Source organism: Rhinoderma darwinii, chromosome 11, assembly GCF_050947455.1.
Source record: "Rhinoderma darwinii isolate aRhiDar2 chromosome 11, aRhiDar2.hap1, whole genome shotgun sequence".
NCBI lineage: Eukaryota > Metazoa > Chordata > Amphibia > Anura > Rhinodermatidae > Rhinoderma > Rhinoderma darwinii.
Window position 1 is genome coordinate 86,864,752 of NC_134697.1, and position 71,943 is coordinate 86,936,694.

Below are 71,943 nucleotides of genomic sequence, written 5' to 3' on the forward strand. Positions count from 1 at the left end.
ATGAAGGAACAGGGACATAATGCCTGTAATATAAAGGAACAGGGACATAATGCCTGTAATATGAAGGAACAGGGACATAATGCCTCGAAGATGAGGGAACAGGGACATAATGGCTGTAATATGAAGGAACAGGGACATAATGCCTGTAATATGATGGAACAAGGACATAAAGCCGGTAATATGAAGGAACAGGGACATAATGCCTGTAATATGAAGGAACAGAGACATAATGCCTGTAATATGAAGGTAAAGGGGCGTAATGCCGGTAATATGAAGGAAGAGGCACATGATGCTGGTAAGATGAGGGAACAGGGACATAATGCATGTAATATGAAGGAACAGGAACATAATGCCTGTAATATGAAGGAACAGGGACATAATGCCGGTAATATGAAGGAACAAGGAAATAATGCCTATAATATGAAGGAACAGGAACATAATGTCTGTAATATAAAGGAACAGGGACATAATGCCGGTAATATGATGGAACAGGGACATAATGCCTATAATATGAAGGAACAGGAACATAATGCCTGTAATATGAAGGAACAGGGACATAATGCCGGTAATATGATGGAACAGGGACATAATGCCTATAATATGAAGGAACAGGGACATAATGCCTGTAATATGTAGGAACAGGGACATAATGCCTGTAATATGAAGGAACAGGGACGTAATGCCTGTTATATGAAGGAACAGGGAAGTAATGCCGATAATATGAAGGAACAGGGACATCATGCCGGTAAGTTAAGGGAACAGGGACATAATGCCGGTAATATGAAAGTATAAGGAGATAATGTCGGTAATACGAAGGAACAGGGACATAATGCCAGTAAGATGAGGGAACAGGGACATATTGCCGGTAAGATGTGGGAACAGGGACAAAATGCCGGTAAGATGAGGGAACAGGGACAAATTGCCGGTAAGATGAGGGAACAGGGACGTAATGCCGGCAATATGAAGGAACAGGGACATAATGCCGGTAAGATGAAGGGACAAGCACATAATGCCGGTTCAGATGAAGGAACAGGGACATAATGCCTGGTAGATGAGGGAACAGGGACATAAAGCATGTAATATGAAGGAACAGGGACATAAAGCCTGTAATATGAAGGAACAGGGACATAATGCTTGTAATATGAGGGAACAAGGACATAAAGCCGGTAATATGAAGGAACAGGGACATAATGCCTCGAAGATGAGGGAACAGGGGCATAATGCCTGTAATATGAAGGAACAGGGACATGAGGCCTGTAATATGAAGGATCAGGGACATAATGCTTGTAATATGAGGGAACAGGCGAATATGCCGGTAATATGAAGGAACAGGGACATAATGCCTGTAATAGGAAGTAACAGGGACATAATGCCGGTTCAGATGAAGGAACAGGGACATAATGCCTGGTAGATGAGGGAACAGGGACATAAAGCCTGTAATATGAAGGAACAGGGACATAAAGCCTGTAATATCAAGGAACAGGGACATAATGCCTGTAATATGACGGAACAAGGACATAAAGCCGGTAATATGAAGGAACAGGGACATAATGCCTCGAAGATGAGGGAACAGGGGCATAATGCCTGTAATATGAAGGAACAGGGACATGAAGCCTGTAATATGAAGGATCAGGGACATAATGCCTGTAATATGAGGGAACAGGCGCATTATGCCGGTAATATGAAGGAACAGGGACATAATGCCTGTAATAGAAAGGAACAGGGACATAATGCCGGTAATATGAGGGAACAGGGACATAAAGCCGGTAATATGAAGGAACAGGGACATGTCCCTGTTTCCTCATCTTATAGGCATTATATCCCTGTTCCTTCATATTACCGGCTTTATGTCCCTGTTCCCTCATATTACAGACATTATATTACCGGCATTATGTCCCAGTACCCTACTAGAGGGGACATAATGCCAGTAATATGAGGGAACAGGGATATTATGCCGGTAATATGAGGGAAGAGGGACATAGTGCCGGTAATAAGAAGGAACAGGCACATAATGCTGGTAAGATGAGGGAACAGGGACATAGTGTCGGTAATATGAAGGAACAGGCACATAATGCCGGTAATATGAAGGAACAAGGACATAAAGCCTGTAATATGAAGGAACAGGGACATAATGCCTTTAAAATGAGGGAACAAGGACATAAAGACCGTAATATGAAGGAACAGGAACATAATGCCTGTAATATGAAGGAACAGGGACATAATGCCGGTAATATGATGGAACAGGGACATAATGCCTATAATATGAAGGAACAGGAACATAATGCCTGTAATATGAAGGAACAGGGACATAATGCCGGTCATATGATGGAACAGGGACATAATGCCTGTAATATGAAGGAACAGGGACATAATGCCTGTAATATGAAGGAACAGGGACATAATGCCTGTAATATGAAGGAACAGGGACATAATGCCTGTAATATGAAGGAACAGGGACATAATGCCTGTAATACGAAGGAACAGGGACATAATGCCGGTAATATGAAGAAAGAGGCACATAATGCTGGTAAGATGAGGGAACAGGGACATAATGCATGTAATATGAAGGAACAGGGACATAATGCCGGCAATATGAAGGAACAGGGACATAATGATGGTAATATAAAGGCACAGGGACTTAATGCCGGTAATATGAGAGGACATGGACATAATGCCGGTAATATGAAGGAACAAGGAAATAATGCCTATAATAATGAAGGAACAGGAACATAATGCCTGTAATATGAAGGAACAGGGACATAATGCCGGTAATATGATGGAACAGGGACATAATGCCTATAATATGAAGGAACAGGAACATAATGCCTGTAATATGAAGGAACAGGGACATAATGCCGGTAATATGATGGAACAGGGACATAATGCCTGTAATATGAAGGAACAGGGACATAATGCCTGTAATATGAAGGAACAGGGACATAATGCCTGTAATATGAAGGAACAGGGACATAAAGCCTCGAAGATGAGGGAACAGGGACATAATGCCTGTAATATGAAGGAACAGGGACATAATGCCTGTAACATGATGGAACAAGGACATAAAGCCGGTAATATGAAGGATCAGGGACATAATGCCTGTAATATGAAGGAACAGGGACATAATGCCTGTAATATGAAGGAACAGGGACATAATGCCTGTAATACGAAGGAACAGGGATATAATGCCGGTAATATGAAGGAAGAGGCACATAATGCTGGTAAGATGAGGGAACAGGGACATAATGCATGTAATATGAAGGAACAGGGACATAATGCCGGCAATATGAAGGAACAGGGACATAATGATGGTAATATAAAGGCGCAGGGACGTAATGCCGGTAATATGAGAGGACATGGACATAATGCCGGTAATATGAAGGAACAAGGAAATAATGCCTATAATAATGAAGGAACAGGAACAGAATGCCTGTAATATGAAGGAACAGGGACATAATGCCGGTAATATGATGGATCAGGGACATAATGCCTATAATATGAAGGAACAGGAACATAATGCCTGTAATATGAAGGAACAGGGACATAATGCCGGTAATATGATGGAACAGGGACATAATGCCTGTAATATGAAGGAACAGGGACATAATGCCTGTAATATAAAGGAACAGGGACATAATGCCTGTAATATGAAGGAACAGGGACATAATGCCTCGAAGATGAGGGAACAGGGACATAATGGCTGTAATATGAAGGAACAGGGACATAATGCCTGTAATATGATGGAACAAGGACATAAAGCCGGTAATATGAAGGAACAGGGACATAATGCCTGTAATATGAAGGAACAGAGACATAATGCCTGTAATATGAAGGTAAAGGGGCGTAATGCCGGTAATATGAAGGAAGAGGCACATGATGCTGGTAAGATGAGGGAACAGGGACATAATGCATGTAATATGAAGGAACAGGAACATAATGCCTGTAATATGAAGGAACAGGGACATAATGCCGGTAATATGAAGGAACAAGGAAATAATGCCTATAATATGAAGGAACAGGAACATAATGTCTGTAATATAAAGGAACAGGGACATAATGCCGGTAATATGATGGAACAGGGACATAATGCCTATAATATGAAGGAACAGGAACATAATGCCTGTAATATGAAGGAACAGGGACATAATGCCGGTAATATGATGGAACAGGGACATAATGCCTATAATATGAAGGAACAGGGACATAATGCCTGTAATATGTAGGAACAGGGACATAATGCCTGTAATATGAAGGAACAGGGACGTAATGCCTGTTATATGAAGGAACAGGGAAGTAATGCCGATAATATGAAGGAACAGGGACATCATGCCGGTAAGTTAAGGGAACAGGGACATAATGCCGGTAATATGAAAGTATAAGGAGATAATGTCGGTAATACGAAGGAACAGGGACATAATGCCAGTAAGATGAGGGAACAGGGACATATTGCCGGTAAGATGTGGGAACAGGGACAAAATGCCGGTAAGATGAGGGAACAGGGACAAATTGCCGGTAAGATGAGGGAACAGGGACGTAATGCCGGCAATATGAAGGAACAGGGACATAATGCCGGTAAGATGAAGGGACAAGCACATAATGCCGGTTCAGATGAAGGAACAGGGACATAATGCCTGGTAGATGAGGGAACAGGGACATAAAGCATGTAATATGAAGGAACAGGGACATAAAGCCTGTAATATGAAGGAACAGGGACATAATGCTTGTAATATGAGGGAACAAGGACATAAAGCCGGTAATATGAAGGAACAGGGACATAATGCCTCGAAGATGAGGGAACAGGGGCATAATGCCTGTAATATGAAGGAACAGGGACATGAGGCCTGTAATATGAAGGATCAGGGACATAATGCTTGTAATATGAGGGAACAGGCGAATATGCCGGTAATATGAAGGAACAGGGACATAATGCCTGTAATAGGAAGTAACAGGGACATAATGCCGGTTCAGATGAAGGAACAGGGACATAATGCCTGGTAGATGAGGGAACAGGGACATAAAGCCTGTAATATGAAGGAACAGGGACATAAAGCCTGTAATATCAAGGAACAGGGACATAATGCCTGTAATATGACGGAACAAGGACATAAAGCCGGTAATATGAAGGAACAGGGACATAATGCCTCGAAGATGAGGGAACAGGGGCATAATGCCTGTAATATGAAGGAACAGGGACATGAAGCCTGTAATATGAAGGATCAGGGACATAATGCCTGTAATATGAGGGAACAGGCGCATTATGCCGGTAATATGAAGGAACAGGGACATAATGCCTGTAATAGAAAGGAACAGGGACATAATGCCGGTAATATGAGGGAACAGGGACATAAAGCCGGTAATATGAAGGAACAGGGACATGTCCCTGTTTCCTCATCTTATAGGCATTATATCCCTGTTCCTTCATATTACCGGCTTTATGTCCCTGTTCCCTCATATTACAGACATTATATTACCGGCATTATGTCCCAGTACCCTACTAGAGGGGACATAATGCCAGTAATATGAGGGAACAGGGATATTATGCCGGTAATAAGAAGGAACAGGCACATAATGCTGGTAAGATGAGGGAACAGGGACATAGTGTCGGTAATATGAAGGAACGGACATAATGTCGGTAATATGAAGGAACAGGCACATAATGCCGGTAATATGAAGGAACAAGGACATAAAGCCTGTAATATGAAGGAACAGGGACATAATGCCTGTAATATGAAGGAACAGGGACATAATGCCGGCAATATGAAGGAACAGGGACATAATGCCGGTAAGATGAAGGGACAAGCACATAATGCCGGTTCAGATGAAGGAACAGGGACATAATGCCTGGTAGATGAGGGAACAGGGACATAAAGCATGTAATATGAAGGAACAGGGACATAAAGCCTGTAATATGAAGGAACAGGGACATAATGCTTGTAATATGAGGGAACAAGGACATAAAGCCGGTAATATGAAGGAACAGGGACATAATGCCTCGAAGATGAGGGAACAGGGGCATAATGCCTGTAATATGAAGGAACAGGGACATGAGGCCTGTAATATGAAGGATCAGGGACATAATGCTTGTAATATGAGGGAACAGGCGAATATGCCGGTAATATGAAGGAACAGGGACATAATGCCTGTAATAGGAAGTAACAGGGACATAATGCCGGTTCAGATGAAGGAACAGGGACATAATGCCTGGTAGATGAGGGAACAGGGACATAAAGCCTGTAATATGAAGGAACAGGGACATAAAGCCTGTAATATCAAGGAACAGGGACATAATGCCTGTAATATGACGGAACAAGGACATAAAGCCGGTAATATGAAGGAACAGGGACATAATGCCTCGAAGATGAGGGAACAGGGGCATAATGCCTGTAATATGAAGGAACAGGGACATGAAGCCTGTAATATGAAGGATCAGGGACATAATGCCTGTAATATGAGGGAACAGGCGCATTATGCCGGTAATATGAAGGAACAGGGACATAATGCCTGTAATAGAAAGGAACAGGGACATAATGCCGGTAATATGAGGGAACAGGGACATAAAGCCGGTAATATGAAGGAACAGGGACATGTCCCTGTTTCCTCATCTTATAGGCATTATATCCCTGTTCCTTCATATTACCGGCTTTATGTCCCTGTTCCCTCATATTACAGACATTATATTACCGGCATTATGTCCCAGTACCCTACTAGAGGGGACATAATGCCAGTAATATGAGGGAACAGGGATATTATGCCGGTAATATGAGGGAACAGGGACATAGTGCCGGTAATAAGAAGGAACAGGCACATAATGCTGGTAAGATGAGGGAACAGGGACATAGTGTCGGTAATATGAAGGAACAGGCACATAATGCCGGTAATATGAAGGAACAAGGACATAAAGCCTGTAATATGAAGGAACAGGGACATAATGCCTTTAAAATGAGGGAACAAGGACATAAAGACCGTAATATGAAGGAACAGGAACATAATGCCTGTAATATGAAGGAACAGGGACATAATGCCGGTAATATGATGGAACAGGGACATAATGCCTATAATATGAAGGAACAGGAACATAATGCCTGTAATATGAAGGAACAGGGACATAATGCCGGTCATATGATGGAACAGGGACATAATGCCTGTAATATGAAGGAACAGGGACATAATGCCTGTAATATGAAGGAACAGGGACATAATGCCTGTAATATGAAGGAACAGGGACATAATGCCTGTAATATGAAGGAACAGGGACATAATGCCTGTAATACGAAGGAACAGGGACATAATGCCGGTAATATGAAGAAAGAGGCACATAATGCTGGTAAGATGAGGGAACAGGGACATAATGCATGTAATATGAAGGAACAGGGACATAATGCCGGCAATATGAAGGAACAGGGACATAATGATGGTAATATAAAGGCACAGGGACTTAATGCCGGTAATATGAGAGGACATGGACATAATGCCGGTAATATGAAGGAACAAGGAAATAATGCCTATAATAATGAAGGAACAGGAACATAATGCCTGTAATATGAAGGAACAGGGACATAATGCCGGTAATATGATGGAACAGGGACATAATGCCTATAATATGAAGGAACAGGAACATAATGCCTGTAATATGAAGGAACAGGGACATAATGCCGGTAATATGATGGAACAGGGACATAATGCCTGTAATATGAAGGAACAGGGACATAATGCCTGTAATATGAAGGAACAGGGACATAATGCCTGTAATATGAAGGAACAGGGACATAAAGCCTCGAAGATGAGGGAACAGGGACATAATGCCTGTAATATGAAGGAACAGGGACATAATGCCTGTAACATGATGGAACAAGGACATAAAGCCGGTAATATGAAGGATCAGGGACATAATGCCTGTAATATGAAGGAACAGGGACATAATGCCTGTAATATGAAGGAACAGGGACATAATGCCTGTAATACGAAGGAACAGGGATATAATGCCGGTAATATGAAGGAAGAGGCACATAATGCTGGTAAGATGAGGGAACAGGGACATAATGCATGTAATATGAAGGAACAGGGACATAATGCCGGCAATATGAAGGAACAGGGACATAATGATGGTAATATAAAGGCGCAGGGACGTAATGCCGGTGATATGAGAGGACATGGACATAATGCCGGTAATATGAAGGAACAAGGAAATAATGCCTATAATAATGAAGGAACAGGAACAGAATGCCTGTAATATGAAGGAACAGGGACATAATGCCGGTAATATGATGGATCAGGGACATAATGCCTATAATATGAAGGAACAGGAACATAATGCCTGTAATATGAAGGAACAGGGACATAATGCCGGTAATATGATGGAACAGGGACATAATGCCTGTAATATGAAGGAACAGGGACATAATGCCTGTAATATAAAGGAACAGGGACATAATGCCTGTAATATGAAGGAACAGGGACATAATGCCTCGAAGATGAGGGAACAGGGACATAATGGCTGTAATATGAAGGAACAGGGACATAATGCCTGTAATATGATGGAACAAGGACATAAAGCCGGTAATATGAAGGAACAGGGACATAATGCCTGTAATATGAAGGAACAGAGACATAATGCCTGTAATATGAAGGTAAAGGGGCGTAATGCCGGTAATATGAAGGAAGAGGCACATGATGCTGGTAAGATGAGGGAACAGGGACATAATGCATGTAATATGAAGGAACAGGAACATAATGCCTGTAATATGAAGGAACAGGGACATAATGCCGGTAATATGAAGGAACAAGGAAATAATGCCTATAATATGAAGGAACAGGAACATAATGTCTGTAATATAAAGGAACAGGGACATAATGCCGGTAATATGATGGAACAGGGACATAATGCCTATAATATGAAGGAACAGGAACATAATGCCTGTAATATGAAGGAACAGGGACATAATGCCGGTAATATGATGGAACAGGGACATAATGCCTATAATATGAAGGAACAGGGACATAATGCCTGTAATATGTAGGAACAGGGACATAATGCCTGTAATATGAAGGAACAGGGACGTAATGCCTGTTATATGAAGGAACAGGGAAGTAATGCCGATAATATGAAGGAACAGGGACATCATGCCGGTAAGTTAAGGGAACAGGGACATAATGCCGGTAATATGAAAGTATAAGGAGATAATGTCGGTAATACGAAGGAACAGGGACATAATGCCAGTAAGATGAGGGAACAGGGACATATTGCCGGTAAGATGTGGGAACAGGGACAAAATGCCGGTAAGATGAGGGAACAGGGACAAATTGCCGGTAAGATGAGGGAACAGGGACGTAATGCCGGCAATATGAAGGAACAGGGACATAATGCCGGTAAGATGAAGGGACAAGCACATAATGCCGGTTCAGATGAAGGAACAGGGACATAATGCCTGGTAGATGAGGGAACAGGGACATAAAGCATGTAATATGAAGGAACAGGGACATAAAGCCTGTAATATGAAGGAACAGGGACATAATGCTTGTAATATGAGGGAACAAGGACATAAAGCCGGTAATATGAAGGAACAGGGACATAATGCCTCGAAGATGAGGGAACAGGGGCATAATGCCTGTAATATGAAGGAACAGGGACATGAGGCCTGTAATATGAAGGATCAGGGACATAATGCTTGTAATATGAGGGAACAGGCGAATATGCCGGTAATATGAAGGAACAGGGACATAATGCCTGTAATAGGAAGTAACAGGGACATAATGCCGGTTCAGATGAAGGAACAGGGACATAATGCCTGGTAGATGAGGGAACAGGGACATAAAGCCTGTAATATGAAGGAACAGGGACATAAAGCCTGTAATATCAAGGAACAGGGACATAATGCCTGTAATATGACGGAACAAGGACATAAAGCCGGTAATATGAAGGAACAGGGACATAATGCCTCGAAGATGAGGGAACAGGGGCATAATGCCTGTAATATGAAGGAACAGGGACATGAAGCCTGTAATATGAAGGATCAGGGACATAATGCCTGTAATATGAGGGAACAGGCGCATTATGCCGGTAATATGAAGGAACAGGGACATAATGCCTGTAATAGAAAGGAACAGGGACATAATGCCGGTAATATGAGGGAACAGGGACATAAAGCCGGTAATATGAAGGAACAGGGACATGTCCCTGTTTCCTCATCTTATAGGCATTATATCCCTGTTCCTTCATATTACCGGCTTTATGTCCCTGTTCCCTCATATTACAGACATTATATTACCGGCATTATGTCCCAGTACCCTACTAGAGGGGACATAATGCCAGTAATATGAGGGAACAGGGATATTATGCCGGTAATAAGAAGGAACAGGCACATAATGCTGGTAAGATGAGGGAACAGGGACATAGTGTCGGTAATATGAAGGAACGGACATAATGTCGGTAATATGAAGGAACAGGCACATAATGCCGGTAATATGAAGGAACAAGGACATAAAGCCTGTAATATGAAGGAACAGGGACATAATGCCTGTAATATGAAGGAACAGGGACATAATGCCTGTAATATGAAGGAACAGGGACATAATGCCGGTAATATGAAGGAACAGGGACATAATGCCGGTAATATGAAGGAAGAGGCACATAATGCTGGTAAGATGAGGGAACAGGGACATAATGCATGTAATATGAAGGAACAGGCACATAATGCCGGTAATATGAAGGAACAGGGACATAATGATGGTAATATAAAGGCACAGGGACGTAATGCCGGTAATATGAGAGGACATGGACATAATGCCTGTAATATGAAGGAACAGGGACATAATGCCGGTAATATGAAGGAACAGGGACATAATGCCGGTAATATGAAGGAACAGGGACATAATGCCGGTAATATGATGGAACAGGGACATAATGCCTATAAAATGAAGGAACAGGAACATAATGCCTGTAATATGAAGGAACAGGGACATAATGCCGGTAATATGATGGAACAGGGACGTAATGCCTGTAATATGAAGGAACAGGGACGTAATGCCGGTAATATGAAGGAACAAGGAAATAATGCCTATAATATGAAGGAACAGGAACATAATGCCTGTAATAGGAAGTAACAGGGACATAATGCCGGTTCAGATGAAGGAACAGGGACATAATGCCTGGTAGATGAGGGAACAGGGACATAAAGCCTGTAATATGAAGGAACAGGGACATAAAGCCTGTAATATGAAGGAACAGGGACATAATGCCTGTAATATGACGGAACAAGGACATAAAGCCGGTAATATGAAGAAACAGGGAAATAATGCCTCGAAGATGAGGGATCAGGGACATAATACCTGTAATATGAGGGAACAGGTACATAAAGCCGGTAATATGAAGGAACAGGGACATGTCCCTGTTTCCTCATCTTACAGGCATTATATCCCTGTTCCTTCATATTACCGGCATTATGTCCCAGTACCCTCCTAGAGGGGACATAATGCCAGTAATATGAGGGAACAGGGACATTATGCCGGTAATATGAGGGAACAGGGACATAGTGCCGGTAATAAGAAGGAACAGGCACATAATGCTGGTAAGATGAGGGAACAGGGACATAGTGCCGGTAATTTGAAGGAACGGACATAATGCCTGTAATATGAAGGAACAGGGACATAATGCCTGTAATATGAAGGAACAGGGACATAAAGCCTGTAATTTGAAAAAACAGGGACATAATGCCTGTAATATGAGGGAACAAGGACATAAAGACGGTAATATGAAGGAACAGGGACATAATGCCTCGAAGATGACGGAACAGGGACATAATGCCTGTAATATGAAGGATCAGGGAGATATTGCCTGTAATATGAAGGAACAGGGAAATAATGCCGGTAATATGAAGGAACAGGGAAATAATGCCTGTAATATGTAGGAACAGGGACATAATGCCGGTAATATGATTGAACAGGGACATAATGCCTATAATATGAAGGAACAGGAACATAATGCCTGTAATATGAAGGAACAGGGACATAATGCCGGTAATATGATGGAACAGGGACATAATGCCTGTAATATGAAGGAACAGGGACATAATGTCTGTAATATGAAGGAACAGGGACATAATGCCTGTAATATGAAGGAACAGGGAAGTAATGCCGATAATATGAAGGAACAGGGACATAATGCCGGTAAGTTAAGGGAACAGGGACATAATGCCGGTAATATGAAAGTACAAGGAGATAATGTCGGTAAGATGAAGGAACAGGGACATAATGCCGGTAAGGTGAGGGAACAGGGACAAAATGCCGGTAAGATGAGGGAACAGGGACGTAATGCCGATAATATGAAGGAGCCGGGACCTAATGCCGGTAATATGAAGAAACAGGGACGTAATGCCGATAATATGAAGGAACAGGGACGTAATGCCGATAATATGAAGGAGCCGGGACGTAATGCCGGTAATATGAAGAAACAGGGACGTAATGCCGATAATATGAAGGAACAGGGACGTAATGCCGATAATATGAAGGAACAGGGACATAATGCCTGTAATATGAAGGATCAGGGAAATAATAACGGTAATACGAAGGAACAGGGACATAATGCCAGTAAGATGAGGAAACAGGGACATATTGCCGGTAAGATGTGGGAACAGGGACATAATGCCTGCAATAGGAAGTAACAGGGACATAATGCCGGTAATATGAAGGAACAGGGACATAATGCCTGTAATATGAAGGAACAGGGGCATAATGCCGGTAATATGAAGGAAGAGGCACATAATGCTGGTAAGATGAGGGAACAGGGACATAATGCATGTAATATGAAGGAACAGGAACATAATGCCTGTAATATGAAGGAACAGGGACATAATGCCGGTAATATGATGGAACAGGGACATAATGCCTATAATATGAAGGAACAGGAACATAATGCCTGTAATATGAAGGAATAGGGACATAATGCCGGTAATATGATGGAACAGGGACATAATGCCTGTAATATGAAGGAACAGGGACATAATGCCTGTAATATGAAGGAACAGGGACATAATGCCTGTAATATAAAGGAACAGGTAATGCCTGTTATATGAAGGAACAGGGAAGTAATGCCGATAATATGAAGGAACAGGGACATAATGCCGGTAAGTTAAGGGAACAGGGACATAATGCCGGTAATATGAAAGTACAAGGAGATAATGTCGGTAAGATGAAGGAACAGGGACATAATGCCGGTAAGATGAGGGAACAGGGACAAAATGCCGGTAAGATGAGGGAACAGGGACGTAATGCCGATAATATGAAGGAGCCAGGACGTAATGCCGGTAATATGAAGAAACAGGGACGTAATGCCGATAATATGAAGGAACAGGGACGTAATGCCGATAATATGAAGGAGCCGGGACGTAATGCCGGTAATATGAAGGAACAGGGAGATCATGCCTGTAATATGAAGGAACAGGGAAATAATAACGGTAATACGAAGGAACAGGGACATAATGGCAGTAAGATGAGGGAACAGGGACATATTGCCGGTAAGATGTGGGAACAGGGACAAAATGCCGGTAAGATGAGGGAACAGGGACGTAATGCCGGTAATATGAAGGAACAGGGACATAATGCCGGTAAGATGAAGGGAGAGGCACATAATGCCGGTTCAGATGAAGGAACAGGGACATAATGCCTGGTAGATGAGGGAACAGGGACATAAAGCATGTAATATGAAGGAACAGGGACATAAAGCCTGTAATATGAAGGAACAGGGACATAATGCCTGTAATATGAGGGAACAAGGACATAAAGCCGGTAATATGAAGGAACAGGGACATAATGCCTCGAAGATGAGGGAACAGGGGCATAATGCCTGTAATATGAAGGAACAGGGACATAATGCCGGTAATATGAAGGAACAGGGAGATGAAGCCGGTAATATGAAGGAACAGGGACATAATGCCTGTAATATGAGGGAACAGGCGCATTATGCTGGTAATATGAAGGAACAGGGACATAATGCCGGTAATATGATGTAACAGGGACATAATACCTGTAATATGAGGGAACTGGGACATGTCCCTGTTTCCTCATCTTACAGGCATTATATCCCTGTTCTTTCATATTACCGGCTTTATGTCCCTGTTCCCTCATATTACAGACATTATATTACCGGCATTATGTCCCAGTACCCTCCTAGAGGGGACATAATGCCAGTAATATGAGGGAACAGGGACATTATGCCGGTAATATGAGGGAACAGGGACATATTAGCGGCATTATGTCCCTGTACCCTCCTACACCAGACATAATGCCAGTAATATGAGGGGACAGTGACATTATGCCGGTAATATGAGAGGACAGGGACATAATGCGTGTAATTAGGAAACGATACGGATGTAATAAAGACGTGTTACATGTTTATACGTCACCACAAGCGATGTCAGGGATTTCCACAGAGTCCCGGAGCAGAGCGTGTACTAGCGCTCTGCTCGGGACTCCGCTCTGGGGAAGACCCTGACAACACTGTCTATATATGGACAGCGATGTCAGGGATTTCCACAGAGTCCCGGAGCAGAGCCTGTATTAGCGGCTCTGTGTCCCGCGGGCCGAGTGCTTGACACCCCTGCTCTAGTTCTAGTCTATTCCAGCTCATTGTAGTAAAAGAGCAGCATTCTGGTGTCTTGTCTGTGCTGGGTAATTTGAATACAGGTGGAGCAGACTATAGTGTCTTGTATGTGTCTGGTCATTCTATTTCTAAAGGAGCAGTCTCTGGTTTCTTTCCTGTGCTGGGTTATTGTAATACAGGTGGAGCAGATTCTAGCGTACTGCATGTGCTGGGACTTGGTTTCTTGTAATACAGGTGGAGCGTACTCTAATGTCTTGTCTGTTTCAGTACACTAGAATCTGTTCCATCTGTATTACATCAATACGTATGTGCTGGGTTTTATGAATACAGGTGAAGTAGACTCTGGTGTCTATTCTGTGCCGGGTTATTGTATTATAGGTGAAGTAGACTATAGTTGCTTGTCTTTTCCGGATTATTATAATACAGGTGGAGCAGACTATAGCTTCTTGTCTGTGCCGGGTTATTGTATTACAGGTGAAGTAGACTATAGTTGCTTGTCTGTTCCGGGTTATTGTAATACAGGTGGAGCAGACTATAGTTTATTGTCTGTGCCGGGTTATTGTACTACTGGAGAAGTAACCTCTGGTGTCCTGTCTGTGCTGGGTTATTGTAATACAGGGGGAGCACTCTGGTGTCCTGTCTGTGCCGGGTTATTGTAATACAGGAGGAGCACTCTCTGGTGTCCTGTCTGTGCTGGATTATTGTAATACAGGGGGAGCACTCTGGTGTCCTGTCTGTGCTGGGTTATTGTAATACAGGGGGAGCACTCTGGTGTCCTGTCTGTGCTGGGTTATTGTAATACAGGAGGAGCACTCTGTGGTGTCCTGTCTGTGCTGGATTATTGTAATACAGGAGGAGCACTCTGTGGTGTCCTGTCTGTGCTGGGTTATTGTAATACAGGGGGAGCACTCTGGTGTCCTGTCTGTGCTGGATTATTGTAATACAGGGGGAGCACTCTGGTGTCCTGTCTGTGCTGGGTTATTGTAATACAGGTAAATAAGACTCTGGTGTCTGGTCTGTCCTGGTTAAGCAGGTGAAGCAGGCACAGATCTTTTTTTTTTTTTTTTTCTTTGCTGGGTTACGGGATTATTGTAATTAAGATGGAGCAGACTACGGTGTCTTGTCTTTTGCCGGCTTAATGTAGCACGAGAGGAACACACAGTGTCTGTTCCCTCCTCTGTGCCAGGTTATTGTTATACAGGTGGAGAAGCCTCTAGTGTCCTGTCTGTGTCCGGGTAATGTACTGCTGGAGGAGCAGGTTCTGGGGTCTGGCCTGTGTCAGGTTATTTTAGTAAAGGAGGAGCAGACTTGTGTCTTTTTTGTGCTGGGAAGTTGTAATACAGGTGGAGCAGACGCTGGTGTCCTGCCTGTGCCGAGTTATTGTAACATAGGTACAGCAAACTCTGGTGTTTCCTCTGTGCTGGGTTATTGTAATACAGGTGGAGCAGTTTCTGGTGTCTCCTCTGTGCCAAGTTACGGAAGACACTCCGACATCTTGTCTGTGCCGGGTTACCCTTCTGGGCTCTCTGCAGCTCCAGGTCGCCCCCGCATCGGACAATCAGCTTCCCGCACGTTAGACATTGTGGTAAAGAACCCTGTGATAGTGATAAGTGCCGGAAATACAGGGAACGAGCTCCCGCAAACACATTTATCTTTTCCGATCACAGCGATGTGCAGATCGGCAGGACTATGGCAGAGATCCCGGGGCCTCCTCCCGGCTCCTTCCCAGCATCTCTGCCAGTGAAGGCTAGAAATGAGTAGGGGGAATGTCAGGGAGGGGGAAGTCACGTAGAGTGCCCGCTCGCCCGGCCGCTTCTAGTCGTTAAAGGTCTCTTATCCCGGGCAGGGAAGCACAAGGGGAGAGCGGAGCTTTACTCCTGTCAGATGAGGAAAGGGAGGACATGTGATCAGTGTCAGCCAATAGACGCTCAGGACAATCGCAGCCAATCACCGAGCAGCCGCTGTACATATAAGAGGCCCCAGCTCCGTCCTCAGTGTTTCCCTCGCAGGATTATTGCTTTAGTGTAGTCCCGTGTTATACGATGGCAGAGACCGCGCCAGCCGCCGCTGTCCCTCCCACCGAGCCTGCCGCCAAATCCAAAAAGCAGCCGAAAAAAACTGCAGCAGGGGGCGCCAAGAAAAACAAAAAACCCTCCTGTCCCAGCGTGTCCGATCTCATCGTGAAAGCCGTGTCCGCCTCCAAAGAGCGCAGTGGGGTGTCTCTGGCCGCCCTGAAGAAGGCTCTGGCTGCTGGAGGATACGATGTAGACAAGAACAGCCGCCTGAAGATGGCGCTCAAGACTCTGGTGACCAAGGAAACCCTGCTCCAGGTGAAAGGCAGCGGCGCCTCCGGCTCCTTCAAGCTGAACAAGAAGCAGCTGGAGACTAAGGACAAGGCGGTCAAGAAGAAGCCGGCGGCTGCTGGCAAATCCCCGAAGAAGACTCCGGCCAAGAGCCTGACAAAGGCCAAGAGGCCTGCCGCTGCCAAGAAGGTGGCGAAGAGCCCCAAGAAGCCAAAACCTGCCCCTAAGAAAATAACAAAGAGCCCAGCAAAGAAGGCGGCCAAGCCCAAAGCTGCCAAGAGTCCGGCTAAGAAAGCGCCCAAAGCTGCCAAGAGTCCGGCTAAGAAAGCTGCCAAGAGTTCGGCAAAGAAAGCGCCCAAAGCTGCCAAGAGTCCGGCTAGGAAAGCGTCTAAATCCAGGAAGACCGTGGCGAAGAAATAACCGAGAGCCGCCCGTTTCTTGTACCACAAAGGCTCTTTTCAGAGCCACCACCTTCTCCCCGGCAGAGCTGTATGATCACTGGCCGCTATTTCCTCCGGTGCAGACAGCAGCGCGATCCTGAGCTAAAGGAGGCGCTATCATCGCGTGTGCACGGAGGAGCTTCATGTCCCTGTTACTCTATGACAAGGGTCATTGCGCTGGACGCCATAGCTGCTGTATCCGGACCTCCACAGTGTCCGTCCCGTCACTATGGTGTAACATCCAGGCAGAGTTTATCAGGTCACAGCCCACCAGGTGTAATGTGTGAATAAGGACCGGGGCAGCAATAGACTTGTAGCTTACAGCACAGGATCCACGTGAAGGAGGACGATGGTTTACACCCTCTCCGGTGTAAATAGAGCACAATGTCCCCTGCTCCTCATTGCACGTGGTGGATGGTGACCCTTATATGCTGCCTCTGGATGCGGGGCACAGTGTCCTGTGTAAGGATGGGGTGGGGGATTGTCCCTTTGTGTGATCTATAAAACCACTGTAGCGGCGGATGATGGGGAAGTAGTCTCTTATATAACGCTGTGTACGTGATCTGCGGACATGGAAATACAGTGAGCTGTTACTGATAACTATTTCGTAGAGAGCTGGAGAAATGATCTCATTAACGCCCCCTGCTGTAAAAGCTGCGTATGGACGTCATGTAAACCGGTGTCCGCCTCTTCGGAACGGTGATTGGTCGCGAATATCACATTTACTTTGTAGGTCGCATATTTTTTTTACGAAGAAGCCAATAGAATGTAGGGGTGTGCCTTTCATGGACCAATGAGGACACGCTCAAGTGTATAAATACTCTGCTCTGTCCTCTCCTCGTATCAGTCTACGAGTGTGCACGTAGTTGTAGAGTTATGGCCAGAACAAAGCAGACTGCGCGTAAATCCACCGGCGGGAAAGCGCCCCGCAAGCAGCTGGCTACTAAAGCTGCACGGAAGAGCGCTCCCGCTACCGGCGGAGTAAAGAAGCCTCATCGTTACCGCCCGGGCACAGTCGCTCTCCGTGAAATCCGCCGCTACCAGAAGTCCACCGAGCTTCTTATCCGTAAGCTGCCCTTCCAGCGCCTGGTGCGAGAGATCGCTCAGGACTTCAAGACCGATCTGCGCTTCCAGAGCTCAGCAGTCATGGCTCTGCAGGAGGCCAGCGAGGCTTATCTGGTCGGACTGTTTGAGGATACCAACTTGTGCGCCATCCACGCCAAGAGGGTCACCATCATGCCCAAAGACATTCAACTGGCCCGCAGGATCCGTGGGGAGAGGGCTTAGGTCTGAACCCGGCACCGACTACAACACAAAGGCTCTTTTCAGAGCCACCAAATCCTCCCTCAAACGAGCTGAATCCTTTTCCTCCGTTATTCTACCGGGACGCTGGTTTCTCGGTGCTCTGCTATTATTATGTGGAGATGCTATGTTAACCCTTTCAGAGCTTAGTTAGCGCCATTTACACTCTATAACCAGTCCCCGTCTCTAGCACTCACGTTATCCGACCCTTTCATAGGTCCTGTCATGTGTTATGCCGGATGTCTGCGCTGTTTTCATCACCTCCCTCTCCGGCTGTATCGCAGTGATAACCCGCCCCACTCCAAACTGATGACGGCACATCGCTTTTCCTATAATAATCGCTGCTGCTGCTAGGAATGACGCCGTTATGATCCACCGCTGACCAGTGTATGCGGAGTACTTGTTCCCTACTCCTTGTAAAGGCAAACCAGGCGCAGCGTGTAGGTTGGGGGAGCAGGTATCCTCCGCCCGGTGTGAACACAAGCGCAGGGGAATTATACTCTTATTCTGTGAGGTCATGATCATCGGGTGTAGTCCCGGTCACCGTTGTAAATCAGAGATCTAAACCTAATCAGAGATCTAAACCTATTACCACTGCCCGAGTCCTCTCCTCCCTATTCATTCTATAAAACCGTTGTGGTGCTGGTGGCCTGAGGGGTGAACTGCGTGCACACAAATCCTGAACCTGACGGCAGAAGAAGAGCGGCCGCCATACTAATCCAAGACGTCACGCTTGTTTCCCTTAACATTACTCTTTAGATTTGGGGTTGATAGAGATTACACAGCAGTCGCGCTAGAAGCGGGAAAAGAGCGGCCGGTATTGTAAAATGAGCGTGAAATTCAAAATCTTAGTTAAGCCAATCAACGGGAGGGATTGGTAATGTGAATTTGCTGAGAGACACGCCTCCCCGGAAGTGACATGTCTTACAGTTCTCTCTCTGGTCCTCCCAGGGTCTATATAAAGACGCGCCCCGCGGTTGTCGGTACAATAGTTCTCTTTAGCTCCAGCTTACAGGATGTCTGGTCGTGGTAAAGGAGGAAAAGGACTCGGAAAGGGCGGTGCCAAGCGGCACAGGAAGGTGCTCCGTGATAACATCCAGGGCATCACCAAGCCTGCAATCCGCCGTCTAGCTCGCAGGGGAGGCGTCAAGCGTATCTCCGGTCTCATCTATGAAGAGACTCGCGGCGTCCTGAAGGTTTTCCTGGAGAACGTCATCCGTGACGCCGTCACCTACACCGAGCACGCTAAGAGGAAGACCGTCACCGCTATGGACGTGGTGTACGCGCTCAAACGCCAGGGCCGCACTCTCTACGGCTTCGGAGGTTAATTCCGCTCCTGCTCTACTCTATCTTACACAACACAAAGGCTCTTCTCAGAGCCGCCACATCCTCTATAGATCAGCTATGATGTCTGCTGGTGACCGCTCGTGTATAATCTGAGCAGCGATCTTCTACTTCTATATACACGGGGGTAGGGGCTTCCGTATCACGTCGGTCTTCCAGTGAGGTGCCGGATATGTGGACTGCAGTGTGTCCCCTAATAGCGTCCTAGAAGCAGCTGACTGAATTCCGTCTTAGACCAGGGAATGTTAGTCTGAAGGGAAAGAGTGCCTTAGTGCTATACTTGCTGCCGAGTTATCCTCCGGCAGGAAAACACATCCTCGTAGCGGCGCTGCCGGACGCCGTTTGTACCGATGTCTGCATGTACACGAGTGGCAGAAACTCGCCGCTGAATATCCGCACGAGCAGTGGATCAAACAGCTGACTTGCGGTGTTGCTTCTTCGGCGTCCAGCTTGCTGCTGGGCAACGTGCTTTCCGCAATCCTTGGAGAGAGGGCCAGTGTTTTCTTAGTTGCTGTCACTGCTACTAATGTTACGAGATTCTTACAACAAATCTGTTACTGGGACCAACTTTGACACACGTATCGGCTCGTATTGCTTCGTATCTCATTCTGCCGGACGGCTGGGATTAATAAGGCTGCTGGCAATAAATCTATTAACCTCTAGTAGTAATAATGAATCTGTCTGCTGTCCCTATATAGGACTCCCTTTATTACAGTAACGCGTGCAGTTTCTTGCAGAGCAACATTTAGTGAGACGCATTCAATGAATGAAAAAGGACAAACTGATGCAGCTGATACGGCATTTTACAAGAGCAAAACCCAATGTTGGAGGGGCCGTGTTTTCCAAGCTGCTCTCATTGCTACAAATGTTACGCGATTTTCAAAACAAACTACCAATTTGTAGCACCAAGTTCCACATAAGTATCGACTTGCATTGTCTTGTATGTCACTTTGCCAGACTGCTGGTATAATCGCGCTGCTGGCAATACAATGACAGGAAACAGAAAGCACCTATTTCTACTTCGTACTAACACTGTTCGTTGTCTATACTTAGGACTCACTTCACCACGAACGCATGAAGTTGCTGCAGAGAAACATTTAGTGAGACGCATTAAAGAATGAAAAGGACAAATTGATGCAGCTCTATTCAGGAGTAACATCTAATATCAGAGCTCCAATAGTGCGGTACTTGAGGGAGACAAACATTACAGCCCAGTTTGTCCCCTTTCTGCCCCCACTTTTGATATTTGATTTATGTACCTTTCCCTTTTATTCCCCTTCATCTACGATAAGTCACAATGCTGAATGGGCTTTGTTCATTAAATGGGGTGTTCTCTAAATAGGGACCGTTCACCCCTTCCCTGGTAGGTAGAATATACCTCTCTAACCTCGTTGTTTTAGTGATCTATAATTTTTCTTAATACAAGAGATCCTTTGATCCGTGCGCTTCTTGCCATTCTCTTCCCCTCCCTTTTTCATTTGTTGACATTTAGTTGGTGGTGTACACCAGGGCAGAATTAGAAGCTAAGAGTCCTTGAGAGGAATGGTTTGTTACCCTTATAGCGTCTCCTGTGTATATAAAGCATTGCCGCAGACCCCTCGTAGGACTTCTCCTTTGTAGTTTAGGAACTGCTCTTATCGGTACATGACGCGGGGATGGAATCTTCATCTAAACACCTGGGATGATGGTGGTTATACTCCAGGAGGACCGAATTGTGACAACGCTCTTGAGACTGGAAGATATAATTTAAGACACTATGTAGTCGGGGACGGGTTGTAGATCATGAACATGAATCACTGGAGTAGTTGTACTATTAATGTGTTCTGTACAGTATAGTTAGTGCACCAATGAGGACAGCGCCACCATCTGCACGAGGCAGTAGTGAATGTGTAGGTCATGAGTAACGCAGCAGTTCTACACCCACCCACCCTACGGCTTCCTCTTCAATGTGAAACCCCGCGGTATATGAATTCATAATGGGGGTTGTCGCCCCTTCCTGCTGGCTAGTTCTCTGTACAAGCAGAGCCACTTATCTGGCGCAGAACGTTTACATATCGGAGATCAGCGGTGAGAGCTCTGTTCTAAGGACCATGCGGGCGGCTCTTAAAAGAGCCTTTGTGGTTAAATGTGGGATAAGCGGCGCTCACTTGCTCTTGGCGCTTTTGCTGCTCTCGGTCTTCTTGGGCAGCAGAACGGCCTGGATGTTGGGCAAGACGCCTCCCTGAGCGATGGTCACACCACCCAGCAGTTTGTTGAGCTCCTCGTCATTGCGCACGGCCAGCTGCAGGTGACGGGGGATGATTCTGGTCTTCTTGTTGTCCCGGGCAGCATTTCCGGCCAGCTCCAGGATCTCAGCGGTCAGATATTCCAGCACAGCGGCCAGGTAGACCGGAGCGCCGGCGCCGACCCTCTCAGCATAGTTGCCCTTGCGGAGAAGTCTGTGCACACGACCGACAGGGAATTGAAGTCCTGCCCGGGATGAGCGGGTCTTGGCTTTAGCCCGCACTTTGCCTCCCTGTTTACCACGTCCAGACATCGCTAAGTCAGAGAAAACTCCTATCTGTATCGTAACAATCCCACTCTTTCTGCTGCCTTTTATAAGCTACTGCACCGCTCATCAGCACCTGTGATTGGATAGATTTAAAGCCACCAACAGAGAAGAGACTTGTGGGAACCACCAATTAGCTGCACTGGGAGTGGCTTATGACGATTCCATAGGTCACATTACTTGCTCTTCCAGTAGAACAGCGGTCAGGCAGCGTTGCTCATTTGCATAGCCCGTGTATAAATACAGCAGCGGTGGGATGGTAAAGCATTTCATTATCTCAGTTGTGAGAAGATCGTCGTGTGTGATCATGCCTGAGCCCGCTAAGTCTGCCCCGGCGCCCAAGAAGGGCTCTAAGAAAGCCGTGACCAAGACACAGAAGAAGGACGGCAAGAAGCGGAGAAAGAGCAGGAAGGAGAGCTACGCCATTTACGTGTACAAGGTGCTCAAGCAGGTCCACCCTGACACCGGCATCTCGTCCAAGGCTATGGGCATCATGAACTCCTTCGTCAATGACATCTTCGAGCGCATCGCAGGGGAAGCCTCCCGCCTGGCTCACTACAACAAGCGCTCCACCATCACCTCCCGGGAGATCCAGACTGCCGTGCGCCTGCTACTGCCTGGAGAGCTGGCCAAGCACGCCGTGTCCGAGGGCACCAAGGCCGTCACCAAGTACACCAGCGCCAAGTAATCTGCCCCGTCCCTGCAGTAAGAACACAAAGGCTCTTCTAAGAGCCACCCACCTTGTCTACAACAGAGCTGTGCCTGCTATTGTCTGGCCTCCCGCTAGGGAAAATGCTTGACGCCGATAGAGAACAAGCAATCACACTGCCTGTCTTACAATAACCACCCTTTATCCAGTCCTCACCAGAGCAGACTCTGGTGTCTCCTCTGTGCCGGGTATTGTAATACAGACTTTGCTGTTACAATAATCTTGCACAAAAAAAACAAAACAAAGTTTGCTCCACCCGTATTACAATACCCGATAAAGAGGAGACGCCAGAGTCTGCTCCACCTGCATTACAATAACCAGTCAACCAGAGTTTGAGGCTACAATAACCTTGCACAAAGGTGTGTTTTTCGGTGCTAGGTTAATGTAGCCGCAAACTCTAATGTGTTGACTCCTTATTGTAATACAGGAGGAACAGCCTCTATTTCTTGTCTGTGAGGGCTTATTTTAATATAGGTGGAGCAGACTCTGGTTTCTTCTACACCCTGTAATAGCAAAGGGACATAATGCGGTAATAGGAGGGAACAGGGACATAATGCGGTAATAGGAGGGAACAGGGACATAATGCGGTAATATGAAGGAACAGGGACATAATGCCTGTAATATGAAGGAACAGGGACATAGTGCCGGTAATATGAAGGAACAGGGAAATAATGCCTGTAAGACGAAGGAACAGGGACATAATGCCGGTAATATGAAGGAACAGGGACATAAGTGCGGTAATATGAAGGAACAGGGACATAATTGCGGTAATATGAAGGAACAAGGACATAATGCCGGTAATAAGAAGGAACAGGCACATAATGCTGGTAAGATGAGGGAACAGGGACATAGTGCCGGTAATAAGAAGGAACAGGCACATAATGCTGGTAAGACGAGGGAACAGGGACATAATGCCTGTAATACGAAGAAACAGGGACACAATGCCGGTAATATGATGGAACAGGGAAATAATGCCTGTAATTTGAAGGAACGGACATAATGTCGGTAATATGAAGGAACAGGGACGTAATGCCTGTAATATGAAGGAACAGGGACATAATGCCTCGAAGATGAGGGAACAGGGACATAATGGCGGTAATATGAAGGAACAGGGACATGAAGCCTGTAATATGAAGGATCAGGGACATAATGCCTGTAATATGAGGGAACAGGCGCATTATGCCGGTAATATGAAGGAACAGGGACATAATGCCGGTAATATGATCGAACAGGGACATAATGCCTGTAATATGAAGGAACAGATACATAATGCCTGTAATATGAAGGAACAGGGACGTAATGCCTGTTATATGAATGAAAAGGGAGGTAATGCCGATAATATGAAGGAACAGGGACATAATGCCTGTATTATGAAGGAACAGGGACATAATGCCGGTAAGTTGAGGGAACAGGGACGTAATGCGGATAATATGAAGGAGCCGGGACGTAATGCCGATAATATGAAGGAGCCGGGACGTAATGCCGGTAATATGAAGGAACAGGGACGTAATGCCGATAATATGACGGAATAGAGATATAATGCAGGTAAGATGAAGGAACAGGCACATAATGCCGGTTCAGATGAGGGAACAGGAACATAATGCCTGTAATACGAAGGAACAGGGACATAATGCCGGTAATATGAAGGAACAGGGAAATAATGCCTGTAATTTGAAGGAACGGACATAATGCCTGTAATATGAAGGAACAGGGACGTAATGCCGGTAATATGAGGGAACAAGGACATAAAGCCTGTAATATGTAGGAAAAGGGACATAAAACCTGTAATATGTAGGAACATGGACATAATGCCGGTAATATGAAGGAACAGGGACATAATGCCTCGAAGATGAGGGAACAGGGACATAATGCCTGTAATATGAAGGAACAGGGACATGAAGCCTGTAATATGAAGGAACAGGGACATAATGCCGGTAATATGAAGGAACAGGGAAATAATGCTTGTAATATGTAGGAACAGGGACATAATGCCGGTAATATGATGGAACAGGGACATAATGCCTGTAATATGAAGGAACAGGGACATAATGCCTGTAATATGAGGGAACAAGGACATAAAGCCGGTAATATGAAGGAACAGGGACATGATGCCTCGAAGATGAGTGAACAGGGACATAATGCCTGTAATATGAAGGAACAGGGACATAATGCCGGTAATATGAGGGAACAAGGACATAAAGCCTGTAATATGAAGGAACAGGGACATAAAGCCTGTAATATGAAGGAACAGGGACATGATGCCTCGAAGATGAGTGAACAGGGACATAATGCCTGTAATATGAAGGAACAGGGACATAATGCCGGTAATATGAGGGAACAAGGACATAAAGCCTGTAATATGAAGGAACAGGGACATAAAGCCTGTAATATGAAGGAACAGGGACATAATGCCTGTAATATGAGGGAACAAGGACATAAAGCCGGTAATATGAAGGAACAGGGACATAATGCCTCGAAGATGAGTGAACAGTGACATAATGCCTGTAATATGAAGGAACAGGAACATAATGCCTGTAATATGAGGGAACAAGGACATAAAGCCGGTAATATGAAGGAACAGGCACATAATGCCTGTAATATGAGGGAACAGGGACATAATGCCTGTAATATGAAGGAACAGGGACATAACGCCGGTAATATGATGGAACAGGGACATAATGTCTATAATATGAAGGAACAGGAACATAATGCCTGTAATATGAAGGAACAGGGACATAATGCCTGTAATATGAAGGAACAGGGACGTAATGCCAGTTATATGAAGGAACAGGGACATAATGCCGGTAAGTTGAGGGAACAGGGACATAATGCCTGTAATATGAAAGTACAAGGAGATAATGCCGGTAAGATGAGGGAACAGGGACGTAATGCCGATAATATGAAGGCACCGGGACATAATGCCGGTAATATGAAGAAACAGGGACGTAATGCCGGTAATATGAAGGAACAGGGACGTAATGCCGATAATATGAAGGAATAGAGATATAATGCCGGTAAGATGAAGGAACAGGCACATAATGCCGGTTCAGATGAGGGAACAGGGACATAATGCCTGTAAGGCCTCATTTACACGAGCGTGTGCGTTTTGCGCGCGCAAAAAACGCTGCGTTTTGCGCGCGTTTGTATGGCGTATGCACTGCGTATACGCAGCCTTGTTGCGTTTTAAACGCGCGCACGACTAGCGTTTACATCGCGCGTAAAAAACGCAGAGGGGATTAGTGGGACGCCCGCCTACAAATAGGCCAGCTGGCCCAACCCCTGCTTGCTGGTAGAAATCTGTTTGCAAGGTTATTTCCGCCTCTGCAGAAACCACAGTGTTTGTTTTTCCCTTCAAATTGGAATCGCTTTGACACCCAACTATTATGGCTTCGCCAGCACTGGCGCGTGTGCTTCTTCTCTGGATGATCTCACGTCGGTTTGGCCAGCGCCGACACATGCTGCAGCACCACACGCCTGGAAGAAGTCGCATTTGGGTTCACCCACTTGTGGCCCAACGTACAATAAAAGGGCATTTCCATACCCTGTTTGAGGACTTACGCCGGCATCCCGACAAATTTCGAGCCTTCTGCCGCATGTCTGTGGCCACATTTGACCTTCTGCTTGAGCAAACTCGCTCTGGTCTCACCTTCCAGAATACGAACATGAGACGCTGCATTTCGCCCGAGGAACGTCTGCTTGTGACCTTGAGGTATGTATGAAGCTGCTATAACTTAGTCCATGCCGCTGTCTGCTTTACCAGCCCCCCACTAACATGTGTTCTTCCTTTCTTTTTCTTTCTCTTTATTTTCTAGATTTCTGGCCACAGGCAATAGTTATCATTCGTTGCATTTTGAATTTCTTTTGGGAGTGACCACCATTTCGTTCATTGTCACATCCACCTGTGTCGTGTTGTGGCAGAGTTTAAAGAGCACGGTCATGCCTCAGCCCACGACAGAACAGTGGCTAAGTATATCAGAGGGATTTCTTAGAGCTACTGAATTTCCTAATTGCATTGGTGCCCTTGACGGCAAACACATTCGTGTGAGAAAGCCCCCACGCAGTGGCTCGCAATACTATAACTACAAGCAGTATTTTTCCATGGTATTGTTAGCCTTGGCGGACACTAATTATTGTTTCACTATTGTTGACATTGGCTCGTATGGAAGCTCGGCAGATGCCCGCATATTCCGTACATCAAGAATGGGGAAGCGACTCGTGAATAGGCGACTGGGGTTGCCGGAACCCTCCATCCTCCCAGGCTCCAGCGGGCCCCCAATCCCGTATGTAATCGTGGCAGATGAGGGGTTCGCACTCACAAGGCAAGTCATGCGTCCCTTTGCAAGAAGGGGCTTGGATGACCGTAGGCGCATGTTCAATCTCCGCCTGGGCAGAGCTCGGCGATGTGTCGAATGTGCCTTTGGCATTATGTCGAACAGGTGGCGTGTCTTTCTGTCAACAATGCAATTGTCCATGCATAATGTCACACGTGTTATCCAAGCGGGTGTAGTTCTGCATAACTTCTGCCGCATTAATGATGCAAACTTTGATGCTGACTATATCATAACACACGCAGACACCACTGACAATGTCCCGGTGATTCCTCTCGGCCGATCTGTCTCCTCCGGCCTTCGAGTTCGTGATACTTTGGCGGCATATTTTGAGTGCCCATCTGGACCAGCACCGTGGGGGCTGATGACCTGTGAAGGGGTGAATGTTCTTTTGACGCTTCACTACCGACCTGAGATGTGGGCATTTTTTGTTTTGTTTCTTTTGTGTGTTGGGGTTGGGGTAGGGACTCGCAAAACATGAGGACCCTTGACGCGGGTTGCGAGCTTATATCTCTCTGGGTTTGAGCAGGACTTTACACAGTTGCCGACTTACTTTGCCCATATATCCTGTTGTGCGGACTGCAGTTAGGGAAGTCCAATTGCAAGTGTACTTATTTTGCTTCAGGGCCCATGGCAGGACCTAAACTTTGGAATCCCTTTCAAGCCATGTCAAACCACGAGAGATTAACTAAAACCTCATATCACATGTCCATGCATTGGTCCAAAAGGCCGGAAGTGTGTGAGAGTGTAGGCTAAGGAAATGTGTGCCAAACCTTCTGTTGGGTGGTCGAAAAGAATAATAAAACGAAATCAAACCATGAACTTGTTTTTTTTTATTTAGGGATTCGGACCAATCCCAATTTTTTGGGAAAAATAAATACACACCAACATGGTGTAACGAAATCCAAACTAACAACAGGATCACACAATATACGTGGCCAGGCCTGCACCACACACAACAGTGCCGTCCAGAAATATTGGCACCAACACACTCAGAGGTGTTGGTATAGTTGGGCTGGGGAGGCATATGCCTGCATTTCAGCACCACTATGCTGGACCTGGAGCTGGGTAGGTTGTTCCTGGCCAGCATAGTGGTGCTGATGTGGTGGCTGGAATGTGGGCCCCGCGAAGTGGGGAGCCATAGGGCGCATGTATGGATGCGGACGGGCCATCTGGGGAACAGGGTGAAATTGGCCAGGCACCTGGGCCGTGGGTGGCGGCATGTAAGTATTTCGCCACTGCTCGATTGCCGTGAAACACGGATGGGGATTGTGTGGCGGTCTGCAAGCGTCGATCAATGTGACGATCGACGCCTGCAGACGGCCCATAAGGTCCATCGGCACCAGGCGTAGGAGGGGCACAATGCTGCGGCCAAAGGCATCATTGCCATCCTCCTCTGCGGCTCGCCTCAAATACTCGAGTACCCGCGTATCCACCTGGGCAGATGTGGAGGGCTGTGGGGCACGAACATGCCGACTGCGGGCTCGCACGGGCCGCTCCTGGGCTGGAGAGCCAACCGGCCGTTCGGACTGGCCTGGTGCGGGCTCCTGGGGTGTCGGCTCGGGGCTGGGTGGCAGGATATTGGGAGCAGGGGCTTCGGCCACAGACTCCCCCACGTCAGTCTCCTCTGCTGTATCCTCCAAATTGTCGGTGGTTCTACAAGGAGGCAAAAAATTATGAGTACAAAATCTAACAATGCCCACAACAACACGTTGACAGACAGGACCTGGCCAAACACACAGTACACTCATGCAACGACATAAATGCTTACGTGCGCATATCCATGATGTCCTTCAGGAACATCAGCTGTTTCGTATAAATGTAGGGCCGTTTGCGAGATGCCCCATCTCCGCTGCGTCCCTTGTCACCCATCTCTCGCCTGAATTGATCACGGCAGCTCCGCCACCGTGTCTTGATATCTTGGACTGGTGTATGTAACAAAAACAAAACACGCCATCAGAACTATCACCTCTCACTACAAAATGAAGGGCCCTGCAATGGCAATGCGGTGGGACGTGGGGAAGCACCTGCTCCACCAAAGTTTCTCGTGCTCATGTGCGCAATACACATACAGGGCCCAGGTTTTCTATAGGCATGACAGGCATTGACAGAAAATGCCAGGTACTCACCCAACCGAGTGCGGTCACGGGTTCGGCCTGTCTCCCACTCTTGCCCAAAGAGGTTTTTGACCACCAACTCCCATGCGTCCTCCTTCACCGTCCTGTTGTGATACTCCTCACATCTGTTATCCCATATCGCAGGATGCTCCTGGACAAAAAGTATGAGGCGCTCCACATCCATCCCGCGCGGCATGGCTGTAGTATGTGGCTGTGAAACACTCCAAAATCTCCCCAGACAACTCTGCTGGCACTGGCTAGTCTTGCCCCCTCGCACTTGAAAGGCAGGCACTTCCTGGTTTGGAGAAGCTTTGTGTAGCTTTATAGACTAATTAGAATGGACATAACAGCTCTTGCGTGTTTTTCGCGCATGCAACGCAGGACCGTCCGTGTGGCATGCGTTGTTTTCACGCACCCATTGAAGTCAATGGGTGCGTGTTGCGTGAAAAACGCAAGAATATAGAACATGTCGTGAGTTTTACGCAACGCACTCACGCAGCGCAAAATACACGCATTGTCTAAACAGCCCCATAGACTATTATAGGTGCGTACGACACGCGTGAAAAGCACGCGCGTCGCACGCGCGTATAATACGCTCGTGTAAACGAGGCCTAAGTTGAAGGAACAGGGACATAATGCCTGTAATATGAAGGAACAAGGACATAATTCCGGAAATATGAAAGAACAAGGACACAATGTCGTTAATATGAAGGAACAGGGACAAAATGCCTGTGATATGAAGGAACTGGGATATAATGCCGGTAATATGAAGGAACAGGGACATAATGCCTCGAAGATGAGGGAACAGGGACATATTACCGGCATTATGTCCCTGTGCCCTCCTACACGGGACATAATGCCAGTAATATGAAGGAACAGGGACATAAAAGCCTGTAATATGAAGGAACAGGAACATAATGCCTGTAATATGAAGGAACATGGACATAATGCCTGTAATATGAAGGAACAGGGACATAATGCCGGTAAGTTGAGTTAACATGGACATAATGCCGGTAATATGAAAGAACAAGGACATAATGTCGGTAAGATGAAGGAACAGGTACATAATGCCGGTAAGATGAGTTAACTGGGACATAATGCCGGTAAGATGAGGGAACAGGGACGTAATGCCGATAATATGAAGGAGCCGGGACGTAATGCCGGTAATATGAAGGAACAGGGACGTAATGCCGATAATATGAAGGAATAGAGATATAATGCCGGTAAGATGAAGGAACAGGCACATAATGCCGGTTCAGATGAAGGAACAGGCACATAATGCCGGTTCAGATGAGGGAACAGCGAAGTAATGCCTGTAAGACGAAGGAACAGGGACATAATGCCGGTAATATGAAGGAACAGGGACATAATGCCGGTAATATGAAGGAACAGGGACATAATGGTGGTAATATGAAGGAACAAGGACATAATGCCGGTAATAAGAAGGAACAGGCACATAATGCTGGTAAGATGAGGGAACAGGGACATAGTGCCGGTAAAAAGAAGGAACAGGCACATAATGCTGGTAAGATGAGGAAACAGGGACATAATGGCTGTAATACGAAGGAACAGGGACATAATGCCGGTAATATGAAGGAACAGGGAAATAATGCCTGTAATTTGAAGGAACGGACATAATGCCTGTAATATGAAGGAACAGGGACATAATGCCAGTAATATGAAGGAATAGGGACATAATGCCTGTAATATGAAGGAACAAGGACATAAAGCCTGTAATATGAAGGAACATTGTCATAATGCCTGTAATATGAAGGAACAGGGACATAATGCCTGTAATATGAAGGAACAGGGACATAATTCCTGTAATATGAAGGAACAGGGACGTAATGCCTGTTATATGAAGGAACAGGGAGGTAATGCCGGTAATATGAAAGAACAGGGAAATAATGCCGGTAATATGAGGGAACAGGGACATAATGCCGGTAATATAAGGGAACAGGGACATAATGCCGGTAATATGAAGGAACAGGGACATAATGCCGGTAATATGAGGGAACAGGGACATAATGCCGGTAATATGAGGGAACAAGGACATAATGCCGGTAATATGAGGGAACAAGGACATAATGCCGGTAATATGAAGGAACAGGGACATAATGCCGGTAATATGAGGGAACAGGGACATAATGCCGGTAATATGAAGGAACAGGAACGTAATGCAGATAATATGAAGGAGCCGGGACGTAATGCCGGTAATATGAAGAAACAGGGTCGTAATGCCGGTAAGATGAAGGAACAGGGACATATTGCCGGTAATATGAATGAACTGGGACATAATGTTGGTAAGATGAAGGAACAGGGAAATAATAACGGTAATACGAAGGAACAGGGACATAAACCAGTAAGATGAAGGAACAGGGACATATTGCCGGTTAGATGTGGGAACAGGGACGTTAGATGATGCCACACACCCCTAGATGCTGCCACGGTGCCCTCGGTAGATGCTGCCACGGTGCCCTCGGTAGATGCTGCCACGGTGCCCTCTGTAGATGCTGCCAAGGTGCCCTCTGTAGATGTTGCCACAGTGCCTTATATGGACAGTGATGTCAGGGGCTTGCCCAGAGCAGGAGTCCCAGAGCAGAGTCGATTCTAGCCTGTGCTCCTGACATCACTGTCCTTATGTGGACAGCGATGTCAGGGATTTCCACAGAATCCCGGAGTAGAGCTTCTACTAGCGCTCTGCCCAGGACTCCGCTCTGGGGAAGACCCTGACAACACTGTCCATATATGGACAGCGATGTCAGGGAATTCCACAGAGTCCCGGAGCAGAGCCTGTATTAGCGGCTCTGTGTCCCGCGGGCCGAGTGCTTGAGACCCCTGCTCTAGTTCTAGTCTTTTCCGGCTCATTGTAGTAAAATAGGAGCATTCTGGTGTCTTGTCTGTGCTGGGTAATTTGAATACAGGTGGAGCAGACTATGGTGTCTTGTCTGTGTCTGGTCATACTATTACGAAAGGAGCAGTCGCTGGTGTCTTTCCTGTGCTGGGTTATTGTAATACAGGTGGAGCAGATTCTAGCGTACTGTATGTGCTGGGACTTGGGTTCTTGTAATACAGGTGGAGCGTACTCTAATGTCTTGTCTGTTACAGTACACTAGAATCTGTTACATCTGTATCACATCAATACGTATGTGCTGGGTTTTATGAATACAGGTGAAGTAGACTCTGGTGTCTATTCTGTGCGGGGTTATTGTATTACATCTGAAGCAAACTATAGTTGCTAGTCTGTTCCGTGTTATTGTATTACAGGTGGAGCAGACTATAGTTGCTAGTCTGTTCTGGTTTATTGTAATACAGGTGGAGCAAACGTTGTTGTTTCTTTTTTTTGGTGCAAGGTTATTGTAGCCGCAAACTCTAGTGTGTTTAGTCGTTATTGTAATTGCCTGGTTATTGGAGGAGCAGTCTCTGGTTTATTCTACACGCTGTAATAGAATAGGGACATAATGCGGTAATACGGTAATAACGCGGCGTCCTGAAAGTTTTCCTGGAGAACGTCGTCCGTGACGCCGTCACCTACACCGAGCACGCTAAGAGGAAGACCGTCACCGCTATGGACGTGGTGTACGCGCTCAAACGCCAGGGCCGCACTCTCTACGGCTTCGGAGGTTAATTCCGCTCCTGCTCAGCTCCATCTTACACAACACAAAGGCTCTTCTCAGAGCCGCCACATCCTCTATAGATCAGCTATGATGTCTGCTGGTGACCGCTCGTGTATAATCTGAGCAGCGATCTTCTACTTCTATATACACGGGGGTAGGGGCTTCAGTATCACGTCGGTCTTCCAGTGAGGTGCCGGATATGTGGACCGCAGTGTGTCCCCTAAGGGCATGACCACACATGGCGGAATTCCTCCGCAACTGTCCGCATCAATGCCGCACCTAATCCGGGTTGCGGATTACGGCTGCGGATCTGCACAAAATGTGCAGAAAATTGATGCGGACTAGCTGCTGCGGACTGCGGGAAAAGTGCTTCCCTTCTCCCTATCAGTGCAGGATAGAGAGAAGGGACAGCACTTTCCCTAGTGAAAGTAAAAGAATTTCATACTTACCGCCCGTTGTCTTTATGACGCGTCCCTCCTTCGGCATCCAGCCCGACCTCCCTGGATGACGCGCCAGTCCATGTGACCGCTGCAGCCTGTGCTTGGCCTGTGATTGGCTGCAGCCGTCACTTACACTGAAACGTCATCCTGGGAGGCCGGACTGGAGACAGAAACAGGGAGTTCTCGGTAAGTACGAACTTCATTTTTTTTTACAGATACATGTATATTGGGATCGGTAGTCACTGTCCCGGGTGCAGAAACAGTTACTGCCGATCGCTTAACTCTTTCAGCACCCTGGACAGTGACTATTTACTGACGTCTCCTAGCAACGCTCCCGTCATTACGGGAGCCACATTGACTTCCTCACTCTGGCTGTAGACCTAGAAATACATAGGTCCAGCCAGAATGAAGAAATGTCAAGTGAAAAAAGCAAGACGCATCCGCAGCACACATGACATGTGCATGACAGCTGCGGACTTCATTGCGGAACTTTGAATCTCCATTGAAGTCAATGGAGAAATTCCGCCATGAGTCCGCCACTGCTCCGCAACAGACAGAGCATGCTGCGGACACCAAATTCCGCTCCGCAGCCTATGCTCCGCAGCGGAATTGTACGCATCGTGTAAACGAACACTGCTAAATTAAAGTGAAAGTCAATGGAGAAACGGCTCCGCTGCGGATTAACGCTGCGGAGTGTCCGCAGCGGAATTTAAGTGAAATTCCGCCATGTGTGAACCCGCCCTAATAGCGTCCTAGAAGCAGCTGACTGAATTCCGTCTTAGACCAGGGAATGTTAATCTGAAGGGAAAGAGTGCCTTAGTGCTATACTTGCTGCCGAGTGATCCTCAGGCAGGAAAACACATCCTCGTAGCGGCGCTGCCGGACGCCGTTTGTGCCGATGCCTGCATGTACACGAGTGGCAGAAACTCACCGCTGAATATCCGCACGAGCAGTGGATCAAACAGCTGACTTGCGGTGTTGCTTCTTCGGCGTCCAGCTTGCTGCTGGGCAACGTGCTTTCCGCAATCCTTGGAGAGAGGGCCAGTGTTTTCTTAGCTGCTGTCACTGCTACTAATGTTACGAGATTCTTACAACAAATCTGTTACTGGGACCAACTTTGACACACGTATCGGCTCGTATTGCTTCGTATCTCATTCTGCCGGACGGCTGGGATTAATAAGGCTGCTGGCAATAAATCTATTCACCTCTAGTAGTAATAATGAATCTGTCTGCTGTCCCTATATAGGACTCACTTTATTACAGTAACGCGTGCAGTTTCTTGCAGAGCAACATTTAGTGAGACGCATTCAATGAATGAAAAATGACAAACTGATGCAGCTGATACGGCATTTTACAAGAGCAAAACCCAATGTTGTTGGGCCAGTGTTTTCCAAGCTGCTCTCATTGCTACAAATGTTACGAGATTTTCAAAACAAACTACCAATTTGTAGCACCAAGTTCCACATAAGTATCGACTTGCATTGTCTTGTATGTCACTTTGCCAGACTGCTAGAATAATCGAGCTGCTGGCAATACAATGACAGGAAACAGAAAGCACCTATTTCTACTTCGTACTAACACTGTGCGTTGTCTATACTTAGGACTCACCTCATCCCACGAACGCATGAAGTTGGGTGAAGGAACAGGCACATAATGCTGGTAAGATGAGGGAACAGGGAAATAATGCCTGTAATTTGAAGGAACGGACTTAATGCTGGTAATATGAAGAAACAGGGACATAATACCTGTAATATGAAGGAACAGGGACATAATGCCGGTAATATGAAGGAACAGGGACATAATGCCGGTAATATGAAGGAACAGGGACATAATGCCTGTAATATGAAGGAGCAGGGACGTAATGCCTGTTATATGAAGGAACAGGGAGGTAATGCCTGTAATATGAAGGAACAGGCAAATAATGCCTGTAATATGTAGGAATAGGGACGTAATGCCGGTAATATGATGGAACAGGGACATAATGCCGATAATATAAAGGAGCCGGGGCGTAATGCCGGTAATATGCAGAAACAGGGTCGTAATGCCGGTAATATGAAGGAACAGGGACGTAATGCCGATAATATGAAGGAATAGAGATATAATGCCGGTAAGATGAAGGAACAGGGACAAAATGGCTGTAATATGAATGAACTGGGACATAATGTTGGTAATATGAAGGAACAGGGAAATAATAACGGTAATACGAAGGAACAGGGACATAAACCAGTAAGATGAGGGAACAGGGACATATTGCCGGTAAGATGTGGGAACAGGGACAAAATGCCGGTAAGATGAGGGAACAGGGACGTAATGCCGGTAATATGAAGGAACAGGGACATAATGCCGCTAAAATGAAGGGACAGGCACATAATGCCGGTAATATGAAAGAACAAGGACATAATGTTGGTAATATGAAGGAACAGGGAAATAATAACGGTAATACGAAGGAACAGGGACATAAACCAGTAAGATGAGGGAACAGGGACATAAACCAGTAAGATGAGGGAACAGGGACATATTGCCTGTAAGATGTGGGAACAGGGACAAAATGCCGGTAAGATGAGGGAACAGGGACGTAATGCCGGTAATATGAAGGAACAGGGACATAATGCCGCTAAAATGAAGGGACAGGCACATAATGCCGGTAATATGAAAGAACAAGGACATAATGTTGGTAATATGAAGGAACAGGGAAATAATAACGGTAATACGAAGGAACAGGGACATAAACCAGTAAGATGAGGGAACAGGGACATATTGCCGGTAAGATGTGGGAACAGGGACAAAATGCCGGTAAGAAGAGGGAACAGGGACGTAATGCCGCTAATATGAAGGAACAGGGACATAATGCCGGTAAGATGAAGGGACAGGCACATAATGCCGGTAATATGAAAGAACAAGGACATAATGTAGGTAAGATGAAGGAACAGGTACATAATGCCGGTAAGATGAGGGAACAGGGACGTAATACGATAATATGAAGGAGCCGGGACGTAATGCAGATAATATGAAGGAATAGAGATATAATGCCGTTTAGATGAAGGAACAGGCACATAATGCCGGTTCAGATGAGGGAACAGGGACATAATGCCGGTAAGATGAAGGAACAGGGACATTATGCCTGTAATATCAAGGAACAAGGACATAATGCCGGTAATATGAAGGAACAGGGACAAAATGCCTGTAATATGAATGAACTGGGACATAATGTTGGTAAGATGTGGGAACAGGGACAAAATGCCGGTAAGATGAGGGAACAGGGACGTAATGCCGGTAATATGAAGGAACAGGGACATAATGCCTGGTAGATGAGGGAACAGGGACATAAAGCCTGTAATATGAAGGAACAGGGACATAAAGCCTGTAATATGAGGGAACAGGGACATAAAGCCTGTAATATGAAGGAACAGGGACATAAAGCCTGTAATATGAAGGAACAGGGACAAAATGCCTGTAATATGAAGGAACAGGGACATAATGACTCGAAGATGAGGGAACAGGGACATAATGCCTGTAATATGAAGGAACAGGGACATGAAGCCTGTAATATGAAGGATCAGGGACATAATGCCTGTAATATAAGGGAACAGGCGCATTATGCCGGTAATATGAAGGAACAGGGACATAATGCCTGTAATAGGAAGTAACAGGGACATAATGCCGGTAATATGATGGAACAGGGACATAATGCCTGTAATATGAGGGAACAGGGACATAAAGCCGGTAATATGAAGGAACAGGGACATGTCCCTGTTTCCTCATCTTACAGGCGTTATATCCCTGTTCCTTCATATTACCGGCTTTATGTCCCTGTTCTCTCATATTACAGACATTATATTACCGGCATTATGTCCCAGTACCCTCCTTGAATACAGGTGGAGCAGACTATAGTGTCTTGTATGTGCCTGGTCATTCTATTACTTAAGGAGCAGTCTCTGGTTTCTTTCCTGTGCTGGGTTATTGTAATACAGGTGGAGCAGATTCTAGCGTACTGCATGTGCTGGGACTTGGTTTCTTGTAATACAGGTGGAGCGTACTCTAATGTCTTGTCTGTTACAGTACACTAGAATCTGTTCCATCTGTATTACATCAATACGTATGTGCTGGGTTTTATGAATACAGGTGAAGTAGACTCTGGTGTCTATTCTGTGCCGGGTTACTGTATTACAGGTGAAGCAAACTATAGTTGCTTGTCTTTTCCGGATTATTATCATACAGGTGGAGCAGACTATAGCTTCTTGTCTGTGCCGGGTTATTGTATTACAGGTGAAGTAGACTATAGTTGCTTGTCTGTTCCGGGTTATTGTAATACAGGTGGAGCAGACTTTAGTTTATGGTCTGTGCCGGGTTATTGTACTACTGGAGAAGTAACCTCTGGTGTCCTGTCTGTGCTGGGTTATTGTAATACAGGAGGAGCACTCTGTGGTGTCCTGTCTGTGCTGGATTATTGTAATACAGGGGGAGCACTCTGTGGTGTCCTGTCTGCGCTGGGTTATTGTAATACAGGTGGAGCAGACTATAGTTTATGGTATGTGCCGGGTTATTGTAATACAGGGGGAGCACTCTGGTGTCCTGTCTGTGCTGGGTTATTGTAATACAGGAGGAGCACTCTGTGGTGTCCTGTCTGTGCTGGGTTATTGTAATACAGGTAAATAAGACTCTGGTGTCTGGTCTGTCCTGGTTAAGCTGGTGAAGCAATTGCAGGAGAAAAATATGGATCATTCCAGGGGCGCTGCTGTGTGGTGGGAATAATGGGAGCGATATCCAGAGGTATTGGTAGGTTCAGTTTAATTGAACAAGTTGGCTACGCGTTTCAACGACGGACAGTCGTCTTCATCAGGCCATGTGCACAATTACAAACAACATAGTTTATATAGCATCTAAGTTCAATTAGCCATGTGTCAAAAAAACCGCCAAATCTGTAAAAGGTCAAGGTGCGATAATGACGTCACACCAGGTTTTTTACACATTCAAAGCGCAAAGCAACAAATAAATAGATACATTTTAAAATTAGCATACAATCTAAAAGGTTAAATATAAAAGAGCAATTTAAACAGACGAAGGACAAGAGTGAGAAACAGCGATAATACATACATAAATACATTGTTAGGTAAAATATTCACCATAGTCTCATGTCATTATTATACAAATATAGAAACATACAAAAGTCGGTTAACATGGTGTGGTAAGACCAATGGGATAAGTAAATGAAATAGTAAAAGTTGATTTGACATGGGGCTACGGTAGGAATCAATGTATTGTTGGGTTACAGAGCGAGAAGCCGGGACGCGGTTTCGTTGCCAGGGCAACCAAGCAAAGAGCGAAGCGACGGAACCAATGTAGTGGTCCGTGCTTGCTGCGGGTGAGATCTTGGGGCTTAAAAAGGTTAGAATGTATATTGTGAGATTAGAGGAATGTGCATAGATAATGTACTAGTCTTAATCAATCTTATGAAGTAACAGGGATAGATCGAAAAATTACAGCGCTCTTAAAAATGAGAAGTTCAATCTTAGGTAGTTCTATTTTAAGTAGAAATACGGAGTGTATTTTATTTCAGGCTCCAGTATGTAGTTCTATTGAAGGAATATTAGATTTTGAGTATTTTGCATTCTTTTAAAAACAGTTAAAACTCGCAATTATATTTCCAGGTTCTAATGTCGGGCAGCGGGACCAAAGGATCACAAACCGGACGGGAACGGGACGGGCAAAGCAAGCTACAGGTGAGTAGATGATTAGGAAAAATATTTATTATTAATCTTCAAGTTTGGGAAAAATTATTAATCTTCATATTTGGGAAGGTTAATTGAGCATTATTGCATATTTAGTGTTCACAATGAAGGAAGTCACTGTATTAGTGAACTCAAGTGGATAGTGAGGTAATAGAAGGAGAATGTATGGTATATTAATGAATATTTTTATTTAAGTTAAGTAAATATTTGTATTGGACTCCAAGTATTAAGTTTCCAAAGTAACGGAAACTAAAGAAGTGGGTTAATCTAATGTAGATTCAGACAGATTTACTTAATAAAGGACTGTCCTTCTGTCCTACATCTTCACCTAATGACTTCGATCTATTCATGGATCTCAACCGCTTTATTAGAAAACTTACCCTAATCAGACACTTTGCATTACAGAAACCTATCACATCACCGGCTATCATAGAGGAACCACAGTCACTACATGTAAATATCAAAGCCATTCCAGCAGAAGTCCACTCTAAATCTGATTTCTACCCTATCCATCACCAGGGTTCTCTCATTGAAACTTTCTCAACACTAGTCAGTAGTGAATTCAGGTCGCTAGTGAACCCCTATCCCCATCGAGACAATTTAACACCACACGAAAGGAGGGCTATTAAATCCCTACAAAATAATGGAGATATAGTCATTCGTCCCGCCGACAAAGGGGGAGGCATAGTGATCCAAAATAGAGACGACTATCTCGGAGAAACTATAAGGATTTTAAACGACAAGACCTTTTATTGTAAATTAACTTCGAACCCCCTTCCTACTTACACACTTAAATATACATCCCTGATAGAGAAAGCCTTCCAGGAGGACTTACTCACGAAGAAAGAAAAACGGTTTTTACATGTACCATTCCCAAGTATACCGTTCATTTATCATCTCCCTAAAATCCATAAAACACTCACGAACCCTCCCGGACGTCCAATTATTTCAGGTATCGGCTCACTAACCAGTAATCTTTCTCACTTCATAGATTTACACCTTCAACCCTTTGTGCTCACGTTACCATCTTATCTCAAAGACTCTACTCAACTAATCAAAGACCTATTTAACCTCAAAACCGATACGATCATTTCTGATATACACTTTCTCACAGCAGACGTAACCGCTTTATACAGTAACATCCCACATACAAAAGGCATGCAGGTAACCAAACTCTTTCTATCATCTAACACCTCAATCCCAAGCAATCAAGCCTCTTTTCTGATTGACTGCATTGATTTCATTCTTCATCACAACGCATTCACATTCGATCACAGTTTCTATAATCAAACTAGAGGCTGTGCAATGGGCACCAGATTCGCACCATCCTATGCAAATCTATACATGGGGGCGTTTGAAAAGGAATACATTCTTGGGGAACATTCTTTCAAAAAGAATATTCTTTTATATAAGCGTTATATAGATGACCTGTTTTTTGTTTGGTCAGGATCAGAAATTGAAGCCTCTAATTTTATCAACTATCTAAACATCAACAGCTATGATATTTCGTTTACGCACACTTTCTCCGAAAACTCAATTAATTATTTGGACCTCACCATCAGCTATGATACCACGACCGAGCTTTTTGTCACAAAAACTCATTTTAAATCTGTAGATGTAAACAGCTACATTGACTTTAAAAGTGCCCATTACCGCCCCTGGTTGACTAATGTACCCTTCGGTCAGTTTAGAAGGATACGGAAAAATTGTAGCACCAACGGAAATTTTAAATCAGAATGTAACACTTTAGAGAAAAGATTTAGAGACAAAAACTTCCCCCTCAAACTAATTAAAGAGGCAAGACGTATAGCCTCATTACTATCTCAGGTTTCCTGTTTAAATCCTGCACAGAAAAAATCCGAATCAAACAAACACAACATCAATTTTATTACAACTTTTAATCTAGGTAACAAAACAGTTAGATCAGTCTTACACAAGTATTGGCACATTATAAAAAGTGACCCTTACCTTAAAGATATAATACCTGCTTATCCGACCATCACTTTCCGACGGTCACTGACTTTGAAAAACATGCTGGCCCCCAGCAGAATCCGCAAACCAAAAGCAACATCAACCAGCTTTTTACCTAGACCAAATGGATCATACAAATGTGGCCACCTACGATGTCTATGCTGCAATACTATCAGTAATAAAAAATACACCTACACATCAACAGTTACGAAAGAGTCTTTTACAATTAAGTCACCCCTAAGTTGCAGCAGTACCTATGTAATCTATCTGATGGAGTGTACATGCCAACTCCAATACGTAGGGAGGACAACACAGTGCCTGAGAGCCAGAATAAATAAACACAGATTTAATGTGAACACAGGCTTTTTAAAACATAGTGTTTCACGCCATTTCACCCATGTACATAATTCTCAATTTAATCAAATCACAGTGACACCTATTGAAAACATACAACATGATGTTCCCAATAGATTCAATAAGCTTAAACAGAGGGAAAACTATTGGATCTTTAAATTACAGACATTACATCCAGGGGGCCTAAACGATATATCTGAATCTACATTAGATTAACCCACTTCTTTAGTTTCCGTTACTTTGGAAACTTAATACTTGGAGTCCAATACAAATATTTACTTAACTTAAATAAAAATATTCATTAATATACCATACATTCTCCTTCTATTACCTCACTATCCACTTGAGTTCACTAATACAGTGACTTCCTTCATTGTGAACACTAAATATGCAATAATGCTCAATTAACCTTCCCAAATATGAAGATTAATAATTTTTCCCAAACTTGAAGATTAATAATAAATATTTTTCCTAATCATCTACTCACCTGTAGCTTGCTTTGCCCGTCCCGTTCCCGTCCGGTTTGTGATCCTTTGGTCCCGCTGCCCGACATTAGAACCTGGAAATATAATTGCGAGTTTTAACTGTTTTTAAAAGAATGCAAAATACTCAAAATCTAATATTCCTTCAATAGAACTACATACTGGAGCCTGAAATAAAATACACTCCGTATTTCTACTTAAAATAGAACTACCTAAGATTGAACTTCTCATTTTTAAGAGCGCTGTAATTTTTCGATCTATCCCTGTTACTTCATAAGATTGATTAAGACTAGTACATTATCTATGCACATTCCTCTAATCTCACAATATACATTCTAACCTTTTTAAGCCCCAAGATCTCACCCGCAGCAAGCACGGACCACTACATTGGTTCCGTCGCTTCGCTCTTTGCTTGGTTGCCCTGGCAACGAAACCGCGTCCCGGCTTCTCGCTCTGTAACCCAACAATACATTGATTCCTACCGTAGCCCCATGTCAAATCAACTTTTACTATTTCATTTACTTATCCCATTGGTCTTACCACACCATGTTAACCGACTTTTGTATGTTTCTATATTTGTATAATAATGACATGAGACTATGGTGAATATTTTACCTAACAATGTATTTATGTATGTATTATCGCTGTTTCTCACTCTTGTCCTTCGTCTGTTTAAATTGCTCTTTTATATTTAACCTTTTAGATTGTATGCTAATTTTAAAATGTATCTATTTATTTGTTGCTTTGCGCTTTGAATGTGTAAAAAACCTGGTGTGACGTCATTATCGCACCTTGACCTTTTACAGATTTGGCGGTTTTTTTGACACATGGCTAATTGAACTTAGATGCTATATAAACTATGTTGTTTGTAATTGTGCACATGGCCTGATGAAGACGACTGTCCGTCGTTGAAACGCGTAGCCAACTTGTTCAATTAAACTGAACCTACCAATACCTCTGGATATCGCTCCCATTATTCCCACCACACAGCAGCGCCCCTGGAATGATCCATATTTTTCTCCTGCAATTGTCTCTACTCAAGCGGTCCCTTCTGGTTACCGACTCGGATCTGGCAGCAGCACTGTGGCTTATATTTACATGCTTTAAAAACTCTTTTTCCAGGTGAGCACATTTCCTGCCGTACTGTCTCACCTTTACCAATTGATCTGCACAAGGTGGCGCCGTGTCTTTTTTCTTTTCATTTAAGCTGGTGAAGCAGGCACAGATGTTTTTTTTTTTTTTTTCTTTGCTGGGTTACGGGATTATTGTAATAAAGATGGAGCAGACTACGGTGTCTTGTCTTTTGCCTGCTTAATGTAGCACGAGAGGAACACACAGTGTCTGTTCCCTCCTCTGTGCCAGGTTATTGTTATACAGGTGGAGAAGCCTCTAGTGTCCTGTCTGTGTCCGGGTAATGTACTGCTGGAGGAGCAGGTTCTGGGGTCTGGCCTGTGTCAGGTTATTTTAGTAAAGGAGGAGCAGACTTGTGTCTTTTTTGTGCTGGGAAGTTGTAATACAGGTGGAGCAGACGCTGGTGTCCTGCCTGTGACGAGTTATTGTAACATAAGTAGAGCAAACTCTGGTGTTTCCTCTGTGCTGGGTTATTGTAACACAGGTGGAGCAGTTTCTGGTGTCTCCTCTGGGCCAAGTTACAGTAAGACAGGCGGAAGACACTCCGACATCTTGTCTGTGCCGGGTTACCCTTTAGGGCTCTCTGCAGCTCCAGGTCGCCCCCGCATCGGACAATCAGCTTCCCGCACGTTAGACATTGTGGTAAAGAACCCTGTGATAATGACAAGTGCCGGGAATACAGGGAACGAGCTCCCGCAAACACATTTATCTTGTCCGATCACAGCAATGTGCAGATCGGCAGGACACTGGCAGAGATCCCGGGGCCTCCTCCCGGCTCCTTCCCAGCATCTCTGCCAGTGAAGGCTAGAAATGAGTAGGGGGAATGTCAGGGAGGGGGAAGTCACGTAGAGAGCCCGCTCGCCCGGCCGCTTCTAGTCGGTAAAGGGCTCTTATCCAGGGGAGGGAAGCACAAGGGGAGAGCGGAGCATCACTCCTGTCAGATGAGGAAAGGGAGGACATGTGATCAGTGTCAGCCAATAGACGCTCAGGACAATCGCAGCCAATCACCGAGCAGCCGCTGTACATATAAGAGGCCCCAGCTCCGTCCTCAGTGTTTCCCTCGCAGGATTTTTGCTTTAGTGTAGTCCCGTGTTATACGATGGCAGAGACCGCACCAGCCGCCGCTGTCCCTCCCACCGAGCCTGCCGCCAAATCCAAAAAGCAGCCGAAAAAAACTGCAGCAGGGGGCGCCAAGAAAATCAAAAAACCCTCCGGTCCCAGCGTGTCCGAGCTCATCGTGAAAGCCGTGTCCGCTTCCAAAGAGAGCAGTGGGGTGTCTCTGGCCGCCCTGAAGAAGGCTCTGGCTGCTGGAGGATACGATGTAGACAAGAACAACAGCCGCCTGAAGATGGCGCTCAAAACTCTGGTGACCAAGGAAACCCTTCTCCAGGTGAAAGGCAGCGGCGCCTCCGGCTCCTTCAAGCTGAACAAGAAGCAGCTGGAGACTAAGGACAAAGCGCTCAAGAAGAAGCCGGCGGCTGCTGGCAAATCCCCGAAGAAGACTCCGGCCAAAAGCCTGACAAAGGCCAAGAGGCCTGCCGCTGCCAAGAAGGTGGCGAAGAGCCCCAAGAAGCCAAAACCTGCCCCTAAGAAAATAACAAAGAGCCCAGCAAAGAAGGCGGCCAAGCCCAAAGCTGCCAAGAGTCCGGCTAAGAAAGCGCCCAGAGCTACCAAGAGTCCGGCTAAGAAAGCTGCCAAGAGTCCGGCAAAGAAAGCGCCCAAAGCTGCCAAGAGTCTGGCTAAGAAAGCGTCTAAGTCCAGGAAGACCGTGACGAAGAAATAACCGAGAGACGCCCGTTTCTTGTACCACAAAGGCTCTTTTCAGAGCCACCACCTTCTCCCCGGCAGAGCTGTATGATCACTGGCCGCTATTTCCTCCGGTGCAGACAGCAGCGCGATCCTGAGCTAAAGGAGGCGCTATCATCGCGTGTGCACGGAGGAGCTTCATGTCCCTGTTACTCTATGACAAGTGTCATTTCTGGTCATTGCGCTGGACGCCATAGCTGCTGTATCCGGACCTCCACAGTGTCAGTCCCGTCACTGGTGTAACATCCAGGCAGAGTTTATCAGGCCACAGCCCACCAGGTGTAATGTGTGAATAAGGACCGGGGCAGCAATAGACTTGTAGCTTACAGCACAGGATCCACGTGAAGGAGGCCGATGGTTTACACTCTCTCCGGTGTAAATAGAGCACAATGTCCCCTGCTCCTCATTGCACGTGGTGGATGGTGACCCTTATATGCTGCCTCTGGATGCGGGGCACAGTGTCCTGTGTAAGGATGGGGTGGGGGATTGTCCCTTTGTGTAATCTATAAAAACCACTGCAGCGGCGGATGATGGGGAAGTAGTCTCTTATATAACGCTGTGTTCGTGATCTGCGGACATGGAAATACAGTGAGCTGTTACTGATAACTATTTCGCAGAGAGCTGGAGAAATGATCTCATTAACGCCCCCTGCTGTAAAAGCTGCGTATGGACGTCATGTAAACCGGTGTCCGCCTCTTCGGAACGGTGATTGGTCGCGAATATCACATTTACTTTGTCGGTCGCATATTTTTTTTATGAAGAAGCCAATAGAATGTAGGGGTGTGCCTTTCATGGACCAATGAGGACACGCTCAAGTGTATAAATACTCTGCTCTGTCCTCTCCTCGTATCAGTCTACGAGTGTGCACGTAGTTGTAGAGTTATGGCCAGAACAAAGCAGACTGCGCGTAAATCCACCGGCGGGAAAGCGCCCCGCAAGCAGCTGGCTACTAAAGCTGCACGGAAGAGCGCTCCCGCTACCGGCGGAGTAAAGAAGCCTCATCGTTACCGCCCGGGCACAGTCGCTCTCCGTGAAATCCGCCGCTACCAGAAGTCCACCGAGCTTCTTATCCGTAAGCTGCCCTTCCAGCGCCTGGTGCGAGAGATCGCTCAGGACTTCAAGACCGATCTGCGCTTCCAGAGCTCAGCAGTCATGGCTCTGCAGGAGGCCAGCGAGGCTTATCTGGTCGGACTGTTTGAGGATACCAACTTGTGCGCCATCCACGCCAAGAGGGTCACCATCATGCCCAAAGACATTCAACTGGCCCGCAGGATCCGTGGGGAGAGGGCTTAGGTCTGAACCCGGCACCGACTACAACACAAAGGCTCTTTTCAGAGCCACCAAATCCTCCCTCAAACGAGCTGAATCCCTTTCCTCCTTTGTTCTACCGCGTTTCTCCGCCGGCCCGCTGGCTTCTCTGTGCTCTGCTATTAATATGTGGAGGTGCCATGTTAACTCTTTCAGTGCTTAGTTAGCGCCATTTACACTATAACCAGTCCCCGTCTCTAGCACTCACGTTATCCGGCCCTTTCAGCAGTCCTGTCATGTGTTATGCCTGATGTCTGCGCTGTATTCATCACCTCCCTCTCCGACTGTATCGTAGCGATAACCCGCCCCACTCCTCACTGATGACCGGACATCGCTCTTCCTATAATAACCTCCGCTGCTGCTAGGAATGACGCCGTTATGTGCAGCTAATGATCCAACGCTGACCCCAGTGTATGCGGAGTCCTTGTTCCCTACTCCTTGTAAAGGCAAACCAGGCGCAGCGTGTAGGGTGTGGGAGCAGGTATCCTCCGCCCGGTGTGAACACAAGCGCAGGGGAATTCTACTCTTATTCTGTGAGGTCATGATCATCGGGTGTAGTCCTGGTCACCGTTGTAAATCAGAGATCTAAACCCATTAACACTGCCCGAGTCTCCTAATAGCGTCCTAGAAGCAGCTGACTGAATTGGGTCTTAGACCAGGGAATGTTAATCTGAAGGGAAAGAGGATCACTCGCCTGCAAGTATAGCACTAAAGTACTCAGGCAGGAAAACACATCCTCGTAGCGGCGCTGCCGGACGCCGTTTGTGCCGATGCCTGCATGTACACGAGTGGCAGAAACTCACCGCTGAATATCCGCACGAGCAGTGGATCAAACAGCTGACTTGCTGTGTTGCTTCTTCGGCGTCCAGCTTGCTGCTGGGCAACGTGCTTTCCGCAATCCTTGGAGAGAGGGCCAGTGTTTTCTTAGCTGCTGTCACTGCTACTAATGTTACCAGATTCTTACAACAAACCATAAATCTGTTACTGGGACCAACTTTGACACACGTATCGGCTCGTATTGCTTCGTATCTCATTCTGCCGGACGGCTGGGATTAATAAGGCTGCTGGCAATAAATCTAGTAACCTCTAGTACTAATAATGAATCTGTCTGCTGTCCCGATATAGGAGTCACTTTATTACAGTAACGCGTGCAGTTTCTTGCAGAGCAACATTTAGTGAGACGCATTCAATGAATGAAAAAGGACAAACTGATGCAGCTGATACGGCATTTTTCAAGAGCAAAAACCAATGTTGGAGGGGCCGTGTTTTCCAAGCTGCTCTCATTGCTACAAATGTTACGAGATTTTCAAAACAAACTACCAATTTGTAGCACCAAGTTCCACATAAGTATGGACTTGCATTGTCTTGTATGTCACTTTGCCAGACTGCTGGTATAATCGAGCTGCTGGCAATACAATGACAGGAAACAGAAAGCACCTATTTCTACTTCGTACTAAAACTGTTCGTTGTCTATACTTAGGACTCACCTCATCCCACGAACGCATGAAGTTGCTGCAGAGAAACATTTAGTGAGACGCATTCAGAGAATGAAAAGGACAAATTGATGCAGCTCTATTCAGAAGTAACATCTAATATCAGAGCTCCAATAGTGCGGTACTTGAGGGAGACAAATCAAATATCAAAAGTGGGGTGCATAAAGGGGACAAACTGGGTTGTAATGTTTATGTACCTTTCCCTTTTATTCCCCTTCATCTACGATAAGTCACAATGCAGAATGGGATTTGTTCATTAAATGGGGTGTTCTCTAAATAGGGACCGTTCACCCCTTCCCTGTTAGGTAGAATATACCTCTCTAACCTCGTTGTTTTATTGATCTATAATTTTTCTTAATACAAGAGATCCTTTGATCCGTGCGCTTCTTGCCCTTCTCTTCCCCTCCCTTTTTCATTTGTTGACATTTAGTTGGTGGTGTACACCAGGGCAGAATTAGAAGCAATAAGAGTCCTTGAGAGGAATGCTTTGTTACCCTTATAGCGTCTCCTGTGTATATAAAGCATTGCCGCAGACCCCTCGTAGGACTTCTCCTTTGTAGTTTAGGAACTGCTCTTATCGGTACATGACGCGGGGATAGAATCTTCGTCTAAACACCTGGGATGATGGTGGTTATACTCCAGGAGGACCGAATTGTGACAACGCTCTTGAGACTGGAAGATATAATTTAAGACACTATGTAGTCGGGGGCGGGTTGTAGATCATGAACATGAATCACTGGAGTAGTTGTACTATTAATGTGTCCTGTACAGTATAGTTAGTGCACCAATGAGGACAGCGCCATCATCTGCACGAGGCAGTAGTGAATGTAAAGGTCATGAGTAACGCAGCAGTTCTACACCCACCCACCCACCGTACGGCTTCTTTTTCAATGTGAAACCCCGCGGTATATGAATTCATATGGGTAGATCTCTGTACAAGCAGAGCCACTTATCTGGCGCAGAAAGTTTACATATCGGAGATCAGCGGTGAGAGCTCTGTTCTAAGGACCATGTGGGTGGCTCTTAAAAGAGCCTTTGTGGTTAAATGTGGGATAAGCGGCGCTCACTTGCTCTTGGCGCTTTTGCTGCTCTCGGTCTTCTTGGGCAGCAGAACGGCCTGGATGTTGGGCAGGACGCCTCCCTGAGCGATGGTCACACCACCCAGCAGTTTGTTGAGTTCTTCGTCATTGCGCACGGCCAGCTGCAGGTGACGGGGGATGATTCGGGTCTTCTTGTTGTCCCGGGCGGCATTTCCGGCCAGTTCCAGGATCTCAGCGGTCAGATATTCAAGCACAGCGGCCATGTAAACCGGAGCGCCGGCGCCCACCCTCTGAGCGTAGTTGCCCTTGCGGAGAAGTCTGTGCACACGACCGACAGGGAATTGAAGTCCTGCCCGAGATGAGCGGGTCTTGGCTTTAGCCCGCACTTTGCCTCCCTGTTTACCACGTCCAGACATCGCTAAAGCAGAGAAATCTTCTATCTGTATCGTAACAATCACACCCTTTCTGCTGCCTTTTATAAGCTACTGCACCGCTCATCAGCACCTGTGATTGGATAGATTTAAAGCCACCAACAGAGAACAGACTTGTGGGAACCACCAATTAGCTGCACTGGGAGTGGCTTATGACGATTCCATAGGTCACATTACTTGCTCTTCCAGTAGAACAGCGGTCAGGCAGCGTTGCTCATTTGCATAGCCCGTGTATAAATACAGCAGCGGTGGGAGGGTAAAGCATTTCATTATCTCAGTTGTGAGAAGATCGTCTTGTGTGATCATGCCTGAGCCCGCTAAGTCTGCCCCGGCGCCCAAGAAGGGCTCCAAGAAAGCCGTCACCAAGACACAGAAGAAGGACGGCAAGAAGCGGAGAAAGAGCAGGAAGGAGAGCTACGCTATTTACGTGTACAAGGTGCTCAAGCAGGTCCACCCTGACACCGGCATCTCGTCCAAGGCCATGGGCATCATGAACTCCTTCGTCAATGACATCTTCGAGCGCATCGCAGGGGAAGCCTCCCGCCTGGCTCACTACAACAAGCGCTCCACCATCACCTCCCGGGAGATCCAAACTGCCGTGCGCCTGCTACTGCCTGGAGAGCTGGCCAAGCACGCCGTGTCCGAGGGCACCAAGGCCGTCACCAAGTACACCAGCGCCAAGTAATCTGCCCCGTCCCTGCAGTAAGAACACAAAGGCTCTTCTAAGAGCCACCCACCTTGTCTACAACAGAGCTGTGCCTGCTATTGTCTGGCCTCCCGCTAGTCCCCCTGTTCTATGTGTGGCCGCTCTCGTGTCGGTGCAGATGCTGCTTCATACATTATGTGGCTGCCGGACAGGGAGGGACAATGCCGCGTGTGAGGAAGCCGGGACACGGATCCTGCGGGCAGATGACCCGTCATAATATCACACTGTCCAGAAGAAACGGAACATTGTACATTAGGAGACAGAAGGAAGCATGGGGCATCTGTAAATAACAATGATGAGGGTAGTAGTCCGATTTATAACATAGATGCCGGGGAAACTGCTTGACGATAGAGAGAAAGCAATCACACTGGCGAGGACTGGATAAAGGGTGGTTATTGTAATACAGGCGGAGCAGACTCTGGTGTCTCCTCTGTGCCGGGTATTATAATACAGGCGGAGCAGACTCTGGTGTCTCCTCTGTGCCGGGTATTGTAATACAGACTTTGCTGTTACAATAATCTTGCACAAAACACCAAAGTTTGCTGCACCGGTATTACAATACCCGATAAAGAGGAGACGCAAGAGTCTGCTCCACCTGCATTACAAAAACCAGTCAACCAGAGTTTGAGGCTACAATAACCTTGCACAAAGGTGTGTTTTTCGGTGCTAGGTTAATGTAGCAGCAAACTCTAATGTGTTGACTCCTTATTGTAATACAGGTGGAGCATACTCTGGTGTCTCCTCTGTACCATGTATTGTAATACAGGTGGAGCAAACGTTGTTGTTGTTTTTTTGATGCAAGGTTATTGTAGCGGCAAACTCTAGTGTGTTGAGTCGTTATTGTAATACAGGAGAAACAGACGATTTCTTGTCTGTGAGGGCTTATTTTCTATACAGGTGGAGCAGACTCTGGTTTCTTCTACACCCTGTAATAGAAAAGGGACAATGCTAGTAATATGAGGGAACAGGGACATAATGCCGGTAATATGAGGGAAAAGGGACATCATGCCTGTAAGATGACGGAACAGGGACATAATGGCGGTAACAGTAAGATGAGGGAACAGGGACATATTACCGGCACTATGTCCATTTTCCCTCCTACATAGGGCATAATGCCTGTAATATGAGGGAACAGGGACATAATGTCTGTAATATGAGGGAACAGGGACATAATACCGGTAATATGAAGGAACAGGGAAATAATGCCGTTAATATGAAGGAACAGGGAAGGGACATAATGCCGGTAATATGAAGGAACAGGGAAATAAGGCCGGTAATATGAAGGAACAGGGACACAATGCTGGTAATTTGAAGGAACAGGGACATAATGCCGATAATATGAAATTACAAGTAGAAGCGGGAAAAGAGCGGCCGTTATCGTAAAATGAGCTTGCAATTCAAAATCTGAGTTAAGCCAATCAACGGGAGGGGGAGGGATTGGTAACGTGAATTTGCTGAGAGAAACGCCCCACCGGAAGTGACATGTTTAACAGTTCTCTCTCTGGTCCTCCCAGGGTCTATATAAAGACGCGCCCCGCGGTTGTCTGTACAATAGTTCTCTTTAGCTCCAGCTTACAGGATGTCTGGTCGTGGTAAAGGAGGGAAAGGACTCGGAAAGGGCGGTGCCAAGCGGCACAGGAAGGTGCTCCGTGATAACATCCAGGGCATCACCAAGCCTGCAATCCGCCGTCTAGCCCGCAGGGGAGGCGTCAAACCGCCGCTGTCCCTCCCGCCGAGCCGGCCGCCAAATCCAAGAAGCAGCCGAAAAAAACTGCAGCAGGCGGCGCCAAGAAAATCAAAAAACCCTCCGGTCCCAGCGTGTCCGAGCTCATCGTGAAAGCCGTGTCCGCCTCCAAAGAGCGCAGTGGGGTGTCTCTGGCCGCCCTGAAGAAGGCTCTGGCTGCTGGAGGATACGATGTAGACAAGAACAACAGCCGCCTGAAGATGGCGCTCAAGACTCTGGTGACCAAGGAAACCCTGCTCCAGGTGAAAGGCAGCGGCGCCTCCGGCTCCTTCAAGCTGAACAAGAAGCAACTGGAGACTAAGGACAAGGCGGTCAAGAAGAAGCCGGCGGCTGCTGCCAAATCCCCGAAGAAGACTCCGGCCAAAAGCCTGACAGGCCAAGAGGCCTGCCGCTGCCAAGAAGGTGGCGAAGAGCCCCAAGAAGCCAAAACCTGCCCCTAAGAAAATAACAAAGAGCCCAGCAAAGAAGGCGGCCAAGCCCAAAGCTGCCAAGAGTCCGGCTAAGAAAGCGCCCAAAGCTACCAAGAGTCCGGCTAAGAAAGCTGCCAAGAGCCCGGCAAAGAAAGCGCCCAAAGCTGCCAAGAGTCCGGCTAAGAAAGCGTCTAAATCCAGGAAGACCGTTGCGAAGAAATAACCGAGAGACGCCCGTTTCTTGTACCACAAAGGCTCTTTTCAGAGCCACCACCTTCTCCCCGGCAGAGCTGTATGATCACTTGCCGCTATTTCCTCCGGTGCAGACAGCAGCGCGATCCTGAGATAAAGGAGGCGCCATCATCGCGTGTGCACGGAGGAGCTTCATGTCCCTGTTACTCTATGACAAGTGTCATTTCTGGTCATTGCGCTGGACGCCATAGCTGCTGTATCCGGACCCCCACAGTGTCAGTCCCGTCACTATGGTGTAACATCCAGGCAGAGTTTATCAGGCCACAGTCCACCAGGTGTAATGTGTGAGTAAGGACCGGGGCAGCAATAGACTTGTAGCTTACAGCACAGGATCCACGTGAAGGAGGACGATGGTTTACACTCTCTCCGGTGTAAATAGAGCACAATGTCCCCTCCTCCTCATTGCACGTGGTGGATGGTGACCCTTATACGCTGCCTCTGGATGCGGGGCACAGTGTCCTGTGTAAGGATGGGGTGGGGGATTGTCCCTTTGTGTGATCTATAAAACCCCTGTCTCCACTGTGCCGGGTATTGTAATACAAGTGGAGCAGACTCTGGTGTCTCCTCTGTGCCGGGTATTGCAATACAGAATTTTCTGTTACAATAATCTTGCACAAAACAACAAAGTTTGCTCCACCCGTATTACAATACCCGATGTTTTTTTTTGGTGCAAGGTTATTGTAGCCGCAAACTGTTGAGTCATTATTGTAATACAGGTGGAACAGCCTCTATTTCTTGTCTGTGAGGGCTTATTTTAATATAGGTGGAGCAGACTCTGGTTTCTTCTACACGCTGTAATAGAATAGGGACATAATGCCGGTAATATGAAGGAACAGGGACATAATGCCGGTAAGATGAGGGAACAGGGACATAATGCCACTAATATGAGGGAATAGGGACATAATGCCGGTAATATGAGAGGACAGGGGCATAATGCCGGTAATATGAGGGAACAGGAACATAATGCCGGTCACATGAGAGGACAGGGACATAATGCCGGTAATATGAGGGAACAGGAACATAATGCCGGTCACATGAGAGGACAGGGACATAATGCCGGTAATATGAGGGAACAGGGTCATAATGCCGGTCACATGAGAGGACAGGGACATAATGGCGGTAATTCGGGAACGATACGGATGTAATAAATACGTGTTACATGTTTGTACGTCACCACCTTTATACTGGAGATTGGTAGCGGACGTTGGAATTGTGCGTTTCACGGTATCGTTGGATGGAGAAGAATCAGCCCGTGCAGCCCGCAGATAACAAGCCACTAATGCAGCAGCAGCTCTGCGCTATCACACCCGGGAATGTCCCCCCATATCCTGCAGCATGAATGTGCGGCTGCACGGACTGAACGACTCTTCCAGACATGGGAGACCAGCGGGAATAAAGACATGTGCACGAATAAGCACAAGATGGAGGCGGCTACTCTATTGTATACTTGGTGGGGGCTCTTAGAAGAGCCTTTGGGTTCTTACTGCAGGGACGGGGCACATTACTTGGCGCCTAACGAGAAGAATCCGCCGCTGCTGCTTTATTCCTGCTCCATTCGAGTTCAGGCGGGAGATGTTCCTATTGGTAGAGACGGAGGAGGGGGCGTGGTGTTATCTGCGAGTTTATAGAAATATTCTACTTCCTCATTGGCTACAGTGTCTGGCGTTGAATATTAGTTTTAAATGCGGCCAATCTCCAGTATATAGGTGGTGACGTACAAACATGTAACACGTCTTTATTACATCCGTATCGTTCCCTAATTACCGGCATTATGTCCCTGTCCTCTCATATTACCAGTATAATGTCCCTGTTCCCTCATATTACCGCCCAGTGGCGTAACTACCGCCGTAGCGGCTGCTACGGGCCCCCACCATGGCCGGAGGCTCCGCTAGCAGCCGCTATGGCTGCTACAGCGCGACGCCACTTAACACTACGGCAGAGCAGGGAGGTATCTCCCCGCTCTGCCATTAAACAAAATACATGTATCCCCTATCCACAGGATAGGGGATACATGTGTGATCGCTGGCAGCGATAGGGAGAACGGGGGACTGAAAGTCCCCTGAAGTTCTCCCTCACAAACCTCGGACTTCCGGCGGGTCTGTGTCGGCAGCTCCGTAGAAATGAATGGAGCGCCGGTCGCGCTTGTGCGCATGCGTGACCAGCGCTCCTTTCATTTTTATTGAGCTGCGCAGACGCCGGAAGTCAGAGGTTAGTCATGGAGAACTTCGGGGGACTTTCGGTCCCCCGTTCTCCCTATCGCTGCCATCCCTGTGCTGTACATTTACGGCGCTTTGTGCTAACCACGTACAGTAGTACAAGCGGTATAAATGTATGGCAGATGTCGCCAACACGTTAAAACCACATGCATTTTCTAGAATGATGAAGAGAATACCATTATGAAAGGATGACTCAGAAAAGCACGCTCTATTTATATCCAGTGGGAAAGTTGTAACGTAAGAGACAAATTAATCATAATGCTTGAAGTGGATTTCATCAAGACTTGATACCAGGAAGACGTCCACTGGAAACGGCAGAAAATCTGATTAAAGCAGAACAAATTGTATTCAGCCACAAGCCCATTACTGACCTGTATTTGTGGCAAGGATGACATTGACATTTGGCGTTAGCGCTATACAGCCCCCCCCCCCCTTTAGAGAATGCCATACAGCCCCCCAGTAGAGAACGCCATACACCCCCCCTATACAGAACGCCATACAGCCCCTCCTGTAGAGAAAGCCATACAGCCCCCCCTGTAGATAACGCCATACAGAGTCCCCCCCTGTAGATAACGCCATACAGCCCCCTCTGTAGATATCTACAAAGGGGGCTGTATGGCGTTATCTACAGGGGGATGTATGGCGCTATCTACAGAGGGGGGCTGTATGGCGGTATCTACAGGGGGGGCTGTAAAAAAGGCACTATCTACAAGGGGGGGTTGTGTGACACCCAGGGGAGGGGGGCCCCAGTCTAAAGTTTGCTATGGGGCCCAGTCTTTCCTAGTTACGCCCCTGATACCGCCATTATGTCCCGTGTAGGAGGGAACAGGGACATAATGCGGGAAATATGTCCCTGTTCCCTCATATTACAGGCAATTATGTCCCTGTTCCCTCATAAATAAAGACATGAGCACGAATAAGCACAAGATGGAGGCGGCAGCTCTGTTGTAGACTTGGTGGGGGGCTCTTGGAGGGACGGGGCACATTACTTGGAGCCTAATGAGAAGAATCCGCCGCTGCTGCTTTATTCCTGCTCCATTCGAGTTCAGGAGGGAGATGTTCCTATTGGTAGAGACGGAGGAGGGGGCGTGGTGTTATCTGCGAGTCTATAGAAATATTCTACTTCCTCATTGGCTACAGTGTCTGGCGCTGAATACAAGTTTTAGATGCGGCCAATCAGAGAAGAAGCCCTCTGCTCCATCTGGGTATAAGAAGTGACGGTCGGAGCGCAGCCGTTAGATCTGATCAGATAATAGATATGTCTGGAAGAGGAAAGCAAGGAGGCAAAGTGCGGGCTAAAGCCAAGACCCGCTCATCCCGGGCAGGACTTCAGTTCCCTGTCGGTCGTGTGCACAGAATTCTCCGCATGGGCAACAACGCTGAGAGGGTCGGCGCCGGCGCTCCGGTCTACCTGGCCGCTGTGCTTGAATATCTGACCGCTAAGATCCTGGAACTGGCCGGAAATGCCGCCCGGGACAACAAGAAGACCCGAATCATCCCCCGTCACCTGCAGCTGGCCGTGCGCAATGACGAGGAGCTCAACAAACTGCTTGGTGGTGTGACCATCGCTCAGGGAGGCGTCCTGCCCAACATCCAGGCCGTTCTTCTGCCCAAGAAGACCGAGAGCAGCAAAAGCGCTAAGAGCAAGTGAGCGCCGCTTATCCCACATTTAACCACAAAGGCTCTTCTAAGAGCCGCCCACATGGTCCTTAGAACAGAGCTCTCACCGCTGATCTCCGATATGTAAACTTTCTGCGCCAGATAAGTGGCTCTGCTTGTACAGAGAACTAGCCAGCAGGAGGGGGCGACAACCTCCATTATGAATTCCTGTACTGCGGGGATAAACATTGAAGAGGAAGCCGTAGGGAGGTTGGTGGGTGTAGAACTGCTGCGTTACTCATGACCTATACATTCACTATTGCCTCGTGTAGATGGTGGCGCTGTCCTCAATTTACAGTACAGGACACATTAATAGTAAGACTACTCCAGTCATCCATGTCAACAACTCTATCTGCTGCTCTCAAGAGGTTTGTGACAATTCGTTCCCCCTGGAGTATAACCACCATCATCCCAGGTGTTTACACTAAGATTCCATCCCTGCGTCATGTACGGATGAGAGCAGTTCCTAAACTTCAAAGTAGAAGTCCTACAATGAGTCTGCGGCAATGCTTAGCAAATACAGAACACGCTATTAGGGGACACATTGCAGTCCACATATCCGGCTCCTCACTGGAAGACCAACGTGATACTGAAGCCCCTACCCCCGTGTATATAGAAGTAGAAGGTCACTGCTCAGATTATACACGAGGTCACCAGCAGACATCATAGCTGATCTATAGATGATGTGGCGGCTCTGAGAAGAGCCTTTGTGTTGTGTAAGGTGGAGCTGAGCAGGAGCGGAATTAACCTCCAAAGCCGTAGAAAGTGCGACCCTGGCGTTTGAGCGCGTACACCACGTCCATAGCGGTGACGGTCTTCCTCTTAGCGTGCTCGGTGTAGGTGACGGCGTCACGGATGACGTTCTCCAGGAAAACCTTCAGGACGCCGCGAGTCTCTTCATAGATGAGACCGGAGATGCGTTTGACGCCTCCCCTGCGAGCTAGACGGCGGATTGCAGGCTTGGTGATGCCCTGGATGTTATCACGGAGCACCTTCCTGTGCCGCTTGGCACCGCCCTTTCCGAGTCCTTTTGCTCCTTTACCGCGACCAGACATCCTGTTAGCTGGAGCTAAAGAGAACTATTGTACCGAGAACCGCGGGGCGCGTCTTTATATAGACCTTGGGTGGACCAGAGGGAGAACTGTAAGACATGTCACTTCCGGGGCGTTTCTCTTTGCAGACACTGAAGCGCCTAGGGAGAGTGTCAGGGACTGCAAGGGGTTAAGAAGGATGGAACGGTTTAAAATAATGCCCAGGACCAGGATTGGTTAACAAGGGGTAAGAGGGGCGTGGTTAAGAAGATATAAGGCAGGGGTTTGGAGCAGAAACCCCTCTTACCTTCAAGCTGCAGTGGAAGAAACACCTTTGCTGCTGCTGTGGAGATTCAGAGCGTGTTCTTTTCAAGAAGATGGCAGAAGAACTGTTGCGGAAGGTGGCACAGCGGGTAGCGTCGGAGGGACCTGCCTGGCTGGAATCCCTGTTGGAGGAAGGAGAGAAGCGAGGATCAGAGCGCGGCACGGAACAGTCGGGAGCGGCTACTCGAGGTAGGCCGCAGCGCGTTACACGCCCTCCGGTTCGACTGAGCCCTAGCCCCGTTGCTATGAGGGGTGCTGTGACTGCTGCACAGTCATGCGGTGGTCCCAGCAGGTCCCCTAGGCCTATGTCGACGGGTGCTTCGTCGGTCGACATAGTGCCCCCCGCCCACTCGTCGCGCTGGCGTCCTTCCACCTGGCGGTAAGAGGGCGGCTGTTAAACCGGCACGGTCTCGGTACAACCCGCCTCGAGCTGCTGATGCGGGTGCGGAGGCAGCGGTCGACTTTTGTGACAGTGGGGTGAATATGGCGGACACAGGTGATTGGTCCGACATGGTCGCTTACCATGCGGCATGTTCACAGGAGCTGGGACTTGCTTCCGGTGCCTGTGTGCAGCCGGGGTCGGCGCCATCTTTCCCCGTGCTGTTCTCTGCGCAGCCAGAATTGGCGGCGGGGAGAACAGGGGCGGGACGTCCTGGCAGGCGCAGTGCGGCCAGGAAACAAGATGGCGGCTCACATAAAAAGAAGATGGCGGTGGGTTCAGGGAAGCGGGCGGTGAGCAAGCAGCCCAGCCACGGGGTGGGGGCTTCTGCGGTGCCTGTCGCTTCTCCACCCCGGTCCCCCCCGGGCCCCTGTCAGCATGGGTCAAGGCCAGGGGGGGAGTGTGCTAGGAAAGATAGGGTCGAGGGTGTTTTGGACTCGATTTGCCCTTCTCCTGCCTTGTCATCTTTTTCTCCTGCAGGTCCATGAAGGGAGCGTTCCAGGCGAGGGAGGAAACGCCGGGCTGGAGGACATCGCCGGCACGGCCATCATAGACGTCGCAGATCGGGTGACGTGAAGAGGCGTGGTCGGCGGTATTCCTCGTCTTCCAGCGATGGATTCTCCTCCTCATCGGCGACGACGTCTGCATCATCAGGATCGTGGAGGAGGTCGTCGCGGAGATCATCACGGCCGCAGAGACGCAGTCGACGCCGGGAGGTGCAGCGCTTGTCGGTGGATCAGGAGCAGCTGTCCCAGGTTGTCCCTCCCACCGGGCCGGTGGAGGAGGTGCAGGCCGTGGTTCCAGTGCCGCGGCAAGTGGCTGAAGGACCCTCTGGAGTCGGTGGGACCTCTGGGAGCGGTGAGTCGGCCTGCGGTGACGCATGGCTTAATAAATCTAATGCATCGGGTGCGGATTTGATTTCTGTTTTAAAAGCCGTGGTGGCTGGGTTAAAAGTGAATTAGGGAACGTCGTGTCCCTCGGTGCCACCAGAGGGAGCTATGCCCCCGTCTGAGAAAGAGAATGCTTTAGCTAGTTTGACGTTTAGAGATTCATTGTTTTGTGGAGTCGCTCCTCTCGGGACTCATTTGTCAGCTGAGATCAAGGACAAGATTTGGAGGAATGAATTTGTGGATATTTGGTCCTTGGTCTCGGTGGAGCAGGTGACTGTCGACAAGGAGCGGGGCTTTGAGAGAGGTTCAGATAGGAAAGCGAAAGTCGCGAAAACATTTGGCAACTGGGTACAGTGTTACGCTACACTGGCTCATGTTGTTTGCCAACGCTATCCTGGAAAAGGGGCCGAGTTGTTTGTCTATTTTGACACAATTTTCAGTGCCCACAGGCTGCACGGTGGTGCGGCCTGGTGGCGATATGATGAAGAATTTCGGCGTCGTTTGGCTTTGTCGCCTGATATTAGTTGGGCGACGAAGGCAACGGACGTGTGGTTGCAGCTTATCTTAGCGCAAGGGAGCAGGCAACAACGCCCCTTTCCCAGTGCGGCCGCAGCGCCGGGTCCCGCCCCTGGAGTTGCGGCCGCTAGGCCCACAGGTGCCTGTTGGCTCTACAACGAGGGCCACTGTCGTTTCTTTTCCACGTGCAAATTCCGACATGAATGCTCCATCTGTGGGGGCGCTCATGCGGCGCTCCGGTGTTTCCGGAGAGGTAAGCAGCCAGTTAAGGCACCTCCTTCCGGCGCAGCGGAGAACGCCGGTGAACGTTCTCGAGATGGGCCCATGGTTAGAGCGGTACCACAGGAGGCGGGAAGCAGAGGTGCTCACTAGCGGGTTTTCGTTTGGTTTTGAGATTCCTTTTGAATATTCTGCGACATTGTCATTGGCTGACAATTTGAAGTCGATCAATGAGAATGTGGGCATTGCGCGGCTAAAATTGACGAAAGAAGTGGAATTCGGGAGAATGGCAGGTCCATTCAGCGAGCCGCCGTATACGAATCTGCGAGTTTCCCCCCTTGGTTTAGTTCCAAAGAAGGAACGAGGAAAGTTTAGGCTGATTCATCACCTTTCCTTTCCTCGCGGTGGTTCTGTTAACGACGGTATTTCTATGGCGGAGGCGGTGGTTTCGTATACGTCTTTCGATGTTGCAGTAAGGCTGGACAGGGGGCGTTGTTAGCTAAATCTGATATTGAAGCGGCCTTTCGTTTGCTGCCGGTTCATCCGGAGTGTTTTCACCTGCTGGGTTGTTGTTTAGATAAAGGGTTTTACGTGGATATGTGCCTTCCCATGGGTTGTTCAATATCATGCAGTTACTTTGAGATGTTTGCGTCATTTCTAGAATGGGTAGTTCGTTTGGAGTCTGGTTGTGACTCGGTCATTCATTATCTGGATGATTTTCTTTTTGTAGGCCCGGGGGGCTCTGGGTTGTGCAGCACGTTGCTGAGTGTTTCGACAGGTGATGTCGCGTTTCGGTGTACCTATTTCCGAGGATAAGACGGAAGGTCCGTTAACTGTTTTGTCATTTTTGGGTATCGAAATAGATAGCGAGCGGATGATTTTTCGCTTGCCCGATGAAAAATTGGCAAGGCTAGTGGCGCAAGTTGACCAGGTCATGGGGTCGAAAAAAGTGACGTTAAAACAGTTACAGTCGTTAATGGGACTGCTGGTGTTTGCTTGTCGTATAATTCCAATGGGTCGTGTTTTCTCTAGGCGTTTGTCTTTAGCCACTAGAGGTATCTCGAAGCCGAATCATTTTATCCGGGTAACTTCTTGTATGAAAAAGGATTTGTTTGTCTGGCATTCGTTTTTGAGTTCGTTTAATGGGAGGTCGGTATGTCAGGAAGCGGAGTTGTCTAATGTAGACTTGGAATTGTTTACGGATGCAGCCGGAATTGATGGTTTTGGAGCAATTTTGGGCCGAAGTTGGTGTAGGTCCCCTTGGCCCTTGCATTGGAGTGATTTGGGAGTTTTACGTAATTTGACGCTATTGGAATTGTTTCCTATTATAGTTGCAATAGAGTTGTGGGGTAGCGTGATGGTAAATAAGAGGATTGTATTTTGGACAGACAACATGGCGGTGGTGCATGCGGTGAACGGGTTGTCGTCTAGTTCATTGCCGGTATTAGCTTTATTAAGACGGTTGGTTTTGAAGTGTTTGCGTTTGAATGTGTGGTTTCGTGCAAAACATGTTCCGGGAGTCCGTAATGTGATGGCTGATGCTTTGTCTCGTTCACAGATGTCCCGGTTTCGGGAATTGCACCCGGCAGCTTTGGCAGAAGGGGAGTCCCCCCCCCTTCACTTATGGGCCCTGGTCGAGGACAACTTATAAGGCTGTTGAGGGGTTCGGTGGTACCGGCGACTTGGAAGAGTCATTGCAGAGCGTGGGATCGGTGGTTGGAGATTGCGGGGAATAACTTCCCATCACAGGATGGGTGTCACCTGGACGTCACGTTAGCAAGTTTGGTACAAATACGTCAGGAAGGGGGTAGTGCGGCCACGGCGAGCAAGTTTTTAGCAGGGGTGGCCTTTATTTTAAAATTGTGGGGATGCAGAGATGTTACAAAAGATTTTGAAGTTCGGCAGTCTTTAAAAGGGTGGAAAAAAGAGGCGTGTTCCAGGGACACGAGGCGGCCAGTATCTTTTTCGCTTCTGGGTCGGCTTCTAGCCGTTTTATGTTTTGTGTGTCGGGATGAATATGAAGTGTCCTTGTTCGGCGCGGCGTTTTCTTTGGCTTTCTTTGCCGCATTACGGGTTAGTGAGCTGGTTCCGCACAGCGTGGGTGCAAGCGGTGGTCTTCTCGGATCGGATGTAGTGACGTTGGGAGATTCTCTCAGGGTCTGTGTGCGGAGGTCAAAGACTGACATGGTAGGGAGGGGGGCTTGGCTGTCGATTGGGAGGATTGGGGGGCAGTATTGCCCGGTAAAATGGGTCCAGGAATTCGTGTTGGTCCGAGTGCCCGGGGCTCAATTCTTGATTCATCAGGATGGATCCGCAATGTCGCGTTTTCAATTTGAGGCGATTTTTAAGGCCGGTTTGAAGTACCTGAGTTTGCCACCGGGCGAGTTTGGTACACATTCGTTTAGGATAGGGCGGCAACGGAGGGGGATGCCTTGGGCTTGGATTCAGCGGCTATCATGCGTCTGGGTAGATGGCGTTCCAATAGCTATAAGTCATATGTGCGACCTGATTTGGTTTTAAAGAGTGTGTAAGCTGGAAGGTTTTCATAGAAAAAATGTCCTGATCATACATGCTGGTGGAAATGATATCGGCCAAGTAAAAATGGCCGAGTTATTGTCTTTTATACGGACTGATTTGGCGCGTTTTCAGGACCTGTTCGCCCGTTGCGTGGTAGTTTGGTCCGAGATAGTGGCGCGCACGGTGTGGCGAGGAGCGAGAAACATGGCAGCGTTGGAGAGAGTGCGCAGGCTAATTAATGTGCGGGTGTCGCGGTTCATTCGCTCTATAGGGGGGATCGGGTTGCGACACCAATCCCTGGAGGGGGATAATGCAGATTTGCTGGCGCCGGATGGAGTGCATCTGAATGATATCGGGCTCGATATCTTTTTATTGGACCTCTTGGATGGTGCCGAGAGAGGGTTGGCGTTGCTTGGTGGGGGTGGTCGGGGGACTGAGTAGGTTTCTCAGTTCCCCCTTCTTGGCGGAAAGTACGGCAGATGAAGACGGAGGTAGCACCCTACATGCCTGATGGAGACAGGGAGCATCGGCATTTCAGGAGAAGGAGAGAAAAAGAAATATATATATATGTCTTCATGCCGATGTTGGTAAATAAGAATAAAGCTGTGGCCACTTCCACATTTCCATAAAGAAGGTGTTGGTGTGTTAATTCAAAGAAGGATGGTTAAGGTCCTGGGCAGGTAAAGTGGATAATGGGTCCTTGCAGTCCAGCAAATTCACATTACCAATCCCTCCCGCTGATTGGCTTAGCGATCGGGCGGGGTGTCAGAAGTTTGGGGGTCGGAGCACTGCCGTCACTATCACCTGTCAGAATTTATTTGAACGTTCAGTTACCCTTTAATGTAATCCAGGTGAAGACTATGTCGTGTAAGGCCTAGTTTACACGAGTGTGTGCATTTTGCCCGCGCAAAAAACGCTGTGTAATGCGCGCGTTGCACATGCGTTTGCCATGCGTATTCGCAGCGTTGCTGCGTTTTCAACGCGCGCGCGACCTGCGTTGAAAACGTGCGTAAAAAACGGAGGGAGGAGTTAATGAGAGGCCAGCCTACAAAAAGGCAGGCTGGCAAAACACCTCCTTGCTGGGTGAACAGGTTCTGAGCCTTATTTCAGCCTCTGCCAAAAACAGTGTTTGCAAGCAAAGGCGCGTGTCAACTGTTTAAACAATCTACATTTATGCCTTCTCCGTCGCTGGCCCGTGTGCTGCTCGCGTGCATGATTTCGCGAAGATTTGGCAAACGGCGACCCATGCTGCAGCACCACCCGCGTAGAAGAAGTAGGATTTGGGTTCATCCACTTGTGGCCCAACATATCTCCAAAGGGCACTTTCATACCCTCTATGAGGACTTACGGCGTCACCCGGAGACATTTCAAGCCTTTTGCCGCATGTCTGTGGCCACCTTTGATATGCTGCTTGCGCAGATTCGCCCAGGAATCACCTACCAGAATACAAGCATGCGTCGCTGCATTTCCCCTGAGGAACGACTGCTTGTGACCTTGAGGTATGTGTGCTTCTGAAAATCGTTCTTAGAGGACGCTGTATGCATTATAAGTCCGCCATAACATGTGTTCTTTGTTGTTTCTGTTTTTCCTGTCATGTAGATTTCTGGCCACAGGCAATAGTTACCATTCTTTACATTTTGAATTTCTTTTGGGAGTGACCACCATTTCATTCATTGTGACATCCACCTGTGTCGTGTTGTGGCAGAGATTAAAGACCACGGTCATGCCTCAGCCCACGACAGAACAGTGGCTTCGAATTTCGGACGCATTTCTTAGTGCAACACAATTTCCTCATTGTATTGGTGCCCTAGACGGGAAGCACATTCGTGTGAAGAAGCCCCCACGCACTGGCTCCCGATACTATAACTACAAGCAGTTTTTTTTCTATCGTGTTGTTGGCACTGGCGGACAGTAATTATTGTTTCACGATTGTAGACATAGGCTCGTATGGAAGCTCTGCTGATGCCCGCATATTTAGTTCGTCCAGAATGGGTAAACGTCTTATGAATAATCAACTTGCGGTACACGAACCTACCATCCTCCCTGACTCCAGCGGGCCACCAATCCCATATGTCATTGTTGCAGATGAGGGTTTTGCCCTGACAAGGCAAGTAATGCGTCCATTTGCAAGAAGGGGCTTGGATGAGCGTCGACGCATGTTCAAGTACCGCCTATGCTGAGCGCGAAGATGTGTCGAATGTGCCTTTGGCATTGTGTCTAACAGGTGGCGGGCGTTTCTGTCAACAATGCAAATGTCACCGCAGAATGTGACACGTGTCATCCAAGCGTGTGTAGTTCTGAATAACTTCTGCAGCATCCATGACGCTACTTTTGATGCTGAATATATACTAACAAATGCACCCACCAGCAACACTGTGCCGGCAATTCCACTATGGAGATCTCTCACATCTGGACTCCGAGTGCGGGAAAGTTTGGCAGCATATTTTGAGAGCCCAGCAGGAGCCGTACCATGGGGGCTCGATGGCATTTAAAGGGTGGCATAGTTCTTCGTTTATTGTGTCCAAAGGTCCTAAGTGGCCAGTGTTGTTTTATGTTAGGGGCTAGCAGTGTTAGGGACTCGCAATACATGAGGACCCTTGACGTGGCTTGCGAGCTTACATCTGTTTGGGTTTGAACTTGTCATTTGACAGTCAAGAAAGTGATTGCATGAGAAACAAATTTGTTCGGCAAAATTTAGTTATCATACAATCCCAACTGTCTTTTGTGTGGCTATTGTGAAATCACAGCACGCCAACATTGACATCTGTTTTGAACAATGACAAACCCCAATAGATGAACTAATACCTCAATGAAGGCGCGCCACTCTTTTGGGGCCTGGTAAACAGTGTGTGAATGTACAGTAACATACAGTTATCTAAACATGTTGAAAATGAGGGGTAAAAAATAATGTCCACACCCAATTTCAACTTGAAACACCTGAGTTTTTATGTTCACAGCACACAAAAAACGTGGTGCAAAAAAAAAAACATACAAAAGTAAATGTGGCACCAACATGGTGCAACACCGATATTAACCAACATTGCAGGCATAAAACCACAAACGTTATTTTGCTTCATCCCACAGCCACTTTTACAAGTCGTGGTATTGATGCGCCGGGGAACTATAGACGCCCATTTCAGCAACACTATGCTGTCCATAGAGCTGCTGGGGATGTTCGTCTACAGCATAGTGGTGCTGATGCTGTGCCGGGTAGCTGTGTCCTGGGAAAGGCGGTGCATAGGTTTCTGGGCCTCTGCTGTATGGAGCAAAATGCCTGTCACGGGCAGGCAGAGGACCAGGGGAAAACTGGGCAGGCACTGGCCTATAGTGCTGTTGGCGTGCGCTGGGGGTGGCTGGTTGGGATGGGCCCGGGTAATTTGAGCCGGCAGAAGCCTCCGGTAATCCTCGCCAACGCTCGATTGCAGAGAAACACTGGCGAGGATTGTTGGGAGGTGTTGCGCAGTCAATGAGTGATATGATTGCCGACTCAAGGCGCGGCAGCCTTCCGCAGCAGTGGCACGAGGCTGCGAGCAAAGAAGTCGTACCAGTCTTCATCGGCCGCACGACGCAAGTATTCGAGTACCCTTCCGTCCACTTGTGCACCAGCGGCTGGCAGCTGACTGCGTCGGCGTCTGGCTGGTGCTCGATGGGGTGGAATTTCTTCCGGGGGGACTTCTGGTGGGACGGGCTCTACTGGCGCAGGGTCCTGTGGTGTAGGCTCCGGGGTTGGGGGGCAGCAGGGGACTGCTGTGACGATGCGGCTGCGACTCCGCATGGTCAGTCTCCTCCTCAGAGTCGTTAAGATTGTCTGTCGTTCTAGTTATATAAAAGCATAATCAGAAACCACTAGTCAACAACGTACAAAAAGGCTTTTTGGCGGACATGACATGTGCAAAGCAACATTTTCACAGGCAAGAGTACATTTACTTACGCTCACATCTCCATTATATCCTTGAGGAACATCAGCTGGTCGGTATAGATGTACCTCCGTTTCGGCCTCTGTCGCCGTACTCCCGACTAAACTGGTCCCTGCAGCTCCTCCACCGGGTCTTAACATCCTGGACTGTAGGATGAACAACAAAAACATGGTCACTCATTGTGTTAAAGCACAAACAACTCGACTGTCAAAGACACGACGGTCCCTACACACAAAAGTACATTCCACACGGTGATGCTGCAGAGACACAAAAAAAAAAGTTGGGGATTTTGCAAAAGTAATGCACAGGGACACACTACTTAAATAGGGAGGACATTGCATCTTGTAAAGACATGTGCTCACCAATTCTCTGCCGGTCTCGGCTGCTGCTTTTAGCCCATTCGCTGCTGAATAGCGCCTGGGCTTAGTGGTCCCATGCCACTTCCTTCGCCGAGCGCTCATGATACGACTCAGCGCGGGTGTCCCAGATCTCGTGCCTCCTGCACAAGGCAGATAAGTTTCCCAACGTCCATCCCACGCGGCATGACTGCAGTTCTCTGTCTGTAGGTTGTTATGTGGCAAACACGTTGAAGAATCTCAAGCAATTCCTGGTTTGTGCTTGTTTGGACCATTTTTCTAAAGTCATTTACATGGACATAACAAGTGATGCGTGAAAAACGCACGTCCTACGGAGGTGCATCCGTGTGTTATGCGTGATTTTCACGCACCCATTGACTTCAATGGGTACGTGATGCGTGAACAACTCACGAATATAGGACATGTCGTGAGTTTTATGCAACGCACTCACGCTGCACAAAAATCACGCACTGTTTGCACTGCCCCATAGACTAACATAGGTGCGTACAACACGCGTGAAAAGCACGCGCGTCACACGCACGTAAATCACGCTTGTGTAATTGAGGCCTAATTGTAATACAGGTGAAGCAGACTGCAGTGTCTTTTCTGTCAAGTTATTGTAGTACAGGTGGAGCAGACTATGGTGTTTTGTATGTCTTGTTAGGGTATGTTCACACGACCTATTTTCAGACGTAATTCAGGCGTGTTACGCCTCGAATTACGCCTGAAAAGACGGCTCCATTACGTCTGCAAACATCTGCCCGTTGCTTGCAATGGGTTTTACGATGTTCTGTGCAGACGAGCTGTAATTTTACCCGTCGCTGTCAAAAGACAGTGTGTAAAAATACGCCCGCGTCAAACAAGTGCAGGACACTTCTTCAGACGTTTTTGGAGTCGTTATTCATTGACTCCAATGAAGAACAGCTCCAATTACATCCGTAAAAGTCGCCGCGAAAAACGCGAGTACTTGCAGGCGAAAACAGCTCCGTAATTTCAGACGTATTTTGTGTTTGCGTGTGAACATATCTTTATTGTTACACATGTTTAGCAGACTGTGGTGTCTCGTCTGTGCTGGTTTGTTGTAGAAGAGTAGCAGCAGACTCATTGGCGTAGCTACCGCGGTAGCAGCCATAGCAGCTGCTACGGGGCCCGCGTCTTGTGGGGGCCAGTGCCGCCAGCTGACACGCTCCCCCCATATGCTCGGTAGCGCCGCTAGCAGCCGTTATGGCTAGTACAGCAGTAGTGCTGCTACTATGGGGCGCACGCCTCCGAGCCTCTAACAAGTATGGGCAGGACGACACAGGCCCTCTCATGCCCGTAGGCGTCGCTACCACCGGAGGGGGCCCCGGTGCTAGCGACAGCCAAATACATGCATTAACGCTGAATGGCTGGGCATGTTTCATGCCTGACCATTCAGCGCCTTACAATGACGCTGATTGGCTAGCGGTGCTTTGACGTCATCGCGCCGCTTCCGTGCTTGAAAGGTGCTGATTGACGGGGCAAGTCATTCTGCCCCGCCAATCAGTGTAATTGAACGACGCGTCGTTCAGCTCCTGCAGACCCGCTCAGAAGAGAGCATGTCTGCATTGTCAGCGGACAGGGTGGGAACGGGGTCATGTGAGTATGTAAAGTTTTTTTCTCATAAAACTGAGAGTGGCAATATCTATAGTGGGGGCTCTATCTACAGGGGGTCGTCTATATGAGGGCCACTAAATACAGGGGGGTCGTCTATATGTGGGCCACTATATACAGGGGGGTCTATATGTGGGGATGTGGGGCACAATCTACAGGGGGGTCTATATGTGGGGATGTGGGGCACTATATACAGGGGAGGGCCTATATGTGGGGATGTGGGGCACTATATACAGGGGAGGGTCTATATGTGGGGATGTGGGGCACAATCTACAGGGGGGTCTATATGTGGGGCACAATCTACAGGGGGGTCTATATGTGGGGATGTGGGCCACTTTATACAGGGGGGTCTATATTTGGGCCACTGTCTACAGGGGGTCTATATGTGGGGATGTGGGGCACTATTTACAGGGGGTCTATATGCGGGGAACTATATACAGGGGAGCTATATGTGAGACTATACAGGGCTGGGCTATATGTAGAGCACTATCTATAGGGGAGCTACTTTTCGGGCACTTTCTATAAGGGTGGGCTATATGTGGGACACTATATACAGGGGTGGGTTACCTGTGGGGCACTAGCTACAGGGTGGCTATATGTAGGGCACTGTCTACAGGGGTGAGCTATATTTGGGACACTATATACAGGGGGAGCTATATGTGAGACTATCTACAGATGTGGGCTACATATTGGGCACTGTCTATAGGGGAAGCTATATGTAGGGTGGCTCAGTGGTTAGCACTATTGCCTTGCAGCTCTGGAGTCCATATGTGGGCACTATCTACAGTGGGCTATATGTGGGACACTATCTACAGGGGCTTCTATGTAGGTCACTATCTACAGAGGCTCTATGGGGTCACTATTTATAGGGTGCTATGGGGGCACTATTTACAGGGGGCACGGTGTTTGTGTGACGATTATAATTAGGGACACAGTGTATGGCGCTATTATATTTAGAGGTGTTGAGAGTTTTAATTTCGTTTATAGGTGCAGAAATGTTTTAGAAGTGAGAAGCTGAAGATATCTGAGCGGAAAACTGTAGAAATGGGTCATGGCCGGTAGAAAGCCATCATAGAGGTCTGGACCGGAGGGAGAAGAAAAGAACTTGAATCAGACGTCACCGGTGAGTCACTTAATGTAAATGTTTATTCTGCCTCTAATCAGCACTGTAGTCACTGTATGATCTGCAGCGAGATGATGGGTGGTATGATTTTTTTGTGTGAAACAGCATCTCCCAGAATATCCTCAACATTGTTCAGGCCATGCTGGGAGCTGTAGTTTTACACCGTACAAACCTATACGGCAGGGGTTGCACTAAATTGAGCTGTATTTGATATGGTGTTGTATATATGTACTGATCTTGGTTCTGATGCTGTATGTAAGTACTGAGCTTGGTTCTGGTGCTGTATATACGTATGAGATTTGTTTTGGTGCTGTATATATGTAATGAGTATGGTTCTGGTGCTGTATATATGTATGGGCTTGGTTCTGGTGCTGTATTTATGTACTGAGGTTTGTTCTGGGGATGTATTTATGTACTGAGCTTGGTTCTTGTGCTGTATTTATGTACTGAGCTTGGTTGTGGTACTGTATATATGCCAGAGCTTGGTTCTGGTGCTGTATATATGTCAGAGCTTGGTTCTAGTGCTCTTTTTATGTACTGAGCTTGGTTCTATTGCTGTATATATGTACTGAGCTTGGTACTGGTGCTGTATATATGTCAGAGCTTGGTTCTGGAGCTGTAATTATATAGGATAAATTTATAACAAAATTGCAGGGCAGATGGAATTTTTCTCAATTCATTGTATATTTAATGGGAACCGGTCTGGTAGTTTTAACCCCTTGAACCGTCACCATGCGGTAATACATGATCTGACAGTATTCCCCTGTATATTTTTTCAGATGCAGCAAAATCCTTAAAATCCACTTTTAAAGCGACGCACACTATATGCTAATTACTCATTAGAGGGTCATGGGGCCGTGCCGATATCCTCACGAGTCACATAGTCCTGCCTCCAAACCCACCTTTTCATGTTTGAGTGACATCTCCCTGGCTGATACTACATTCTCGGATGCGCCATTGCCTTGTGGCACTATACACAAGGGGGAGAGCTGTGTTGCACTATACACAAGGGGGAGCTGTGTTGCACTATACACAAGGGGGAGCTGTGTGGCACTATACACAAGGGGGAGCTGTGTGGCACTATACACAAAGGGGAGCTGTGTTGCACTATTTACAAGGAGGAGAGCTGTGTGGCACTATACACATAGGGGGGCTGTGTGGCACTACACAAGGGGGAGCTGTGTGGCACTATTTACAGGGAGGAGAGCTGTGTGGCACTATACACAAGGGGGAGCTGTGTGGCACTATACACATAGGGGGGCTGTGTGGCACTATACACATAGGGGGGCTGTGTGGCACTATACACATAGGGGGGCTGTGTGGCACTATACACAAGGGGGAGCTGTGTGACACTATTTACAAGGGGGAGGGCTGTGGCTCTATCTACAGGGGGCTGAGTGTGGCACAATCTACAGGTGTCTGTGTGTGGCACTATCTACTAAGGGGGGGCTGTGTTGTACTTTCTACTAAGGGGGGCTGTGTGGCACTATATACAGTGGGGGCTTAATGGCATTCTACAAGGGGGAGGTGGGGGTGCTAACTACAAATGGGGTGACACTGTCTATAGGAGGGGCTATATAGCACTGTCTACAGGGCGGCTGTATGGCACATTCTACAGGGGGCACTATTTATAAGGGGGAGCTGCTTGTGGCACCCGAGAGGGGGGCCCGGCCAAGAGTTTGTTATGGGGCCCAGTCTTTCCTAGTTACGCCCCTGAGCAGACTCTAGTGTCTCGTCTAGTTATATAATACAAGTGGAACAGGCTCAATAGATGATGCGCTGCAGGAAAAAAACTTACAAAGTATAATGTAAAGCGCCACGGTGTGGTCACCGCAGGGAACTGTTTACTTTCATGGATGAAGTAATAGCGCCATTATGTGGTCATCGCTGGTACTACTGACTATATTTTACGACCTTATTACTTATGGAAGGCTGCATTGGCTATACGGCGCAATAGCGCCATCGTGTGGTCAATGCTGGGAAATGCTCACTAAATTCATTACAATTCAGATAGCCTTAGTGATACGCTAAGCAGCAGCGCCATCGTGTGGTCAATGCTGAGAAATCTCACTAAATTGAATTTAATGCAGGCAGCCTAGTGATACACTGTGCAGCAGCGCCATCTTGTGGTCAATGCTGGGAAATGCCCACTATATTCAATGTAATTCATGCAGCCTTAGGGATACGCTAAGTAGCAGCGCCATCGTGTGGTCCATGCTGGGAAATGCACACTTTATTCAATGTGATGCTGGTAGCCTAGTGATACGCTGAGCAGCAGCGCCATCGTGTGGTCAATGCTGGGAAATGCACAATAAATTCAATGTAATTCAGACCGTCTTAGTGATACACTGAGCAGCAGCGCCATCGTGTGGTCAATGCTGTGAAATGCTCACTAAATTCAATGTAAAGCAGGCAGCCTAGTGATACAAGGAGCAGCAGCGCGCCATCGTGTGGTCACCGCGGGGAACTTTTTACTTTCAAATTATTCCGATATTGTATATATTAATCA

General features: G+C 47.2%; 9 protein-coding genes across 9 annotated transcripts; 7 read left to right on the plus strand and 2 right to left on the minus strand.

Annotated features, from left to right (window-relative positions):
• The first annotated feature begins 16,632 nt into the window (after window positions 1-16,632).
• On the plus strand, window positions 16,633-17,326 carry LOC142662988 (histone H1.11R-like). The gene has a single exon (XM_075841280.1). It carries the CDS (start codon window positions 16,633-16,635, stop codon window positions 17,311-17,313), a length of 681 nt encoding a protein of 226 aa, XP_075697395.1. The 3' UTR covers window positions 17,314-17,326.
• Window positions 17,327-18,209: 883 nt separating this feature from the next.
• LOC142662989 (histone H3) lies at window positions 18,210-18,620 on the plus strand. The gene has a single exon (XM_075841281.1). It carries the CDS (start codon window positions 18,210-18,212, stop codon window positions 18,618-18,620), a length of 411 nt encoding a protein of 136 aa, XP_075697396.1.
• A 1,031-nt stretch (window positions 18,621-19,651) lies between these two features.
• On the plus strand, window positions 19,652-19,963 carry LOC142663795 (histone H4). Its single transcript, XM_075842629.1, has one exon. It carries the CDS (start codon window positions 19,652-19,654, stop codon window positions 19,961-19,963), a length of 312 nt encoding a protein of 103 aa, XP_075698744.1.
• A 2,159-nt stretch (window positions 19,964-22,122) lies between these two features.
• LOC142663767 (histone H2A type 1) lies at window positions 22,123-22,515 on the minus strand. Its single transcript, XM_075842599.1, has one exon. It carries the CDS (start codon window positions 22,513-22,515, stop codon window positions 22,123-22,125), a length of 393 nt encoding a protein of 130 aa, XP_075698714.1.
• A 319-nt stretch (window positions 22,516-22,834) lies between these two features.
• On the plus strand, window positions 22,835-23,215 carry LOC142662990 (histone H2B 1.1). Its single transcript, XM_075841282.1, has one exon. The coding sequence runs from the start codon at window positions 22,835-22,837 to the stop codon at window positions 23,213-23,215; it is 381 nt and encodes a 126-aa protein (XP_075697397.1).
• A 21,267-nt stretch (window positions 23,216-44,482) lies between these two features.
• LOC142663751 (histone H1-like) lies at window positions 44,483-45,205 on the plus strand. Its single transcript, XM_075842575.1, has one exon. It carries the CDS (start codon window positions 44,505-44,507, stop codon window positions 45,186-45,188), a length of 684 nt encoding a protein of 227 aa, XP_075698690.1. The 5' UTR covers window positions 44,483-44,504; the 3' UTR covers window positions 45,189-45,205.
• An 888-nt stretch (window positions 45,206-46,093) lies between these two features.
• Window positions 46,094-46,504, plus strand: LOC142662991 (histone H3). The gene has a single exon (XM_075841283.1). It carries the CDS (start codon window positions 46,094-46,096, stop codon window positions 46,502-46,504), a length of 411 nt encoding a protein of 136 aa, XP_075697398.1.
• A 2,571-nt stretch (window positions 46,505-49,075) lies between these two features.
• LOC142662992 (histone H2A type 1-like) lies at window positions 49,076-49,468 on the minus strand. Its single transcript, XM_075841285.1, has one exon. It carries the CDS (start codon window positions 49,466-49,468, stop codon window positions 49,076-49,078), a length of 393 nt encoding a protein of 130 aa, XP_075697400.1.
• A 6,601-nt stretch (window positions 49,469-56,069) lies between these two features.
• On the plus strand, window positions 56,070-56,462 carry LOC142662993 (histone H2A type 1-like). The gene has a single exon (XM_075841286.1). The coding sequence runs from the start codon at window positions 56,070-56,072 to the stop codon at window positions 56,460-56,462; it is 393 nt and encodes a 130-aa protein (XP_075697401.1).
• Window positions 56,463-71,943: the final 15,481 nt, after the last annotated feature.

Coding starts and splice junctions, on each gene's coding strand:
- LOC142662993 (XM_075841286.1), top strand. CDS start 56,070: ATGTCTGGAAGAGGAAAGCAAGGAGGCAAAGTGCGGGCTAAAGCCAAG.
- LOC142663751 (XM_075842575.1), top strand. CDS start 44,505: ATGGCAGAGACCGCACCAGCCGCCGCTGTCCCTCCCACCGAGCCTGCC.
- LOC142663795 (XM_075842629.1), top strand. CDS start 19,652: ATGTCTGGTCGTGGTAAAGGAGGAAAAGGACTCGGAAAGGGCGGTGCC.
- LOC142662988 (XM_075841280.1), top strand. CDS start 16,633: ATGGCAGAGACCGCGCCAGCCGCCGCTGTCCCTCCCACCGAGCCTGCC.
- LOC142662991 (XM_075841283.1), top strand. CDS start 46,094: ATGGCCAGAACAAAGCAGACTGCGCGTAAATCCACCGGCGGGAAAGCG.
- LOC142662990 (XM_075841282.1), top strand. CDS start 22,835: ATGCCTGAGCCCGCTAAGTCTGCCCCGGCGCCCAAGAAGGGCTCTAAG.
- LOC142662992 (XM_075841285.1), bottom strand. CDS start 49,468: ATGTCTGGACGTGGTAAACAGGGAGGCAAAGTGCGGGCTAAAGCCAAG.
- LOC142662989 (XM_075841281.1), top strand. CDS start 18,210: ATGGCCAGAACAAAGCAGACTGCGCGTAAATCCACCGGCGGGAAAGCG.
- LOC142663767 (XM_075842599.1), bottom strand. CDS start 22,515: ATGTCTGGACGTGGTAAACAGGGAGGCAAAGTGCGGGCTAAAGCCAAG.